The sequence below is a fragment of the Anolis carolinensis genome, chromosome 4 (assembly GCF_035594765.1).
Source record: "Anolis carolinensis isolate JA03-04 chromosome 4, rAnoCar3.1.pri, whole genome shotgun sequence".
NCBI lineage: Eukaryota > Metazoa > Chordata > Lepidosauria > Squamata > Dactyloidae > Anolis > Anolis carolinensis.
This window is the reverse complement of record NC_085844.1, coordinates 11172581-11244669: the sequence shown is the minus strand read 5'-3', so window position 1 is coordinate 11244669 and position 72089 is coordinate 11172581. Positions and strand designations below refer to the sequence as shown.

The window sequence follows — 72089 nt, the reverse complement described above, 5'->3', positions numbered from 1 at the left end:
TCCTACTTGATAGATGCAACTATCTTTTGGGTTGCTAGGTCAGCAACGAGCAGGGGCTATTTTTTATTTTTTAATTGGGTGGGTGCTCACCCCGCCATGGGCTGGCCTCAAACTCAGAATGATTTATTGCAGCAAGCTGCTCACCAGCCTGCACCACAGCCCGGCCCCTGGTCTTTTATGAGGATGAGACTGTATGAGGAGAAGGGCAGTATAAATTTTCTGCAGAGTTCACAAGAAAGGGCTATATACACAGGCAGAAAGGGGGATATTGAGTGACTTAAGGCAACCCAGTAGGAGCACATTTAAAATGTTTATATCAGAATGTGTTAAATATAAGGGAAAATAATTGCATATCATCTTGAGTCAAAATTTAATGTCCAAAAATGTGATCTTTTAATCATTTACCCAGGGTTTCTTAATATATCTGTAGATTAACTGCAGGGGGTGGGGTGAGCGGATAATGACTGCATTAATTGCTATTAACATTAAAGAGACCTAGAGTTTCTTTGACAGCAGTTTCAGAAAACCTCTGAAGTTACATAGTCAACAACTTTTATGGGCCATGTTTACTGAGAATAGCATATGTAGTTGGATGTGGCAAGCAAGGCTGAACAGGAAACTCAAAGTAGAGTTTCTCACAGACAAACCACAAGGGTAAAAAAGCAATGTTCACTTACATTATCTGATGAATGAAAGATGCTTAAAAATGTCCAAATGAGAAAGGTGTTTAAAATGTGAAGGTATATTTTCATTAATCCCTATTGATTAATTAACAGCAAACAATCTGACATATCAAACAACAGCACAAAAATAGGAAAAGATGTATATTAACAAGAGAATACTGTTGGCATTATTCACCACCAAGTAAACTTTTCCTGAGGGCAACCCAATTCAGGAAAACCTTTAGAGTTTTTGCCAATAACAGCACCCCTCAAATTTTGCAAATTCAGACCTATTTGCTTCCTAGGTGTAAAAATATTTGTAATGTGCTCTTCCTCCTTTCCTATTGCCCTCAACTTTATGGAGCATTCTAGTCTTTTCCAATGAGTCATATACTCTCTTAGAATGTTTGAAAAAAGATAGCCTCAGCATAATCATTTTAATTGCTAGGAATAGGAGAAGTACAGGTTAAATGTGCTGTCGGGCCCATAATATCAACTTACATGAAATCCCAGAAATATAGAAATATATCCCAGCCTTCTTTAATACATTGAAAATTTTCACAAAACTAAAATGATATGGGAAATATTTTTTTAAAATTATTATGACAGCAGAAGTCTTCAAAACTCTCTGGATGTACTGCAAGTAAATATAAAATTATAGAACTTCTGGTTTTTAAATCAACAAATTAACATATTTATGTCCGTATTGACTGGCCTTTCGACTAATGAATGCTTTGCAAGTTAAAGAGAACATAGCTCTTCAAATAACCATTGATCAGGTACAAGAATATAAGCAAATGAAAAAGCTATATGATATCAAGCTGAAGGAGAGCTTACTCAAGTTGAGAGAAATCTACATATAAATGACTTGCTTGCTTTCAGAGCAATAGATAAGGGTTTGTCATCTCAAAGCTGAAGGTTTTTTTAAGACAGTATAGGAAGGCAACCTTAAAAAGCCAGACTTCAGCTCCAAAGTTGGATCAAATAAAAAAACTTGATTAATGAAAAACTATTCCAGATAGCTGAGAATCACATGCCTAATAAAATTGATTGAAAGCGGAGTGTCAGAACCTTAGTTAAACCAGAAGAAAATTTTCAGAGGATTTGACACAAATGGAAGAATTCATATTTACATTGCAAAGGCCAAAAGTTTATACAGCAGGAAAAGAAACATTATTTTGAAATAAGACAAGCTAGGTTCCAAGAAAATAATTCACACATTTCTGATGACTTTTTGTGTGTGTGCATGACTGACAATTTGCCTTTTCATGTGGACTCAATGACAGCTCAAGTTAATTGGGTTCTGTTCAAGAAGACAATTTTTGCATTCTGTTTAAATATTTCATACTTAAGGGAGTTTTGAGATATGGTTCTTCTGAAATGCAGTTGACTTCAGACTGTATTCCATGGATCTGTGATTCTTCTACAGTTGTCACCAATAACAGATGTCAATATTACATCTCTCTCCATTGGTACCATCGTGTCACTTCATGGTCCTTTGATCAATGGACACCTTCCTAGCCATACCATCCCACAGTCTTGTTATTCCATAATTTTTATTTTAATGAAATTGTGTACTCCCAGCATTTGCCACCCAACCCCTGAAATAAAGAGACAACACCACAATTATGGGTTGAACTATGGGCAGCTTTTATTAAATGTTGCCTAATTAAACTTTGTAACTGTAGGTAAAGGTAAAGGTTTCCCCTGACGTTAAGTCCAGTCATGTCTGACTCTGGGGGTTGGTGTTCATCTCCATTTCTAAGCCGAAGAGCCGGTGTTGTCCGTAGACACCTCCAAGGTCATGTGGCCGGCATGACTGCATGGAGCGCCGTTACCTTCCTGCCGGAGTGGTACCTATTGATCTACTCACATTGGCATGTTTTCAAACTGCTAGGTTGGCAGAAGCTGGAGCAACACTCCGCTCCCAGGATTTGAACCTGGGACCTTTTGGTCTGCAGCTCAGTGCTTTAACACACTTTGCTACCGAAGTTCTAAAAGGTGGCATGAACTTGGTGTGGATAAAGCCAAGGTAGTGTCCCTCCCCAGCCTACTCCTTGGCTAATTTGGGTGAAACACCTGAGTCCCCTGCTGAACTAACCTGGGTTACCTCTAAAGAAAACATGACGGGGAATTCTTCTCCAAGGATTTATTGAGGCCAGACTCTTCCTGTTCCTAGGCCATTTCCATTTGCCCTTAACTCGGTTATTTGAACCACAGATGAGGGTTTCCATTCCTGGCTTACACCCAAAGGAAGTGCCTTGGGTGGACACGAAAAAGGAAAACCCTTTCTGTTTTCCGTTAGATCCTATTTAAAACCACACTGTCCTAATTTGCCCTCTACAAACAGTATCGGGTAGGTGAAAAAACCCCTAGAACATGGGGGGAGGGGGGAAATATTCCTACCCAAACCTTAAAGGTGACTAATTAATTATACTGTTAAATCAGCCTGAGGATCAGGAATGAGCTTGAGGGAGCAGACTGCTACATATGTAGCTCTGCCCCTGAAAGTAGTTCCATTCAGAACTACTTTCTTTGGTCTCCTCTTCAGTGGAGGGAAGTCCACTGAGCAGGGGAAGTCAATTAGTAAAAAAAAATAAAGGGGGGGGGGGAATGTGCAATAAAAGGAAAACTACCATTCTGGGAATAGTGATGAGGCTGGGCTGTCGCACAGGCTGGTTAGCAGCCAGCTGCAAAAAATCACTCTGACCAAGAGGGTATGAGTTCGAGGCCAGCCCGTGTCGGAGTGAGCACCCGACAATTAAAATAAAATATAGCCCCTGCTTGTTGTTGACCTAAACAACCCGAAAGATAGTTGCATCTATCAAGTAGGAAATTTAGGTACCACTTATATGTGGGGAGGCTAATTTACGACACCATAAAAATCATCCAGCCACTGTTGGAATGAGGAAGCTGCTCCCCCTGTGGCCGGAATCAAGCATACCCTCAGGAAGCTGGAAGCTGGAGAAGGTTTAAATTGCCTCTGCATCTGTCTCTGTCTCTGTTCTATGTTATATGGCATTGAATGTTTGCCTTATATGTGTCAATGTGATCCGCCCTGAGTCCCCTTTGGGGTGAGAAGGGCGGAATGTAAACACTGTAAATAAATAAATAAATATAGGAGATAACTGATATCTTGACATCACTTTACTACCAGTATGCCAGCACAGAAGTCAAAGGGGCCTATTGCACCAAGGTAGATGACAGGAATGTTGGGGAGTTATGAATTATTGGTGGATTTTATTTGTTACTTTGCCAAGGGTAGAAGAATCATGGGGTGGGAGTCAGAATAGTAGTGGGATGCACATATATTGTGGGATAGGGGGACCTGCCTATCTCATGCAATAAAGCCCTCAGTGCAGTCATAAGTACTGTTTAAATTTGTGATATAGTCCTGCTGGCACAGTGTGTTAAAGCACTGAACTGCTGAACTTGTGGATCAAAAGATCCCAGGTTCAAATCCTGGGAGCGGAATGAGTGCCCGCTGTTAGCTCCAGCTCCTGCCAACATAGCAGTTCGAAAACATGCAAATGTGAGTAGATCAATAGGTACCACTCCGGCGGGAAGGTAACGGCGCTCCAAGCAGTCATGCCAGCCACATGACCTTGGAGGTGTCTATGGACAACACCGGCTCTTCAGCTTAGAAATGGAAATGAGCACCAACCCCCAGAGTCGGTCACGACTGGACTTAAATTCAGGGGAAACCTTTACCTATAGTAAGCCATTACAATATATTGGTCAATGAAAAACCTTTAACATCCTGTAGTCATTTTGAAGGAGAGGGTGGTATAAACAGCAGTTTGAGAAGAGGTGTGGGTTATGGGGGGGGGGGTGGTGTGTTAAAAGAAAGATGTGCATGTTTACACACACTTGAGAAAGAACGAGTATCTTAGCATAGAAAGTTAAATCCCATCTGAATCTAAGATTCTCCAGGAAGAAGTTTCTATCTTATCATCCTTTTAGGCATGTTTGGTGAGGAAAATGGCAAAGAGCCTTCTCAATGACTGTTCCTCAGCTATGGAACTCCCTCCTGTTAGAGATGAGCTTGGTCCTTACTTTGTTTTCTGTTCACTTCACACAAAGACAAAAAGGGACTACCATTTTTTTCAGCTACCAGCAAGCACATGTGGATAAAATAATTTAAAACACATGTATGAATACAACACATTCCATCCAAGGGTTCTTCTGCCACGCTCAATTAAAGACTAAATGACTCTTGAAATAAGTTTTAATTGGGTGTGGCAGAGGAACCCTTGGATGGAATGTGTTGTACTCATACTTAAAGTGACATGCATTTTAAATTGTTTTATCCACATGTGCTTTCAGGTAACTCAAAAAAAAAAAAGGTAGTCCATCACAACTGCATCCTTTCAACTCCAAATCAAATTGGAGATTCTTCTTTCCTAATCTACATGGATGCCTACTATCTAGAATTAAAATGTGGTGGTTGTGTGCTTTTAAGTCATTTGCAACTTACAGTGACCCTAAGGTGAACCTATCTCAGGATTTTCTGGGCAAAGAATGTGTAACTTGTCAAAACTCACCTAATGGATTTTTGTGGTTGAGCAGGGAATTAAACCTTGTTCTCCAGCACTCAAATCACTGCACCATGCAATCACACTTTTTAAAAACTCCCAAAAGTATATTCCAGAGTTCCTGCTGGGATCATCTAGATAAGGCAGACCAGTAGAATAGTAGAAAGGTCTGCCAACAGACTTTAGCATCTCACTAGGAGGCAATTACCCAGCCAGGTTTTGAAGCCAGCGACCTTTGCTTTTGGCAAGACTTTTTGATTCCAAGTGAAAGGCTTTCCTTTAACTGTGAGTGCGTGCCCTGTGACCAAGAGAGTCCTGATCATCACCGCCTCTCACACACTGTGATATCCCGATCTTGCCAAGGACCTGAAAACAGGATCCAAATATGGACAGAGAGAATGAGAGTTGGAAGGAGAAGAGAGACATTTTTTGTCAGTTCTAATTAGGATCAACACTTTTTGCTGTCTTAATCAAACACGGTTTGCACCACTGTTTGGGGCCGGAAAATTCATTAAAGTGTCTTCATTATTCCACACCTTCTGTCTTGTGTGCAGCACCTGGAAAATGAAAGAAAATATATACCCTTTCAAAGTTCATGTGAGCACAGCTTGATCAAGTGAGAGAATGTTTTCCACTCAGAAGGATGGACCAGTTTTCCAAATGGGGAGAGAAGGAATGTATTTCATTGGCCTCTTGTTTTCAGCATTACCTCCCAATTTTCTCTCTGTTTTCTTCTTCTTTACCTCATTCCTTCTTGATCAAGGGAAGACTGTGTTATAGGGCAATTAACTAATGACCTTATCACATGAGCCAGGCAAAGCATCCCACTTTGTTGAAGAAACAGAGTCGAGTGAATCTGGTGTCCCGCACTCCGCTATCTGGGAATGTTGCGTGAGTGGAGAGTGGAGTGGTGAGTGGAGAGAAGGGTTGTACAATGCTTCTACTACAATTGTGGGTGGGGCCTCTGACAGAAGTGACAACATAGAATGGGCAGCATGTCCATCTGTTGCTGAACTGACAAGGAAGTTTCCTAGGATGCTTCCCAAGCCTCGTCTGATGAAGTTGCTTGTTACTCTCCCATTTAAAAAAAATGTTGTTTTTCCCCCAAAAGTCTATATGTTTTCCATGAATTTTGACTTCTGCCAGAGGAGTTCACTGCATCCCTAATTTACTACAAAATTTTGTTTTTGCAGGTACAGTAGAGTCTCACTTATCCAAGTCTCGCTTATCCAAGGTTCTGGATTATCCAAGGCATTTTTGTCAATGTTTTCAATATACAGTAGAGTCTCACTTATCCAAGTCTCGCTTATCCAAGGTTCTGGATTATCCAAGGCATTTTTGTCAATGTTTTCAATATACAGTAGAGTCTCACTTATCCAACATAAACGGGCCGGCAGAACATTGGATAAGTGAATATGTTGGATAATAAGGAGGGATTAAGGAAAAGCCTATTAAACATCAAATTAGGTTATGATTTTACAAATTAAGCACACAAAACATCATGTTATACAACAAACTTGACCGAAAAAGTAGTTCAATACAAAATAATGTTATGTAGTAATTACTGTATTTACGAATTTAGCACCAAAATATCACGATTTATTGAAAACATCGACTACAAAAATGCGTTGGATAATCCAGAACATTGGATAAGCGAGTGTTGGATAAGTGAGACTCTACTGTATTGTGATATTTTGGTGCTAAATTCGTAAATACAGTACAGTAGAGTCTCACTAATCCAAGCCTCGCTTATCCAAGCCTCTGGATAATCCAAGCCATTTTTGTAGTCAATGTTTCCAAAATATCGTGATATTTTGGTGCTAAATTCGTAAACACAGTAATTACAACATAACATTACTGCGTATTGAACTACTTTTTCTGTCAAATTTGTTGTATAACATGAAGTTTTGGTGCTTAATTTGTAAAATCATAACCTAATTTGATGTTTAATAGGCTTTTCCTTGATCAGTCCTTATAATCCAAGCTATTCGCTTATCCAAGCTTCTGCCGGCCCGTTTAGCTTGGATAAGTGAGACTCTACTGTAATTACAACATAACATTACTGTGCATTGAACTACTTTTTCTGTCAAATTTGTTGTATAACATGATGTTTTGGTGCTTAATTTGTAAAATCATAACCTAATTTGATGTTTAATAGGCTTTTCCTTAACCCCTCCTTATTATCCAAGGTATTTGCTTATCCAAGGTTCTGCCGGCCCGTTTAGCTTGGATAAGTGGGATTCTACTGTATATCATTCACAGGCAGGAGCTAAGATCCTATACTGTGCTTACATAGTATAAACCTGCACTCACATCATTATGCTGTGATTGCTCCATTCTAGACCATCATGCTACTGAAAACTGACACTGCATAATTGATAGTATATCTGGTAATGTCTCTGTTTATTAGCCCATGATCCATCAAAAAATACACAATAACTGTTTCTGAAATCTCAGTGAATAAAGTAAATCCAACTCCTGTATCCCTTTACTCACAAGTAAGGAAATATGTCATCTATAGTCATTTCATAGGTCTCTCAGGGCAACTCTGTGGTATGCTTCTGCTGAAAGTCATATCTTCAACAGGACTTTCTATTGTCCATGATTTTTGCTAGCCATGGTGAATTAGGGATGTTTCTGTTGTGCATAGCCCTATCTTGTACACCAGAGATACTGACACTGGCCTCCAACAGACAAGAGTTCTTTCTCCCACCCTCGGCCTTCCGCAGATATATAAAGCTTCCTTGCTTAGTTTTTCCAATATACCTCACAACCTCTGTGGATGCCTGCCATAGATGTGGGTGAAACGTCAGGAGAGAATGCTTCTGGAACATGGCCTACAGCCCGGAAAACACACAACAACACTGTGATTCTGGCCATGAATGCCTTCGACAACATACTGACATAGAGTTACTCAGCAATCTAAGAATGTGGAACCCTATTGGCTATTTCCAGTAGATTCATTTGGGATCCTAGTTGGGACCCATGAAAATGATTGCACTTCTGGAACTCCTCTTATGTAGTCAAACATCTAATACATTCACTAAACAATAAACAAAAAAGTCAACCACACATACTCATTTGTTTGACCAACCATTCAGTGGAGAGATCCTACAATTTCATTTTTCAAGAACGGGTACTCACTTATTTTCTGTACAATATAATATTTAATCAATGCTACTAGAAAGTATCATTTAGAAAGATCACTGGATGGGGTTATGGACCATTTTTGTATTTTTAAAGTGCTTTTCTCCAAATAAAGTAATGAAGAAGCAAGTAACGTGAAGCAATTTCTCATTGACAAATAGCAACCTATTCTCTTTTTCTGTTAATGGGCAACAAGTAATGAGAAACCATTTAAAGGGTAACTTTCCAAGCTCTACACTCGTATATACATTTCTACACTTCTTTTATCTCACAATACATGTTGTAAGTCAGGTCAGGGTTTTTATTTATGTTGTTGTTGTTTGAAAGGTAGCATTTCACTAAAAACTGCATTGGAACGTTCCAGAAATGTGAAAGTCATATTTGTCTGCAGCCTTTTGTTTTACTTTTCCAGATGTGAGTCAACTTGAGTATGCTAGGGAAAAATATTTTCAATGAATAATAATATATACATTGCGTCTGCTGTGACGTGATCACTAGTAAACATTCCTTCAAATCAGACCAAATTGTCAGCCTTGCTCAGTCAAAGATCCAGGGCAATTTGTCCAAAATTGATAAACTGACATGACTTCCTGGCTTGTCTGTTTTGTTGACAAAATACAGTGTCATTTTTGACAGCCATTTTTGATTTAACTGATTAATGGATTGTTTCTGCTAGGCAGATGAAATGACTCTGGGAATTATTCAGACATTTGACAAAGAATGGATCACTCTGAATATGGCCCTTTGGACGGCATAGTCAAGAATTCTAATAAGAGCATTGCTGTTTGTTGTGAACTGTGGTCAAATTGACTATGGCTTATGGCAACCCTATGAATGAGAGACCTCCACATCATCCTATCCTCCACAGCTCTAATCTTGCAAACCCAGGGAAGCCGTGGCTTTCTTATTGAGTCTGTCCAGCTGTATTGAAGGTTTCCTCTTTTTCTACTGCCTTCTATCAAGAATTATTATCTTTTCTCGGAAGTAATTTTTTCTCGTGATGTGGCCAAAGTGAAACAGTTTTGATTTAATCATTTTGGTTTGATTTGCTCTAGAACCCATTTAGTCATCTTTTTTGTAGTCCCTGATATCAGTAGAACTTTTTGCCAGTACCACATTTCAAATGAGTTCATGTTCTTCCTATCGGATTTCCTCACTTTCAGTCTCCACAACCATACATGGAAATTGAAAACTGGATTGCATGAGCCATCTTAACTTTAGTATTCAATGACATATCTTTATACTCAAGAATCTTGTCTAATTCACTCATAGATGCCATTCGAAGTCGTAGTCTTCTTCTGATTTTTTTTGACTGAATATATCAGAACCCTATCAGGTCTAGCATTCTGTTCACACAATGGGCAGCTAGAAACTGCTGGTGAATCTACAGGCAGACAACAAGCACTGAAGAATCCTTTCATATTCCTTAGGACCGACTATTGAAGGGATATTGCCTCTGATAACAGGCAGTAACATGCCACATCATACCTAGTAGCCATCAACACTATGCACAATTAATTACCATTCTAGAATCAATCATAATTATGTTATGTAAAATAAATGGCTGTCAGGCAGCGGGTTGGGCTAGATAGCCCTTGTGGTTTCTTCCAAGTCTAGGGTTCTATGAATATAGACTTAAAATAAATAATAATAACTTTATTTTTATAGAATCATAGAATCCTAGAGTTGGAAGAGACCTCATGGGCCATCCAGTCCAACCCTCTGCCAAGGAGCAGGAAATCACATTCAAAGCACCCCTGACAGATGGCCATCCAGCCTCTGCTTAAAAGCCTCCAAAGAAGGAGCCTCCACCACTTCCATCTCCCCGCAGGGATTTGGGACAGCTAAAATGAGGCCAAGCCCAGTTTCCACAATAAACAAAATAAAATACATTCACAATAAAACAGACATCATTGACATTTAACATTACACATATTAAACCAACATTTTAACAACAATATAATGGTAAGTAAAACCGCCAAATAAGAACAGTACAGCAGGTTAAAAATAAACTAATAAGTTCATCTGTTTATATCAAGTCTCTATCTTTTTCATATATGTTCATTCCTAAAACCTAAATTCAGTAGCCCCATTGAATCAACTACTGAATGGTAAATTCCAGTAATGTAATTCATTTATTTATTTACAATATTTATATCCCACCCTTCTTTCTCACCCCGAAGGGTACTCAGGGCAGATTACAATGAACATATATATGGCAAACATTCAATGCCATCAGACAAACATACAGTATAGACACACACAGAGGCAATTTTAACATTTCCAGCTTCATGAGGGTAGGCTCGATTCCAGCCACAGGGGGAGCTGTTGCTTCATCATCCACGAATGACAGAGTGCTGTACTTCCTCATTCCTTTCCATGTGCTGCTGGCAGTTTTATGGTGTTGTAAATTAGTTAAATTAGCCTCCCACATAAAGCATACCTAAATTTCCTAGTTGACAGATGCAACTGTCTTTCGGGCTGCTTAGGTAAACAGCAAGCTGGGCTATTTAATGGTTGGGGGCTTAACCCGACCCGGGCTTCGAACTCATGACCTCTCGGTCAGTAGTGATTTATTGCATCTCGTTACTAGCCAGCTGCTCCACAGGCCAGTAATGGCTTTATCTTTGTTGGCAGCAAGAACAATTGGATTTAGATGGTTATCTGTTTCATCCAGTTTTCTGTGAACTGAATGAAATATAGGAAAATTCATATTTAGGATGAGCTCCTGTGTCGAGAGGCAGGCTTTGTCTCGTATCTCTGCTTAAAAACCAGCCTTTTCATATTTCCCCTCTCCCTATGAGCAGTGGAGAAGCACATGATTTTTTGCTTATGGCTCAGTACTCAAAGGCATCTTACTCTGGGATGTTTGGGATGGGGTGGGCCATCATGGGACTTCACTAGAACATGGATCTACTTTAAATCTAGTTTCTGCCTCTTGCAGAATTCTGGGACTTGTAGTTTACAGAGGGATCTCACTAAACTACAAACTCCAGAATTTTGCAGGAGGCAGAAACAGGTTTTAAAGTGGATCCATGTTCTAGTGTGATGAAGTCCCATGATTGCCCGCTGTATTCAGAAAGACCATTTGGTCCAATAGTTATAATTTCATGACTTTTCCTGAAAGGTACATAATACAGAAAAACAATTTTAACTTTTTTTACCGAAAGTTTCATCTACTTTAGAAGTTTTATTTGGCCTAGATGGCCTGACTTTTTGAAAAACAAAATGACAAAAAAAATCCATCTTTCTTTTATTTTCATCTTTATTTTAACTTCCTTATCTGACTTTCTTTTTGCCAACTCTGTTAATGTCAACCTACAGGTTTCTTTATTCCACACAGTGTTTCACCTGTGCTTTTTCTTATCTCTCATTCATTTGCCGCACTTCCTTGTTCTTCCACATTGACATTTCCTAGATTCTGCCACTCAAATCTCCAGGTGGACAAATAATTTTGGAGCAGGAAGTAATTTCTTTCCCCAGTGAAGTGTATTAACTTTTGGCTTGCTTCTGTCCATTATTTTGACATGTTTTCTTGCATTTCCTTCAATGATTACTTTGTTCACATGTGTTTTACTGATCTTCAAAAATGCCCATCACTGTGTAGACATTTGAATCAGATACAAAATTAATACTTTTCAAAAGTGTGAGATTAAAACCAAGAATCAGAAGAATGATGGAGTAAGTAAGTTGGCACAATGGAAAGGAGAGGAAAACTCAGAGAAGGCCCCGTGGAAGCTAGCTGCTTACATCTGTGCCTCTAAAGCAATAAAAATAAAGGAATACTTAAGCTGTATCTATTAGATTCTCTAAGCTATTCATGGAGCCCCCAATGGCGCAGCGGATTAAACTGCTGAGTTGCTAAACTTTTTGAACCCAGGGAGCAGGATGAGCTCTCACTGTTAGCCCCAGCTTCTGCAAAGCTGGGGCTAACAAAAAGATGCAAATGTGAGTAGATCAATAGGTATTGCTCCGGTGGGAAGGTAACGATGCTCAATGAAGTCATGCCACCACATGACCTTGAAGGTGTCTACGGACAACGCTGGCTCTTGGGCTTGAAAATGGAGATGAACACCAACCCCCAGAGTCAGACATGGCTAGAATTAATGTCAGGGGAAAACCTTTACTTAAGCTACACTAGTCATATCTGTGTATATTTTGCGAACAAAACTAAAAAAATCCTATTGGTTATTCCCTGCTTGATTAGTGCTATTGAATTAACTGTCCAATGATAAATCAACACATGCATATAGCCTATACTAGTGAGATTAACCAACAGTAAAGTCCACAATTCTATGATAATATCTCAACCAAACTTCTGCCTCCAGGGCTGTGTTTCTAAGTGCTTCCAGTCTGTGTTTCCCTCCATATTCTGCACCTGGCCATGTGAATGAGAGATATTTGATGCCCTGTGTAATTCTATTAGTTGCTGTTTCCTATTTTCTTTGTAGTTCACTGTTATCATCATAATCTGGCTTGCATCTCACATTGTGCAGGTTCACAATATCAGAAAAACTGTATTGGAAAAGATGCCAGTATGATGCATGTCTTGATATTGTGTACTGTGATAGACAGCATAGGTAAAGGTAAAGGTTTCCCCTGACATTAAGTCCAGTCATGTCTGACTCTGAGGGTTGGTGCTCATCTCCATTTCTAAGGCATAGAGCCGGTGTTGTCCATAGACACCTCCAAGGTGATGTGGCTGGCATGACTGCATGGAGCGCTGTTACCTTCCTGCCGGAGCAGTACCTATTGATCTACTCACATTGGCATGTTTTCAAACTGCTAGGTTGGCAGAAGCTGGGGCTAACAGCAGGCGCTCACTCTGCGCCCGGGATTTGAACCTGGGACCTTTTGGTCTGCAAGTTCAGCAGCTAAGTGCTTTAACACACTTCACCACTGGGGCTCCTTCTGATAGAGAGCATACAGGGCAGAAATATATATGATGTTTAAGCTTGTTCCACCCCTCCCTTTCCCTCTTTTGATGGGTTTCATTAACTATCCTCCTGTCTCTGATGCAAGTGATGCTTCAAGGGTAGCTAGCTAGAAAGGTTTCCCATTTTCTATTCTTTGACTATTTAACATTATTGAATGGGGACTATTATATTTGGCTCATGGTGAGTTGTAGATAAGTAGTCACTTGACAAGTAGGGAAGGAAGAGAAGTAACATTTTGGTGATCACCCATGACAGCCTTTTGGGGAGGTGGCGGGATTTGGAGCTGCCTCTTATGGTCATGGGATTCATGAGTTCACCATGGGGACTTTCCTTGGAGATGGATTGGGGTGCTGAAATCTCTCTTTAAGCTATGTGACCTGGGAAGCGGCTTCTCACATTGGCCTTCTAGGAGCAGGCCATCTAAAGAGAAAACCAGCTTTTGGGTTCTTCTTGAGTCTCAGATATTTTATTCAGCAAAATCTGTGGAAGAATCTGAGAAAGACAATTTCTCCCAGTGACTCCATGCATTTCTCAGAACTTAAATAGGCAATAGCATAGGGGCCTCTGGTGGTACAGTGTGTTAAAGTGCTGAGCTGCTGAACTTGCGGACCAAAAGGTTGCAGGTTCGAATCTGGGGAGCGGAATGAGCACTCGCTGTTAGTCCCAGCTTCTGGCAACCTAGCAGTTCGAAAACATGCAAATGTGAGTAGATCAATAGGTACCGCTCCAGCAAGAAGGTAAGGGCACTCCATACGGTCATGCCAGCCACATAACCGTGGAGGTGTCTATGGATAATGCCGGCTCTTCGGCTTAGAAATGGAGATGAGCACCAACCCCCAGAGTCGGACACAACTGGATTTAACGTCAGGGGAAACCTTTACCTTTACTTAGGCAATAACATAAAGTGGTCCTTATTTAATCCTGTCTTGTCTTGTCTGGACTCTTTATTTTCATCGTTGGTCAGGAATTCTTGTGTTATACTTAGCAAAGCTCTTTGGGTAAAAGATGTCTACTTCTGATTTCATTACACACTCAGGGAACAATAATGAACAAATATTTTCAACAAATCAATATTCCTGAATAAGTTAAATACTCATCCCATGTTGTTCCATCCCTCTTTACAAAACAGTTTAACAGTTCAATAGTTCAGACAATCTTTTCCTCCCTGAACAGTCCTAATGAATCATATCTGCATTGGTTTCTCAACCTCTCATTTTGTTCAAGACTTCTTCTGTAGCTGCTTTCAGAGGGGCAGGTAAAATCGTCAAGACTTCAGCAGGCAGGAAGGTTTTGTCTATTGCATGCAGTCTCCTATCTAATTAAAGTTTAATCATGACAGACATGATCTTTTGGAAGCAAACACCCAAAGTCTTTTGGTAAGCATTTCAACACATCTGTAAGCCAGACTCAGAACAAGATATTAAAGATTTCAGGCCTTTATTATCCATTGAATAGAGAAATCTAGATCAACAGACATTTTTAAGAAAAGTCACACCCACTGATGTTGTTCTCTAGAACTACAATACGTGATTTCCTAACTTCTGTCAGAGAGGAAGCCCTAGATTGAACCAACGTCTATAAAAATAAGGAGTGGGCAAGGAGGGCAATTGAAAGGCAATATGGTGTAGTGATCTGAGCTTTGAATTACTAATCTGGAGACCATGCTTAATTCCCCACAGTCATAGAAACCCACTGGGGCATGTTCCACACAGGAGAAAAGTCCGGTCTGATCTGGTTTTAAAAAACCTGGATCAGGCCGGACTTCTGTCTCCACATGGTGGAAAACATGTGCTTTCTTGGGGGAGGGTGTCCAGGTGCTCTGCCGACATCCCGGCAGGACACCAAGATATCAAGAAATTAGTTATGTTAATTTTAGCCCATCTTTCTAGTTTCTCTATATTCTTTTGCCTTCTTTTCATGCCTGTCAATGTTAGCCAGCCCTCCTAGATTTGTATCGTGTGAAAATTTGATAAGGATGCTCTCCAACCCATCATCTAAAGCATTATAAAAATATTGAAGCATGCTGGCTCCAGGACAGAACCCTGCAGCACTCCACTTGAAGCTTCCTTTCAGTTTGAAACACAACTGCTCTTTGAGCATGGTTTTCCAACTCATTATGGATAAAACTGGTAGCATTTCCATCTAGTCCATATTTAGTCTGTTTGCTAAGCAAAATACATGAGACAGAGTCAAATGCTTTCCTGAAATCCAAATCAATCACATCCATATTATTATCATCATCAACTAAACCAGAGATTGGCTTAAAATAACAGAGAAGTTTGGTTTGGCAGGATTTATTCTTGTCAAACCCATGTTGGCTTTTCCTAATTTTACTGCATTGTCATCAAGATACTTGCAGACAGACTCCTATATAATCTGTGCTAATAGCTTTCCTAATGTTGATGTCAGACTGCTTTATAGTTTTCTGTATTTTATTTTTTTGAAGACATATTGAAAGCTGCTGAGAGGTCCAGCATACTCCTTCTATCTAGTTCCTGGTATAGGTCTTCACATGAAAGCTTTCTCTCATCTATAACTAGATCTGAAACCAGGCTAAAAACAGAACTAAATAATTTCATCCAGAAATACCCGGAGCTGGGAGGCTACCACATGTTCCAGAACCTTGTCTAAAAATTGAGTGTTTGAACTTTAGACTTTCCGAATCCAATCTACTGCTTAGGTAATGTTTTGTTGGGAAAATGGATCTCATACACCATATTAATGTCTCTGCAAACAGCTTTTCTCACACATTAATGATATTTGGATTTAGCAGTGTGCCAAAAAGATGTGCTGCTTCTCTCAATGGTTATTTGTGGATGGAGACTATCTTTACAGCAATATCCCTCCTTCCAAGGCATTTAAACTCTCTTCTGTATTTTGCTAAATAGACACTGAAATGATAGCTCATCCACAGAAAAGTCTCTTAAATTAGAGGGGAAAATCTTGTTCATGCTGGCTTAAGAAAATCTCTCCAGTTTTTTTTTTTTTCTCCCTCTGAAGCTCCATAGGATTTGAGGTATTTATACATTTCAGATGCAGCTAGCTACTGGGCACAAATGAAAATCAAGTGACATCTACTTATTATCATTTTCATCAGCTTACTTTTTTTCTAATGAAATCCTCTGCTGAAGGTCACTTCATATAAATGTACCAGTAGTTTGGGAAGTTTTCAAGGGAAATGTTTCAATTTTTTTCTCAGTGTGGATGGAAGGCCATCAGACATGTTTTTGATTGACATTTTTAGTATTATCTAGGATGCATAACACAAGAGGAAAGATGCAAAATGGATTTGAGCCTTTTCAGGAAAGATGCAGTGATAGCTGGTAGTTCTTGTGTGAATGAGATGGTGAATTCACTGTGGATTTTAATATGAATTTCTGAATCCGAAGTTCTGAATTTTACCCCTGGAATGTAATCACATGTTGGATGGACCAGCAGCCACAAACATCCCTCAGAAGCTTATTTTTCATTTTATATATTAGAAAGAATTTGATTTGTACCAGCACATGTATGGACTAGGTCTGTGGCAGTTAATCTCTTGCAAAGGAAAAAACTTTTTGAAAAATATATCCTTCTGTACAATGTTGTAAACCGCCTTGAGTTGTTGTAAGCTGCCGAGTCCCCTGAAGGGTGAGAAGGGTAGGGTAGAAATGATGTAATAAATAATAAATAAATGTCTGTCTACAACTTTTGCCTATATTATGTCTTCTACTTCCTATCCTGTCCTTCTATATATGTATATCAAATAAATAATATGATTTCTGCCAAAGACAGCCACGGGGGTCATCAACTCCCTGCTGACCCCATGGAAGAGTTTCCTAGACATTTGGTTTGGTCAAATCCCTTTGTCAGGACCCAGGCTGCAGAGCACCAATAACCTTGCACAGAGGCCAGAATCTATCTAATATCTTTATTAAGGAAATATATAAAATCAATAAAAACAAGTGAAGAATAAAGTTCAGAAGTAGACCTTTAAGATAAGGTCAAATATAGTCCATAAATGTATTGTCCAATATAAGATATTAGAGTTCAAAGTTTTAATCCACTTGACCGAAACACACACTTTGCCAAGCAATAGTGTGGGGAAATAACAGAGTCTTTAAAGTCCAATGAAGCTTGACAACAAGGCTGGAAATAAACTTAATTCTTGACTTGATCCAAGACTTGAAACGTGGCAAACATGAAGCATGAACAAAGTCCGTGGCAAACTGTGAGACAAGGAAGACTTGAAACTTGAGTCCAGATGCATGACTCCTTAGAATTTCCCAAGGGAAGCAGACCTAATCAGCCAGTTGTTTGGCAGCGATTCTCAGGCTTCGGCGATTAGCCTCTCTGACTCCTCTATCTCTAGTATAATTGTCCCTCCGGGAAAACGGGGGGGGGGGGAGTTCTGCCCAAGGCCTGTTTGGCTGAATTCTTGAGGGCAAACATCCTCCAGGTGGAGAGGCCCCGGCTCTGGCTGAACCGGCAAAAATACCATGTTTTCTTCTTCGTCTGCCACAATAGTACTAGGAACAGGACTACAAGGCCCATGAGTCATCACACCCTTGGACAAAGGTGACAATTGAAAAGTGTGTGTGTGTGTGTGCATTATCAGGCGGTTTCTGTTCTTAATTTGATATTGCTGGCTGGATCTAATCTCGCTGATTGTCTTAATTGAGCTGACAGATGACTGGCCATAGAAACGGAAACCCAAAGTAAGTTTACAAATTATTTCCTTTATTTTTCACCCAGGCAAGATTGAAGAAGATGATCATCTTTCATTCTGAAAGCCTTTATCCTTGTTTTTTCCAAGAGATTTCATCCTCACCATAGACTAAGACAATCAAAACTAATCCAAGACCCATTTATATTTCGTGATACCGACAATGAACTTTTTTGGGGCTTACCTGATCACGGGTAAGCCACTCCCCTCCACCAAAAAAAATCCCCTCCTGGAGGTGGCAACCTCACTGCAGCACCAGCTAATCAAAGCTCTGCTTCAGGCTGGCCCTTCTGCTGACCAATGAGGAAAATGAGTGGGTGGGGTGGTAAACTTGAATAGCTGTCAGCTGCATAAATCCTCATGTCTGTGTACTGTATGGTTATGGTTGTACATTTGGCGCTAGCCTTACTTGCATCCTTTCTGGTTAGAATGCTAATAAACCTCTCTGGCTGCTTTCACCTGGTGAGTGTGTTCTTCAGCTGGGAACTTTGGGCTTTAGCATAAACACCTGCCAGGCATGGACCCTCCTTACCAGCAGTCCAAGTTTAAATTCAATCTCAAAATGATTTCACATGAATTCATTATCTGGAATGATGTGGCTAATCACCTACTTAGCGTACATTAACATTGTCGAATTAATACAGTTTGACACCACTTCAACTGCCATGGCTCATTGCTGTGAAATCATGGGAGCTGTAGTTTGACAAGCTCTTTAGTCTTCTGTCAAAAAGTGTGGGTTTCCCACCAGATTACAATTCACAGGATTCCCTAGTATTGAACTATGACAGATAAAAATGGTGTCAAACTGAATCAATACTACAGTATAGATGTGCTTTACTGGGCATCCTGCCTTCCACAGATGCTTCCTGTTTCTTTTTCTAGCCCTCACTTTCCTTCTCTCTTTTAATCCTTTGACATCCCTCCATTTTTTTCATTCTAGCAGGAACTATGGAATTGGAAAGGTTATTGCAACCTTCACTCCATTGGAGGTTATATGCATTCATCATAATCTAGAATCTACAGTTCTCAACCACTTTGAAAAGAATAGCTGTACCTTGCTTTGTTTAATAGATCCTTCTCAGGAAAGCCTGCAGTTCACTGTGTGTGAACAACATTATATGTGAAACCTCATTACACAAATAACATTCATTTTGGTATTTCAAGCTGCCTCTTTTTACCCAGGTACTCATGAATGCTTCCTAAATGAGCCACAGACATTGGTGAGGACCCAGCAGCATTGGACTGTGTGTCGGGCCATTTATTTTCTGACAGAGTTTACCCTCAAAGGAGAATGTGATCAAAAGGGTCAGCTGGGGCCTTGTCTCACCAAGACTTCTCTGCTTGTATCCTAGCCAACAAGAGCATAAATTCAATTGACATCAATGTGCCTTCTCCCAGGCGTATGTCCTTCTTGGGTAAACAAACATTTTTAAGAATTTATCTCTTTCTTCCTGTGGTCAAAGAAAAAAAGGACCCTATGTACGGCAGAACTGGAAAAACACATTCAGTTAACATTAGATTCTTTCTTGCACGGCATCACAATGTGCAGGAATTCCAATATACAATCATGTGAATTTTCTCACTTTTTTTTGTTTTACAAATAATAGAATAATAGAGTTGGAAGAGACTACATGGGGCATCTAGTCCAACCTTCTGCCAGGCAGAAACAGCACAAGGTATTCATCTGTCTTGTACTGGGTTGAAAAAAAATGGGTATGAAATATAATATGAGAACACTAATAATATCAGAATATTGCTAAACTAGAACTTATCCAGAGAAGGGTGACCAAAATGGTCAAAGGTCTAGAAGCCACATCCTATGAAAAGTGGCTTACAGAGCTGGATATATTTATCCTGGAGAAAAGTTAAAAAGTGATATGATAACTTTGTTCAAATAGTTGAAAAGATGTTATAATGAAAATGGAGCAAGTTTGTTTTCTGTTGCTCCAGAGACTAGACACTCATTAAACATCAGACAGTTTAACTACTGTAGTTTTCTCCGTCCTTATCTGCAGACTCAATATTCAAGCTTTCACTGGCCCATGGTTCAAAATGTTCCTCCTTAAATTATCTGTGAACCCCTCTAGGTCCTACAGTGCAATTCAATGGCATTCTTTGAGCCCAAGCATACTACTGAATAGTACTGCAGGACGTAAAAACAACCAGAAGTTGAAATGTTGGTGGGATCTAGGTCCTTCTGTGCTATTCTATGATATGCTTTTGGCCCAAGAATAATCAAAACATAGAGTTTGCTATTTTCCACAGTATCAGCTATCCATGGGAGCCTTGGATAATCATGAACTGCCTCTGAATATAGGAGCTATGCTGTATTCTCCTTATATCCAAACATATAGCTGACTGGTGGGTTGGGTGCAGGAAACAACATCCTGCTTTACTCCAATTCCTAGTAGAACAAATTTACATTTATCAGTGTCACTTTTTGGGGAATCTGGACCATTTCCAATTCTGGAAATGTTGTCACAGTCAGGAAAAATGTAGTGCATGTTTTCTAGACATATCACGACACAATGTGATCCACTGGAAAAGATTATGATGCTTCGTAAAGTGAAAGTCAAAAAGAAAAAAAGAAGATAGATTTCATCAAGGAGGCTCCAGCCATGAGCTTGCAACACCTGAATAGGGGAGCTACTCTTGATGATCTCTCATTCATAGGGTCGCCATATGTGAATGTTTACTGGAAGACAAATAAATGTAAACACTTTTGGATATTTGATTACCAGGATAATGTTTTGAAAAATTCTCATTAGAAAGTTTTCCAAGTGTTGGAAAATCTGTTTTTTTTAAAAAAAAAAAAAAAAAACAAACCCTAGGAGTTAATCATTGCAAATATTAATTTCATTCCTTGGCTAATCCTAGCTGTTGCACTGAGTCAGTGTACTTATCTCCCAAAACTCTGCAGTTCTTGATTTGCACTTCACCAACACCAGCAGCACATGGAACACAAGTAAGAGAGAAGCTCTAAGTCTACCATTTTAAGGCAACAATCTCACACTCTGAAAAGTACTTCAGAACAGATTAGAAAATGCCTTTTACCCCTTGACAATACCAGTAGTGACAGCAAAACTAGACAGCAAAAAAGAAGAGACTGTTGGTGCCATTCACCAAGTTTGGTCCTCACCAGACACCCATCAATGCTTCCCCCTTGACATCAGCTTTAGTGTGATTTGCTATAAATAAAACCTCATTTGCTCCCTAGGTTGTTTACATATTTCAGAATAATTTAAGAATGTGACCTATTCACACACTTTATAGCATTCAAATCAGAAAAGAATAGACTACCAATAATTTTCCACCTTTTGCAAAAATACAGACACCAAATGTTTCCATTTAACCTATTTCCCTCTGTGAACAACAAAGGATATGCATTAACATCACTCAGTGTCCCTTTTAGAGACATTTTGTCTAAATGGTAAAAGCTTTATAAATAAGAGCCAATTCATACAATAATTCTGTGCACAGCTAACCACTCCTCTTAGGGAACAATATGAATGTAGCAAAGGGGTTATCTCAATAGAGAGGCAGGAAATTTGAAGAACCACAAACAAACATACTCTGTAATAATTTTCCCTAGGCTAAATGTAATTAAAATTCACATGTTAAGCATACAGGACTTTATCACACAAGGTAGGCAAGGTGACATTGCAACCGTACTATAATCTTTGGTGACAGTCCCTATTGCATAATGCCACATGTTTCTCATTTCCAGTTTTTAACCACCATTCTTAACTATGAGTCATTTGTAAGTCAGATATTTGTAATTCTGGGACTGCCTGTATATACATTTGACATCCAAATTTCTTAATAATGATGATACATGACAATATAAAATAACTTCTTTAATTACAATTTGTATACTTCTTCAGTGCCATCTTAAGGCATAACACTGATTTGCACTCATTCTTTAAAAAGTATGTCTCAAAAAGCTAATTATTAAAATCTATATTGATTTTAACTTTATTGTACCATAAATATCTATGGCACCCAAACCTCGGGTCATGCCAATCAATTACTCTTGTATTTGTCATCACAATCCATTATTTCATATGAAACATGTAAAAACAAATAGAAATAATCCTGATAATTACTCCAAAACCCAATAGTGATTCCAGATATCTGTTTTCCTATGCATTTCTTTCAAAATTGTGAGAGAAAGTAATGTGATGTCACTTGTCATGGTTTTGAGAGGGACTCAGGGGAAGTGGAAGTACTTGAGCTTGCAGGGAAGAAGGGATGGATTGGGGAGAAACTTGCCCTGTCTCCCATGCCATTCCCCTTCTCACACACTTTTCAATGTTTGACTGCTACCAGGCATGGTCTCTGTGTCAATTTTGCTGAGTTTCTTTAAAATGTCAGCATTCACATCCTACCCTTATTTATTCCTATTTGTTTTCTCACAGAATAAATTACTTCCCAACAGTGGAGAAACCCCTTTGAGTAGAACAGAGGATCAGTGAACACATACTGAGCAAAAACCATGCAGCTACCTCTGTTTGCACAATGACCTTTGTGTGTAAACACATAGCTACATTTCTTCTATCCTTCCAAGAAATCAAGCATTATACAGTATTGCAATTCACCTTTATGTAATAATAAATCAGTTTATGGTTCCATAAATATCTAAAATGATAGCATTACAGCCTATACCTCTAGCTTCACTTACCTGCAATGGTTCCATCAAGAATGGAAAACCATAGAGTGTATTTACACTGCACAGTTAATGCAGTTCAACACCACTTTAATTGCAAAGGTTTAATATTATGGAATGTTAGGATGAATAGATTGCTCACCTGTAACTGCCTTTCTTCGTGTGGTCATCTGTGAAATTCACACATGTGGCATTTTCTGTGCCAAGCAGCTGTTGTGGATACTTCTAATAAACTCTTCAATCAGTGGACTCCAGACCTGCACATCTCCAGTAAGATAAATCAAGGTCTCAGGAGCTGGCACTTTAGTTCCAGAACTGGAATGCAGCAGCTCTGGAGAAGGCATGACAATGTGGGGAGGATGAGTGGGTTATGTGAATTTCACAGACGGCCACTAATAATAATAATAAAAAAGTGGTTACACATAAGCAACCTATCCAGCGTGGTGTTTGTGAAATGCACACCTGTGGTAGACTGGCAAGCTTTCTGAGAGGAGGAGGAAGTCATGCCAATGCAGAAAACAAAACTACTATGTCTCTTTGCAAGGAGATCAAGTTTATAATGCAATATGAACATGAGTGGCATAACTGCTCGAAAAATGTCTTCCAGAGGTACGCCCCTGAGGAAAGCAGTAGAAGCAGCCATTGCTCTGGTGGAATGGGCTGTCACTTGAGATGATAAATCCTGTCCTGCTAACCTGTAAGCTAGCTGAATTGTAGATATGATCCAGGCTGCAAGCCTCTGGCTGGACACCGGAAGGCCTGTCACATCATTGCCATACTTCAGGAATAGTCTGATTGTTTTCCTGAAGAGAGCAGTCAGCTGTACATAAAACACCAAGGCCCTGCATACATCCAACACGTGCAGCGACTGCTCGAGAGGTAAGGATGGATCTCAAAAAAAGCTGGTAACATAATTTCCTGTGACATATGAAAGCGGGTTTCTACCTTAGGGAGAAAGGCAATGTCTGTTCACAGTACAACTTTGTCCCTATGAAACCTAAGATCTGGTTGATGCACCCATATCTTTAAGCTGAGGTGATTACTACAAAGAAGGCAGTCTTCCAAGACAAGTGAGTGATGTCAGCTGTAGCCATAAGTTCAAATAGAGATTTAGTGAGTGTAGAGAGCACTAAGTCCAGTCCCCAGGAGATGACTACTGGCGTCACTTGAAGCCTGAAATTCCTGAACCCCTGAAGGAAAAACTTGACCAGGGGCTCTGAGAATACAGAAGGGAGGCCATCTATAAACTGAGAATAGCTGACAGGCAAAGGAGGTGTGGAACAGACAATGCCTACTAGAAGCAGGGAGGCAAATTCTATTTTGCAGCCATGCTGTACTAAATCCAAGACCCACTTATCACCATGTTGAACTGAACCATCACCCAAAACTTGAGAGGGAGTAGGCGGAGAAGTGCCTTCTGAGGAAGGGCCATAAACAATGCTAAAACAGCCATTTGGGTGGGTTTTGCTACCATGTCCTACCCTGTTAGCGTCTCCACAAAAGGAGCTTGTGCTGATAGGTGTCAGCTGGACAAGCGGCCTAGTTAGACCAAGGTCTATAGGCCGGAGACCATGAAGACCTGCGGTAGGGGTAGATCAACATGCTCTATAGGAGGAAGTAGACCAGGGAGGGAAGCCATTTTTTTGTACTGCCTGCTATAGCTTGAGAGCTCTTGAGGCAGGGATCAGTGTCTGGATGGAGGACACCGGAGGCATCCATAGGCAGATCCTCTGCAGTAGCTTTCCCTTCCTCTGAGAGTGAGGATGAGCGTAACCAGGCATGACTACAGTTGCTGAGAAAACAGTTTGCCTGCAGTGTCAGCTAAATGTTTGACCATATCCTTTTGCATCTGGGCCAGCGTAAGTGCTTTCTGGTGGAAAGCTTCTGCCCGCTGACGATGTTAGTCAGGAATGTAATGCATGAACGATGCCATCTTGATCCACAAAAAAAATTGGTAAGCCGACATATAAGTTTGATAGCGGGCCATACGGGGAACTAGAGCAGCAGACAGGTGAACCTTCCTAGTGAGAATGTTCACTTTCATTCCTTCCTTATCAGAAGGACTAGGCTGAAGTATCTTGGATAAATGTTAAGAGGAAATGTCAGCCACAATGGAGTTTGGTTTTGGTGACTTGGCAAACTATTGCGCTGATGATGTATCAACTCAATAAAGACCATAAAGTTGTTTGGAGATTGCCAGCACTGCTGCTGGTGGAACATCTGGGGATTTAGACAGCTGCAGGAGATATGGCAACCATAGCTCATGCTGGAGACTGCTACTGGTTGGCCAGAAACATAGGGTCTTCCACTGGTTGAGGCACAGCTACATCTGGCAACTTTAGGGCATGTGAGAGGCGAACAATTAATACTGAAAACTTAGTGGAAAAGCCAGGTAAGTCCCCCGAAGGTACTGAAAATGAGCGAGTGTCAAAAAACCCTCTTCATCGGACAGAAAAGATTCAAAATCTTAATCAAAATGAGGAGCATCATAACAAGAGGCCCCTGACTGCGAAGGAGAGTAACCATGCTGTGAGGTAGAGGGTCCCTCTCCTGGAAATAAAGGAGGGGGCAAGTCCTGGCCCTGGAGGGGAGGAGGTCCAAAATAATTCCAGCTTGGAGCTGTCATAGACAAAGAAGACTGAATAACAAGAGGCTGTGTATAAGCATGGTTCTTTGGTGGCTCAAGGCCATAGGGAGAAGCACCAGAAATATATCCCCACTGGGAAGAATGATGTGGTTGCTGCAACCCCACAGACAGTGCCTGTGCAACGAGCCCCAAGGATGGAAGAAATTGCTCACCCGCACAGTGTTGGGCTAAAGACAAGGTTGCCAGCAGAGAAGGAGACGGCCGCGCCACAGCTTCATTCCCTTCCTGAAGAAGCACCAGGTCCTGTTGAAAGGAGGATGGTGGCTGAGGTGGCAACACTGGTGGTGCTGAAGGCAGAGCGCCCGGTGCCGAAAGCAAAGCGCCTGGTGCCTCCAAAGCCGGCAAAGGAACGGGGGTAGAGCTATACCTGGAAGTTGATTCAGAGAGATGTTTTGACTTCCTGCACACCTTCGCTGGAGGCACTACCACCCACTCTTCCAGAGCTGCTTGGTGAGACACCAAATGTTTGCCACCATTGCTGCTCCTGGATTTAGGCATAGTTAAATTAGCCGCTGCAGCAGCTTGAAGCTCTGGTTGCACCAGGAGCAGGAGGGCAACCTCGGGTCTCAGGGCTGAAGGCGGGTCATCCTCCCTTCAAAGAACACAGAGAGACAGTGTTTCCCCAGGAAGCAAGAATGGCACTAGCCTGATAAAAGCTGGAGTCCAAAAACAGTCCAAGGTCAATCAAAGGGGAAATTCTATATGGAGAGTCAACCAATCCAAGGTCAAAATACATTAAAGGCAATAATATCAGAAGAGCAATTGTTCCATGCTACTACTTTCACGTCAATAAAGGAACTAAAGTGCCAGCCCCTGAGGCCTTGATTTATCCTACTGGAGATGGGCGGGGCTGAACCCACTAATTGAAGAGTTTATTAGTATCCGCAACAGCTGCTTGGCACAAGTGTTATTTCACAGAAAACACACTGAAGAATTGTAGATTGTTGAGCCAACAGGTCTTTTTGCTAAAGACTTTGTAAAACTGTCATGTTGAACTATGGTAAGTAAGTGGGGTGAAACTGCATTGATTCCACAGTGCAGATACACCAATAGAATACTAAACCTGAATTCATTTTTAATAGGCACTTGATAGTGGAACATTTCACAGGTTTCAGGTCAAAGCAATTAACTTAATAAATGTGCTATTATGGGGCACAGACTCAACACACACCTTTTGCTGTATGTCATATCTTTGTATCTTTCTCTTCAATGCTTTATTGATTGGCAAAGCCAGGGATCATCATCATCAACAACAACAAAAACTCTCAATCATTTTCACATTCATAGGTTTACAAAGGGAATACAAATGGTTGCATTTATTGTGGCAGTAGTTTCATTGTTATTGCTATTATTTTGACACTATTATTTGACTACATCAGTTATATCAAAATGCATAATTTTGGCCACAAAACCTATCTTCAACTTATACATGCCTATACTCCAGTTCAAGGATTTTAGACATTTCTCCAGTTAAACTTGACCAGTAAGGGAGAATTATAAGGCAGAGGAAACCAGAGAAATGATAAAGGAACAAAAGAAGGGAAGTTCCTTCATTCTGAATTCAAACTGCCTCCTCAGCAAAGTCAGAGGAAGATATCCCTGAAGATAACATATATTTAGAAAATTTGTACTGCCACATTTGGCACAGCTTGACATGAAAGACCACAGTATAACAATCTTTAGCAGGGTGATAATGGCTCCATAAATTTCCTGGCTGATCTATAACTTCTTCAGCTAAGAAAAAAGGAGTGAATTTGTGCAGACAATGTGTGTGTGTGTCTGAGCGAGAGAGAGCGCTAACTCTGAGGTCCTATTGCTATAGAATCAGACAATTACCCAGCCAGTTTGTTGAGCATGACATATTTTACATCTATTTGCTTCATCACTTGAAACATTTTCCAGCATCTTCATAAATCTTTTCTCCGGCACCACAGTGGTCAATAAAACTAAATGTGACCTTGTTTAAAATGTGCAGGATTTTAATTGCAACAGGGTTATATATTAGATTATAACTAAATGTATTATGCTGTCAGCCAGTATGTCAGCTTTGGCAGCACACACAGGCTGGGGTGATGGTTCAGTCTTTGCAATCTGTAGCATTGGCTTCAAGCCTTAGTGCCTAAGCCTTTATTTGTGAGGTATTGGGGGTGTCTTTTTGGACTTCCTTATAACTATATGAAAACAACAACATGCCATTTTCACAATAGGATGAGGTCTCAGTAGAAGAATCAGGAAACGGTGTGGTTGCTGGATGTATCTACAGATTTTTTCCATTAGTCTTCCCACTTCATGTTATACTAATAAAATATATCAGATGTGTGTTAAATTGTTGGGCTGGTTATATATTATCCTCATTGTGTGCTCATCCCAAAGAAAACATATTATTTGATCGTGAAATGGGCCACTTGGTTTCAGTCAATGCCAACCATGGCAACCATGGCTCAAAACCATATCAGTTCTCCTCAACCATCAACTTATATGTGTAACCAGGTGAGATCCAAATGGCTCTGACTTTCAGGTTTCAGCCAGAGAGCCAGGAATGAACAGCTGGAAATATTGTGAGAAGGTCTGAATGTAACACAAGTTTAATCCAGAAGGCCAAGGAATTTGAGCCAAGGAGGAGTACCAGAACCAAAAGCCAAGAATAAAATTAATGGTGGGCTTGTTTTCAGCACAAACAAGAAGTCATATATCATACCCACCTTTGGAAAGACCTAACAAGTATTCTGGATGACATACCTGGCCAATCTAGAAATTGAGAAATGTTTAATGTTCACAAAGATGCTCCAAATTTTAGTTCACATGTGAGGCAGCCTCACCATTACCAAAGCCTCAGTGGCTTTGCACATTACTGTAAGTAAATTAGGGTACAGAAAGGTCAATATATATGTAATAAATACTGAAATTCTTAATATACTTATGGAACACACTGAGTCTCCTTTGGGGAGATAAAGTGGGGTATAAATAAATATAATAAATATAATAATAATAATAATAATAATAATAATAATAACAACAACAACAACAACCCAAAGGAGAAATATTCTTTTCCACAGAATGTAGCATATGCCGTGGAAGCATAACTGTGAACAACCAATTAATATAAGATGACCTGGGGATCTTCTTCCATATCCATATTTAGCTTTTTTCCCCTTCCAATTCATTGAATAAATACAAGATCCAACTTTGAATCAGAAATAAGAATCACACATGTGACTCCTACTGCTTAGGAACCTGGTATGCTGCCTACGTGTATCCCCATGATTACATACCAAAGAAGAAAAGAACATGGTTATCTTTAGTCATGTAAAAATCTATGACTCAATAGACCTGTGGGGGTTATCTTTTTTTGGGGGGGGGGGTTGTGTGTGTCCCATTAACTTTGACCAGGATCCTCTTGGTTTTTTTGGTTTCCTATTCATGAGTACATTTAGCTAATGAAGTGATTGGACATTTTTGTCTGATGCAGAAGGTCCATATATAATTCAAAGTAGTGAAAGGCAAGCTATACATTATGTACCACTAAGCACTGGTGCAACTGTGCATGGTGCATGGATGCATATTGTGAATGGAAATACATTGTCCATTGCACATGTGTTTTTGGTTGTGTGTTTGGTTGTACATTTAGTGTCTTGCTTCAGTTGTGTAACTTTTCCAATTAATACTAGAATTGTGTAACCCAATTCTTGCATATTTCTGCATGCTGAGATTTACATTGCACGACCCCAATTTCAGATCTCTTTTTATATGAAATTGTTTTGCCTATTGTTCATGTGGTCCCCTATTGACTACTGCACAATTGGACATATTTCTTTTCTTTTTAATTTCTAGCAAAAGAAATAATATGATATAGTGATGTAAGTAATAGGAAAGGGAAGAAAATGATAGAAAAATCACAGCTTTCTGCAAGTAAAGTAAACACATCCAGGACGTAACTAGTAATAAGTCTTCACCAAGACCTTTTTCCCAATTGCACATACATTTGTCCCTTTCACATTTGAATCTGAACATGCTGTTTTGTGTGCTTTTTAATTTCTCCAGTTTGCCCCTCACAAATATATTGAGGCATGTTGTGTTTCCTCTGCCTCAAGTGTCAAAAGGTGGCGGGGAAAGGCTAATTTAATCAAGAATGCCCAATCGATTGAAATCCTTCTCCCTCTCCAGTTCTATTGCACAGTATGGAGATCTCTCTATGTGAGAATAAGGGTGATCAGTGATTCTATTCCTGGTCTGTGTCAATTTTATGAGCAGCCATTTGTAAAAACAGGCTACTTCATTACTGAATTAATTTTCATTTTTTAAAAAGTAGAACATTTCCTAATTAAAAAGGTTTGTTTAAAAACACAATAAGCTAAATCCTACTCTTATTTCCAACTACAGTAGACTATTAAGACAACCAGACTGATTCCAGGATGGGGTTCCCATAATATTGATCTTTAACAGATCTTGGAGCAGGATTCAGTATAGAAAGATACAGCAACAAGAAAATCCCTGTGCTTTTTTATCTTTCAAACTCAAATTTCATCTACAACCATTCCCTCTCAGCATCTGGTGAATGCAGGGAGAGGAGGTTCAAAGGAGCCCTCAGCTATGTTCTGGCTACATCTATATTTACCCAAATAATCTGGACTGTTATTCTCTGAAACAGCCCCGATGCATCATGGGAGTGTTTCAGGACCACTTTTATTAGTCAGATGACCGGTCAGGCAAAAATACTTTGGGGATGCCATTGCTGCTGCTAAAATCATAGAATCATAGAATCATAGAATCATAGAATCATAGAATAGTAGAGTTGGAAGAGACCTCATGGGCCATCCAGTCCAACCCACTACCAAGAAGCATCATCCGTACAAAGCCTTGCTGGTGATGTCACTTCTGTTGTGACCTCATCAGAATTGACATCACCAGAAAACATCTGCAAGAGAGAAGCTTTCAGCTGTTGTTGTAGTGGTGAGTTTATTGGATGTATGTATACTGAATCCAGCTGTACGTCATGTAGATTCTGACAGCAGTTGCAAGGTGAGCCTGTTTTATTTGGCCCATGTAGACATGGCCCTTGTCATCATTGTCTCCATAGTTCCTCCTCTCAATCTCCACTGGTGAGGCAATATTTAGGGTGTAGAAGTTGAGGGAGGATAGGCAGGCACCTTCATTCCACCTGTTGGAACCTTATCCTTCTTGAAGGTCTCTTCAGGATTAAACTAGGAAGAGCTTCATCCTGGATCAATGTGGCAACTTTAGAAACAGTTTAATGTATATGTCTTTCTCAATACTGGGTAGTGTAATAGAATGGAGAATTTGAGGTATTTTGTCCTGAGGTGATGAGGGGGGATTCTCTAGTGTAAAGGGTAACAAGTTGTGGGTGTGATTGTCAGACTGAAAACTGGATAAATCTCCTTTACCTTTAATGGTTTTGTGTTGAGAGACAGCATGTTGTAGCCGTTTGCATATTTCAGTATCAGATTACTGCTCTGGCAACCAGGGTTTTAATCCCCACTTGATCATGAAAACCAGTGTGCCAATGCTGTGCAAGTCTCTCAGCCATGGAAAACTCAGTGATAGGTTCACCTTAGGGTCACCATATCATTTCATCAATGTCATGTCATCTTAGATGCTTGTATATGACAACAGACATTTTAAGACTATCCACTGGGCTTTGGTTCACATTATACACAATAGAATCATAAAATTATATAGAATCATAGAATCATAGAGTTGGAAGAGACCACATGGGCCATCTAGTCCAACCCCCTGCTATGAGGGAAAAGCACAATCAAAGTACTCCGACATATAATATGGGGAAACAAAGACTTGTCTTTTGGATTTTTAAAAACAAATATTTTCAAACCATGAATGATTGAATCCTTGAAAACACAAGCCAAGCATTTTTTGCCAATGGTATATGCAAAAAAATGCTCAAATGCCTTTCATTAGGAACAACAGTGATGCTGCTGAATGACAGTAGCAATTGCATTTCCTGAAACGCATGTAAACAGATGGGTTTTCAATGGAAACCCCAAATCAACAGAAATATTTTTAGAAGGTAAATTCCATCCATATGAATCCTATGTCTAGTTTCTGTTAATGATCAATTTGACAAAACATGCACTTTGTATAGTCAATTAGATGCCCCCATAAAAGGAATTGTACATCCAGTCTAATCCAGGTACATGCTAGGGCAGATCTGTTCATTAACTGGTTCACCTCCCCATAAATCCAGCATTCAAAGTCACCTTGCTAAGTTTGACTTGAGAGGACTTGACTACCCAAGGTTGTTCAATGTAAAACAACTTCTGGGCTCCTTAGACTGTGACCTTTTCTAGGAATGTATCCACTTTATTGTAATGGCAAGTGGCACTCAATGTCCCTTGATCTGTCTGAATGGGAACTTCTTTGAAATTTTATGAGCTTATCTCTGAGCCATAAGTGAAAAATACAAAGCGTAACAGCTTGTTACGAGGGAATCCGCTAAAGCATATCTTAAGGAATACTTGATAAAATGTAGCATGGCCATTATTCCTTTCCAAGGCATTAATCTCCGGAGAAAATTTAGGGTGATGTTTATTTTCCCTTCTCATACCAAAAAAAACCCCTATAATAATAAAAATAGCAAGAAACCCAACATTTATATTTTTGTTACCTATTGAGCAATGGGGATAAATGGGGAGCAGTCTTTTTCTGAATGTCAACACAACTTTCTATTGTAATAATTTAGACTGGAGAAAATGAGATCTATTACCAAGCCTTTGAGCAACTGACAAGCCTGAAAGTGAACTGTTTGTCTCTTTTTGGAGTAATCTACAGATGCCAAACCAGTTTCCATATGACAGCAGCCACACACAGAGGCACACATCAAGCCACTGATGCTTCTGAAGTTCTATAAATCTGAGCACAACTCCTTCCTCTACAGAAATATAACTCAATCGATAGCAGTGATTAAATTCCCAGTGGGAGACCAGGGTTGAGGAGCATGAATGAAATAAGGAAGCAGCAAGTAGGTTGACTTGGTATGCTTTTTAATAGGTTATGAACTGTAATTTGTATGAAAGACATTGATACATCTGTAGAAGCAAGCAGACTACTTTTCTCCATCTGTTCATGATCTTTATAAATATGGTGAGTCTGCAGTGCTTCACTTAGAGATTAGATTACAAATAAGGAGACCTGCAAACCGGGGCTGAGATCCTCTATTGAAGTTGAGTAGTATAGAGTTCTACCTGTGGAGTTACACATTGATTGTGCTACCTGAGCCTTGTGTTGAATTACAAAATTGCATAATTAAATAGGTAACAGGCAACTGGATATAGAGTTCCTTCTGCAACCAACCATCTAGAAATTGAAAATATAATGGGACTTGAGCATCCATGGATTGTGCTTTCTACAAAAGGTCCTGGAATATCTCCAGTGGATACCAAGGTCCCACTTACACACCATTTAAACATTTCCTTCATATTTTGGCCCCCATTGGCTCAAAAAGGCAAACAGGGAGAAAAAAGACAGTTACAGCTTTACAACCAGAGCTCCTTTTGGCTGATCATTCTAAGTATAAAGATTAGCACTATGTGAGGAAGTGATGCAGATCAAAGTGATGTCCCCAACATACCCACAATGACACATCACAGTCCCCAGATTCATTGCTTCCATGTTTTTGGATAAGTGTACTGCCTGAAAATACTTCAATTGAAATTCAAAACACTTTTAGCTGCCTAAAAATGGAAATCCCATGTCTGTTTGAAAAGTACTCATTTGACATGAATTGAAGACTGGTCTGAGGAGGGTATAAAATTATGTCCTATCATGGCAAGTATTTCCATTTGTGGATGGAGAGTTCGAAAACCATGCTACCAGCTGTACATGATAATGTCCTCAATGTGTTTTTTTCCCCATTTGGAGAAATTTAGACTGCATTTATCTCTTAAAATTAACATACTACCCGCAAGCATGTGCATGCTACCCCTAACTATAAGTCAGCCCTGTACATTTGTAGGTTTAACTCTTGTGAATTTGATTATTCATTGATTTGATTAATATGAAATCTCTAGTTCTCCAGTACAATTCTATCATCAACATCCAGTGGAAGTAGGCCATAGAGATGAATTAGAGGACCTAGAGATTTATTATTGTTGTTGTTATTGTTGCCATTGTTACTCGTGGTTTTTTTCACATTCCTAGAAATCCTGCCCCTGATCTCAGCAAATGTGGATAGCTGACTGTATAAATACTTGAACTTCTAAGGATATACCATGGTTCTGAGGAAACCACAGAACCTCATACTGGAATAAATATGTTATCTGTTGTTTTGCTGCCACTCACTGAAAGTGAATCTAACATTTCATACTGGTAGTTGTAGAACATTGTTTACACTTTAATTATCATTGGCTTCATCCTATGGGAACCTAGGATTTGCAGTTTGATGATGGACTGCCAAGAGCACAAGTCAATTCTCTTGAACTACAGCACCAAATATCTCTAGAAGTATCTTAACAAATACCAGATTCCTGAATTCAATAGCTCTACAGTGAAAGGTTAAGGCATTTTGACTCCAATTTATCTGCTTTGGCTCCATGCTATAGGATCTTGGAATGTATAATTTAATGGGACACCAGCACTCTTTGGCAGAAAAAAACTGAAGAGTTTGTGAAACCTTAGCTCCCACAATTCCATATCATTGAGTCATGGCAGTTCAAGTGGTGTCAAATTGTATTAATTCTGCAGTATAGATGCACCCCCAAAATATATACAGCTGTCAGTTTAATCCAGCCTTAAAAATGATGTCCATTTTCAGCACTGAGCAAATCAGAAAAGGAAAGAGCCCGTCACTCTTCTTCTTATATATTCACAGAATTCTACTCCATTCGGAAAGAATGCATCAAATTTCACTCTATTCTAAAAGAGCTTTGAATTTCTGTATTTAAGCAATAGCACTGTCATTTCCCAAAATAGCCCTTTCTCCCAGGAGACAGCGATGGCACCTAATCTTACACTGATTTATGAGAGATTTATGCAGAAACATACTTTGGAATACTTCTTGAATAATTCTGTGTACAATTACTAGGCTTCTGGTTTTTACAACCTTTAGCAGAGATTGATTTTTGGTCATTCCCATCTCTCTTGGATTTTAAGGCTGAGCCATGATGTAAACAGACTATGACCTGACTGAATATTTATCTGTATGCCATGCTACATCCTTGGACTGAATAATTCCTAACCACCAAAGAAGCCTCCGGGGTTTTGTTTAGTAAATCACTTAATGGGGAGGTTACAATAAGTGTGTCGGGGTTAAACGACAGTTATTATTGAGTAAATATAGACAATACTTCCTGGAGAAACTTTAATTGGGTATAAGAGAAACATGCTGTCAAGAGGCATTGCATCGGGGATTGGAGGAGGGAAGTGTTTTTCTCTGTTTGTAATGTAAAATTTGTAAAGCATATTAGGAAAAGGCTTTGCTTGGTGTTAACTATTCAGGTGACGTGGTGCTCATGAAAAGTTGGGCCTGAATTCAAACCTATGGGATATTTTGCAGCTCCCAAGGGTGGAGCTGGACTATGGGGTGGAAACAGTGACACTGATGACTTTCATTCCAGTGGGGCAGAGAATCAATTTTAGGTTTGAGATGTTTTAAAGAGCTCCAAGATTCTGATCCTGTTTGGAGGGTAGAATCCAGCATATAGGGATCCATCTAAACGGGCCATATCAATTGATTCCAGGGTGAATTGACTCCTTTGTAACCAAAAACACAAAGGTCCCATTGACTGTAATGCAGAACATGGCTACGTAATGTGTCCCATGTTAAAAGAAGTCACAGGATATTCTGGATGAGTGCAAATAGCTTTTCCACTTCAATCACCCTTCCCTTGTCTCATCCTTTTTTCTTGCTCTGGTTTCCATCAGTCCAGATACCAAAGCGTTAACAGTGCCATTTTTTGCTCAGTGGGCACCACAAAATCAAGAATGACAGGGAAAAGGTAAGGGTTGTGGCCCAGAGGCACCAAACCACTCCCAGTGCCTCTGGGATGTGTGGATGCCATTAAGTCTCAAGGCTATCTTAGGAGTTTGCATTGCAATACAAACACCATCCATCCCTTGAGTCATTTTGATGGCTAGACAAGCAAACCATGTTAGTGCTGATCCAGAGTAACCCACTCCAGATTGGCATCACTGTTTGTGACCCATGTAGGTGGGCCCTTGGATAGCTCCTCTGAGGCTAAACTAATATAAGAGTGGGTTCACTACTCTACTGATACAGGAGGCATGCTTAAATGGAATGTGACAACCATAGGAGATCCCTATAATGTGTAAAAATGTTAATAACATACACACATCTCAAAAATTTGGGTTGGGATCATGTTTTTGAAACCACTCATGCCACCCCAATATTAAAATAATTCTGTTGGTTGCCCCTTAGTTTCCATATAATGTCCAACATATTAGATGTTATTTTTTAAATCGTACATAGTTTGGGTCCAGGTCACTTATTGGGTCACCTTCACCTGTTTAATCTTCCTCATGTGCTCAAGTCCTCTGAGGAACATTGACTCTAATTAACCAAGCTTAGGGATGTATCTACACTGTAGAATTAATGGAGTTTGACATCACTTTAATTGGCATACTTTTATACTATGGAAACTTGGGAGTTGTTGTCTGGTGAGGCACCAGGACCTTTTGGCAAGGGGACTCAAAACCTCATAAAATGGCAATTCCCAGAATTCTACAGCACTGAGACATGACAGTTAAAGCACTGCCAAAATGCACCAATTTTAGCTGCACCCTTGGTCTACAAAAGTTTATGCCAACTGCTTGTTTCTATCAGTCTCTAAGGTCTTCAACTCCCAGACATCCTAACAGCTGGTAAACTAGCTGGGATTTCTGGGAGTTGCAGGCCAAAAACATCTGGGGACACCAGGTTGAGAACCACTGTCTTGCAAGTTCCCTTTACATACAGATCCATGATGTCACATCTTCTATTTGGACCCTGAATTGCAGGTTTGGTCAGATCACAAGGCTGTTACTTAATAGTATTTATATACATACTAATACTTGGAGGCACATCTGGTTTTGCATTCATAATTATAATTCTGATTGTGGTCTACTTGTAGGCTCTTGGCTGACCAAGAAAACAAAAGTCTGCACAAGACATTGCATTAGACAGGTGCAAAAAAGGTTTTTCCTTTGTTCTTATGTATCAACAAATCCAGTGTTAATTGATTCAGATATTCAGCCAATTTCACAGACTTGTTTTGAATAAGAATGTCAGCAGAGCTGATCAGATGGTAAAAAAAATTACTAGTAATGAAAATCATGGCTAATCTTCTTTGGTGGCAGTAAATCTATGCCCAGAACTATATCCCTTACTAAGGAAATAAACCGTATTGAAGAAAATATGAGTAAAGTCGGGGTAGATTTCCACCATAACATTTTTATGTCTCCCTGTGTGTTAAATTCCCTCATAAACTTGTTATGCTGAACAGCAGAGTGCAGTAGATTAGAAGTGTGCTGACCACACTTAATAGATGAATTGACTATACAGTATTAGTTACATGCTTTCTAGGAGTTACATGCTTTCTAGAAGTAGCCAAACTGCAGTAAGTTTCCAACTCTAAGGAACTCTATCTATATTTGTCATTTAAGATCTTTCTACAGAATTCCTTTAATCAAAAAAGCATATCTTCTATGAAGTCTCTTTAATTGCAAGAAGTACAAGGATAAGTTGTCTTAACAGTGTCAAATATTACAACAACTTACTACAAAATGGAAGATCAAGAGCAAATTTAGGAATGCAGACCTTTTCTTTAAAAAATCACCATACCTCACCTCCAATTAAATTTACTTTGATTGACCATTTGTAATAAATGACATATGTAAGGCTACTGTCAATAATCTTATGTATGTGGTGGTGCCTTATTTGTATATGTAAGTCATTGATAGTTATTTCATTTTCAGTAAATGTTAAACACAACTGTGTAGATGTGGTCCATATGGCAACTGTTGGTTACATGAACAGATTGTATGAAAATTAATTGGCTTTCAAGTGAGATGAGTCAGGTAAATATGGAAGAAGCCATTCACATCTGCTGTTTATAACATGTGTCCTTTCAATTTTAGTGAGCCATAGAGTAAGCTAGTCTATTGACCATCAGTTATAGTCTCCATAAATGAGATAGAATCTTTGCATCCACAAATACCCAATATTCATTCCAATATAAAATCAATACATTGTAATGTGTCTGACAAAAAAAAGAGGATAACCTTTGTTACCTGAATGTGATCACATAACCTGAATGGGTATATATTCGTACCATAAACCTTGTGAATACTAGTCCATGACTAATATCTACAAACGTTTCTGCTAGAATTTTTATCTAGGTCAAAATAATGGTTGCTGCTATGAGTTCAGTTCAGTTGCTGCTATGAGTCCATGTGATTCTCAGCATACCTGCTGCATCCAGCTGTTACTCCAGCAAACACAGTATTTATCCTGAAGCTTCCTGAAAGCTCCAGAGTGATCCCACTATTTTGAAGAGATGGACAATTGATCCATAGCTGGAATTGTGGAGAATTTTGGAGATGGAGACAGCTGGAACTAGCCCAATCCACTGTCCACACCATCAATAGACCCACTGCTTAATCACTACCATAAAGTAGCTCTCTATCACAGGTTTGCTGGTGATGTGATGCTGAATTTCTGTCAGGCACTGAGACACATTACGAGAAATATGACATCATCAGCAATCCCCTGGAAGAGATCTATTTCCAGATTGTGATCCAACAGTAGTGGCCCTGATGCAGCTGGCTATGGTTGCTCATGGAGATATGTCGGAGCAGCCAAAAACTCTTTAAATTGGGGTTTTCCATTAAGTGTAGACATAGCCTTGGTCTTAAAGGTGTTACAGAATTATTTTATACTTTTTAAATATGAAAATATACCAACATACTTACGCCTCTAACTATTCCTGGGTATTAGGCTTGATCGATCCACGAAAAATTTGATTCTAAACTCGTTTCAAAACTAGAGGGGGGCAGCTTTTCGTTTCTGATGGTATTTCCGAATTTGGCCCCCCCAAAAATTCGAAATTAACGAAAATTCGTTATTTTCTAAATTAATTCGTTAATGGCGGACGCGCATGCGCAATTCCCAAAAACAGCACAGAGGGAGAGGACTTTACAGGACTCTCCCACCCTCATTTTTTGAGTGATCTTCTTCCAACTTGGTACAGTGGTAGAACACATTTAACACTGATAGCTCACCAAAATTTGGAACGTTTCCCTTATCCTCTGATTTTTGGCGAATTTTTATAGCTTTTATAATAAACCATTTTTTAATAATTGCAGAAATCTGTTCCTGGTTTGAAAGTCTTATTTCCTGTTAAATTGGGTTGTCTTTACTGTGAAAGTCATTGTTCTACTTCAGAAACTTTGTTTTTGTGGCTGAAACTTTGTTAAATTGGTGTGTGTGTGATATATACTGTGTATATAGTCCCTGCATAATGTGTGTGTGTGTGTGTGTGTGTATAGGTAAAGGTAAAGGTATCCCTTGACGTTAAGTTCAGTCATGTCTGACTCTGGGGGTTGGTGCTCATCTCCATTTCTAAGCCCAAGAGCCAGTGTTGTCCATAGACACCTCCAAGGTCATGTGGCCGGCATGACTACAGGGAGTGCCATTACCTTCCCGCCAGAGCGGTACCTATTGATCTACTCACATTGGCATGTTTTCAAACTGCTAGGTTGGCAGAAGCTGGAGCTAACAGCGGGCACTCACTCTGCTCCCGGGATTTGAACCTGGGACCTTTCGGTCTGCAAGTTCAGCAGCTCAGTGCTTTAACACACTTCGCCATCGGGGCTCATGTATATATAATATACATACACATACACACAATGTGGAGAATATGTGGAAAGGTATATAGATAAGTTGGGAGCCACAGCGAAGGCATCTTCCTGGGAGCAAGGTCTAATAATAATAATAATAATAATAATAATAATAATAATAATAATAATAATAATAATAAATCCCTTACAATATCCAAGATGGCTCACTGCTACAGAATCTTGGGAGGTTTAGTTTGATATGGTACCATTATTGGCAGAGAAAGCCAAGCTGTAGGAGTTGAAATCCAATCATTTATCCTCCCTATAGAATCAATTTTATATGCATTTTTAGCTACAGAAAAGCTAAAATCAGGACAGTAAAAGAACAACACCCAGAAAATGGGAATTCCAGACAGGAAACAATCAGGGCCAGCTAATACCTCCCAACAAAGGATTCCCCCAGGTAGGAAGCAGCCAGGCTTTGAAGCTGCAAGGCTATTCAATGCTAATCAAGGTGACCAATTGCAACATTCACACTTGCCTCCCACAGACAAGAGTTCTTTCTCCCACCCTGGACCTTCCACAGATATATAAACCCCACTTGCCTAGCTTCGCACAGACGTCAAAACCTCTGAGTATCAGGCCTGAGCTGAGGCGAGGCGGCGGCGGCCATTTCCCCCCTCCGTCTTCCTCCTCCTCCTCGGCCTCCTTCCCCCTCGCCCCCTCCCATTGGCTGAGCCCGTGACGCCCCTTTTGCTGAGGGGCAAAAGGAAAGGGCCTGAATGGTGGGAGTTTGGGTGATTTGCAAAAGCTTTTTTTCCTAACGAAAAAAACGACGACATAACGAAAAATGGCCTCTCGCGATTCGAAACCGCGATATCCAGACGTGTGGACAACCAATGCTTCAAAATTGCTTCAAAACAAACAAAAATAACGAATTAATAACGGTTAACGGGGAAAACGAATTATTTGAGCAAGCCTACTGGGTATACACCTGTGTGGGCAAGTGTCCACTTAAGTAAGCTCAATGGAACCTTTGATGCTAATGAAAGGAAGGAACTTGGTTTTGAAATATATATTTTTTGCTGCCAATAAACAAAAAGAAAGACGAAATGATCTATTCAGCAACTAGACCTTTATCTCTGAAATTAAAGTTGATTTTTGAGTCACTGAAAGTGACAGGTCAAAGATCAACAGGCCTTAAGTGCTATATAGATGAAAGAATTATATGAGGCTATCTATTGTGTCTTTCTTACAACAGTAATAGCTGCCATATCTTTCCACCTGACGGCTAGACTCTCAATGCATTTCTGAGTTGACAGCGAACAAGTGAGAGGTCAAATTGAAGTGGAACAGGTATATATCCGGTGCCTCATGATTTATCAGGCCCTTGCAAAGATGTAATTGTTTTTCCCATCTTGTAATAACAGTAATTTGATCACACAGTCAGCCTAGTGCCGTTGGTTGGGAATCAGCCAGCGCAGGGTCGCACACAGGCAACTTATGCAATTTCATTAACCTCAGGTCACTCACTTCTTCAATTGTAGTTACTTGCAAACCTATTCAAAATGAAGATGACAAGCCTAAGATCATGCCAAAACCAAGTGGACAAGACCTCACTGGCAAGGTACCATTTGCTTGCTGAGGATAAAACTAGAGCCAATTCGGGTCTCTAGGTTTGGCTTGTCAAAACTAGTGTGTGTTTCTTGTCATTTGAATTAACAGTAGAAGTTGCTACAATTATAGTTTTTTGTTCTTTGTACATTGATCTATTATTTATGCTCAAAGATATGTGATATATCTTATGCATAACAATTTTTCACATTGTGCTTCCACTGACTATGATAAAAAAAAAGCAGGGGTGGCTGTGTTGGCTGTAAGAATAAATTCCAAATACAGTTGGTCCTCTCCCCTTGCCAGTTTAACTTTTGCAGATTTGATTAATATCTTCCCTCTAGGAATCTCTACATCCTCCAGCACAATTCTATGGTCAATCAAATAATATTTAATCATGGCATGTGTTACTGTTATCAGATATGGAGGAATTATCAAGATTGTTAATAAGTTGTCTGCAATAGATTTCTTTAACTATTGTGAAATTTAGATAATGCTGAGGATTATACTGACATTTCACCCTCCACGGAGGAGCCTTTGCAGCTGCAGGTGCCCGAAGATATTGGCTCTGGAGACTTGCTAATTGGTGAAGATTCTTCTATCCTCCCTTGCAGATAGAGCCAGATGTTGCAGGGATGCCTGGGAACGAGGTTTTTAATCGTAGAGTATTTGTAACCAGGGAGAGAAGTGCAAAACAAGAGGTCCGTCAGAGCCAGAGACTGGCAAACAGATGGGATAATGGTTAGTGTTCCCATGGGAAAATTTTGGGAGTTTGTACTCCCTAAATTGTGAACAGTTTGGAATCTGTTAAAAGTGTTTCGCTGAGTAGATTTTCTTGTGGTGTCAACGTAGCTTTTCCTTGAGAGAGGTTCTCAATCTCCAGCTCTTGTTTGTTTCCAAGCCAAGTTATCCAGTTTCAGTTGGGCCATGCCATGCAGCGACTCTCGAGTAGACCTAGACTTTACTCCAGTTGTTTCCTTGTTCCTGATCCAAGTTTGCCTCAGCTTTGACAACCTTGCTGCCTTGATTGCTATGAAGTATTCCCAGTGGATTGAACTCTGTTTCTGCCAGTCTTGTTTCTCTGTTTCAACTCATGGACACTTTGGTTTCTTTGGAGAGCTATCGAGTTCTCATTGTGGATTATAATATTGGACCTTTTCCTTTACCCATTTGGAACTACCATTGACCTTCTAAAAAGAACTATTCCTTACTAAGACTTGGTTATTGGTTTTTGAGTGCTCATGCTGCCTTGGGGTGCAACAGCAAACCTCTCTCTCAAAAGCTTGCTGGTAATGTCATATTTCTTGTGAGGTCATGTAAAGTGTCAAGTCACAAAAACAGAAACAAGCCTTTAAGAGAGAGCAGACCCAATAAGCTCTCGATATGGTCAGCAGTGTGAAGGGTCAAAGGGCTCCTGGGGATGCATTGGAGTAGCTCCAATAAATGTAGGTATAGTCCTTATGTCTGCTCTTGTGTGTGTTGAAAAAGAGTTTTCTTCTGTAGCTATAGGGTCTTCCTTGTCTGCATCTAATTCTTTTAATTCCATATGATTTTATGGCACCATGATAGCTCTCCTAGTTGATTCATTATTCCCACAAGAACAAATCCACAGGTCACCCCCCACATTGATTATAATATTATATATAAGAGAACATAGTGACCACTCATAGTACAGTATCTGTCACGACCCAGGCTACAGAGCACCAATAACCATACGCAGAGGCCAAATTCTATCTAATATCTTTATTAAGGAAATATATAAAGTTAATAAAAGCAAATGTAAAAGTTAGTCCAGAAGCAGACCTTTCAGGAAAGGTCAAAATTAGTCCAAAGAAACAATGTCCAATATGAAATATTAAGGTCCAAAGTTGTAATCCAATAACCGAAACACTCACTTTGCCAGGCAAAGTGAGGGGAGATGACAAGGTCCTTTAGTCCATGAACTTGAGCAAGGCTAGAAAATAACTTGATACTTGAAACAAGGCTTGAATCGTGGAACAAGGTAACGAGGAACAAGAACAAGGTCCGTGGAATAACTTGGTAAAATCCGTGAAACAAGGCAAGGTTTAGTCCTGGGAAACAAGGCAAGGTCCGTAGGTAAACAAAGGCTGGGAAACAGGAGCGAAGGCTGGAAACAAGGACAAGGCTTGAGCAGGAACGAGGCTTGAAGCGGAGCGCGCTGTTCAGACACAACTCGCTCCGGAGGCTGACGAATTGACTCCGCAAAGTTACTCCGCGGGTAAAACACCTATATAGAGTCTAACTTTCCCGCCGAGAGCAGTTCTCTGGGAACCAGAAACGAAAGCTAATCTCTGAGGCCAGATGTTTGACTCCTTAAAGATTCTCATGGAAAGCAGGCTTAATTGGCTGAATTCTTAGCAATTATTCTAGCACTCCTGCGCGAGGCCGCTTCCAAACCTCTCTGTTGTTTACAAAACTCATGGCGAGAAAACACAGGAGAAGTAGCCTCAGTGTTTGTTTGACATACTTCTGGAACATAACCCTCTTGCAGGTGCAAGGTTCCCAGATCTGGCTGGGAAGAATCTGTCTGGGAAGAATCCAGTTCTGACTGGGAAGGTAAAAAACCCAAGTTTTCTTCTTCATCAGGCATCACAATGTCATGAGCAGGACTACAAGGCCCATGGGTCATCATACTATCCCCCTCCTCAAGCCCCCTCCCAAACTGGGACTCTCTCCCCGAGGCGCGAGGTCGTGGCTTGGCGGGATAGGTCTGATGAAAGCGACGGGTTAGATCAGGAGCATGGACTGTGGAGGCGTCTTCCCAAGAGCGTTCCTCAGGGCCAAAACCCACCCAGTCAATGAGATATTGCAGGCGGCGGCGGTGAAAGCGAGAATCCAAAATGTCCTGAACCTCGAACTCGTCCTCCCCATCCACCAAAATAGGGACGGGGGCCGGCCGGTCTACATCTGGCCGCACACCATCCGCCGGAAGGAGCAGGGAGCGGTGAAACACTGGGTGAATGCGCATTGAACGCGGAAGTTGGAGTTTGAAAGTCACGGGGTTTAATTGCGCCACCACTGGATAGGGACCAATGAAACGGGCATCTAACTTCCGGCAAGGGCGATGGGAGGGCAAAAAGCGAGTGGACAGAAAAACCCGATCTCCTACCTTGATTTCGGGGCCCGGCTGGCGATGTTTGTCCGCGTGACGTTTATAGTCCTCCTTGGCTTGGTCCAGTTGCTGGAGCAAAAGTTGTTGCACCGCTGTGAGTTCCTGCAGCCAATCTTCTGCTGCGGGAACTTCTGAAGTTTCAATGACAGGGGGAAAGAAACGTGGATGGAAGCCGTAGTTTGCAAAGAACGGCGTTTCTTTTGTAGAAGCCTGGACTCCATTGTTGTAGGCAAACTCCGACAGTGGTAGCAGAGAAGCCCAATTGTCCTGTTGGTAGTTTACATAACAGCGAAGGTACTGCTCCAAAGTGGCATTGGTGCGCTCCGTTTGCCCATCCGTTTGGGGATGATGAGCTGAAGATAAACGAGAGTCTATGCCCAATAGTTTTTGTAGTGCCTTCCAGAAACGAGAGGTGAATTGGGATCCACGGTCTGTGACCAAACTCTTGGGCAATCCATGTAGTCTGAAAACATGTTGGAGGAATAAATCTGCAGTCTCTTGGGCCGTGGGAAGGCCTTCACAGGGAATGAAATGGGCTAACTTGGTGAAAAGGTCCACCACCACTAGGATCGTGGTGAATCCACAGGAAGGTGGTAAGTCAGTGATAAAATCCGCAGAAATTATTTCCCATGGGCGAGATGGGGTAGGAAGGGGGTGTAGAAGCCCTGAGGGCTTCTCCCTTCTTATCTTGGAGCGCTGGCATACTGGGCAGGTGTTGACATATTTTTCCACATCTTTGCGGATCTTGGGCCACCAGAAATCTCTTAGGATCAAATGCATGGTTTTAAATAGTCCGAAATGCCCTGCTGGTTTGCAGTCATGACACAGATGAAGTGCTTTTTCCCTGCCCGGTCCGGGTGGGATATAAACATGATTTCTATAGCAAAGCAGTCCATCTTTAAGCGAAAAGGGAAAATGCAGACCTTGACGAAGTTGGTCCTGCGCCCAGGCATCTGCTTGCTGACTAGCCCTGATTTCTTGAGCACAGATGGGTCCTGGAGTAGAGGGAGTTGAATCAATGGGAGTGGATTTGGTGTTCCCCACTGTGAGCGTGGCAAAGTTCTCGGGTTGTAGTAGTTGGGATTCAAAGGTCTCCTTGCGTCCTGCAGCGTATTCCGGTTTACGTGACAGGGCGTCTGCTTGCTTGGTTTGGGCTGGGGTCACATAATGAATCTGGAAGTTGAAACGTTCAAAGAATAAAGCCCAACGTTGCTGCCTCTGATTTAGCTTGCGGGCAGTTCTTAGATGTTCTAGATTCCGATGATCAGTGTGGACTTCAATGGGAAATTTGGCCCCTTCTAGCCAATGTCTCCAAGTTTCAAAAGCTGCCTTTATGGCTAATAGTTCTTTTTCCCAAATGGTGTAGTTCCTCTCTGGTGCGGTAAGTTGACGAGAATAATAGGCACAAGGATGAAAGTGATCTCCCACCGGTTGTAGGAGCACAGCCCCAATTGCCACATCAGAGGCGTCCGCTTGCACCACAAAAAGGGTTTCAGGATCTGGATGCTGAAGGATTGGCTGGGATGTGAATAATTTCTTTAGTTGCTGGAACCCTTTCTCTGCTTGATCAGTCCAGCGGAAGGGCTGTTTCCCACGGATGCAGCTGGTGATTGGGTCAGACCAGCGGGCAAAATCTGGAATGAACTTGCGGTAATAGTTCGCGAACCCCAAGAATCGCTGCACCTCTTTCTTGTTGGTTGGCGCCCGCCATTCCAATACTGCTGAAACTTTTGCCGGGTCCATGGAGAGCCCTAGAGGCGAGATGCGGTACCCCAGGAAATCTACCTCTTGTAGATCAAAAGCGCATTTTTCCAGCTTGGCATAAAGTCCATGATCCCGCAATCGTTGTAACACCATTTTAACGTGGTTCTCATGTTCTGATTGTGATCTAGAAAACACCAAAAAATCGTCCAGGTAGATGATCAAGAACCGATCTAGATAGTCCTGAAAAATGTCATTGACAAAATGCTGGAACGTTGCGGGAGCTCCGCATAATCCATAATTCATAACTCGGGACTCGAATAATCCGAATTTAGTCTGGAAGGCGGTCTTCCACTCGTCCCCTTCTCTGATGCGAACTAGATTATAAGCCCCCCGTAGGTCCAGCTTGGTGTAGACCTTGGCTCCTCGAAGTCGGTCTAGTAGATCCGAGATTAAGGGCAGGGGATAGCTGTTCCGCTTAGTGATATTGTTTAATGCTCTGTAGTCCACCACCAAGCGTAATTCCCCTGACTTCTTTTTCACAAACATCACTGGGGAGGCGGCTGGGGATTGAGAGGGTCTGATGAATCCCTTGCGAAGGTTTGTCTCTATGAATTCCCTGAGAGCTTCTTGCTCTGGTTCAGTCAGGGAGTAGAGATGCCCTCGCGGGATCGGGGCCCCCTCCACCAAGTCAATGGCACAGTCATAAGGCCTATGTGGGGGTAATTTTTCGGCTTCTTTTTCATTGAATACATCCCAATACTCGGAGTACTTCTTTGGCAAGGTGATAATGGGCTCGGTGTCTGTGGCATGGCAGACCTTGGCTACGAGGCAATGGTTTTGGCAGTACTTTGAAGCAAACTGCAGTTCTCTGTTGGACCAGGAGATGCTTGGGTCGTGAAGTGTCAGCCATGGAATCCCCAAAATCACAGGGAAATGGGGAACCTCAGTAACAAAGAAGGAAATCTCTTCCATATGTTCCCTTATCCACATCCTGGTGGGTTCCGACCACTGGCTTACGGGGCCCGTCTTGAGAGGACGGCCATCGATGGCTTGCACCACACGGGCATTCTTGAAGTCATGATATTGTAATCCCAGAGAGTCGGCATACTCTCTATCAATGAAATTGTTGGTAGCTCCTGAGTCTATCATGGCGTGGATCATGACGGGTCCCTTTTTTGCTGACCATAAGGTGACCACTAGAAGGAACAGGACCCCGGTTGGCGGCTCTTGAATGGGTTTCTTGACCGGGTTGGCGAGCCTCTCTACGCCCGGTCGTTGGCTTCCCCCGCCGGCTGTGTGCCAGCCGCCTCAGACGCCTTCGTCTCCGTGGAGGACGCCGCCGCAAGACGGGCGGCGGGCTTCCCTTTCATAGAATCATAGAATCATAGAATAGTAGAGTTGGAAGAGACCTCAAGGGCCATCCAGTCCAACCCCCCGCTAAGAAGCAGGAAATCGCATTCAAAGCACCCCCGACAGATGGCCATCCAGCCTTTGCTTAAAAGCCTCCAAAGAAGGAGCCTCCACCACAGTCCGGGGGAGAGAGTTCCACTGCTGAACAGCCCTCACAGTGAGGAAGTTCTTCCTGATGTTCAGGTGGAATCTCCTTTCCTGTAGTTTGAAGCCATTGTTCCGTGTCCTAGTCTGCAGGGCAGCAGAAAATAAGCTTGCTCCCTCCTCCCTATGACTTCCCCTCACATATTTGTACATGGCTATCATGTCTCCTCTCAGCCTTCTCTTCTGCAGGCTAAACATGCCCAGCTCTTTAAGCCTCTCCTCATAGGGCTTGTTCTCCAGACCCTTAATCATTTTAGTTGCCCTCCTTCGGCTGGGCACTCTCTGGCGAAGTGGCCCCCATTTCCGCAATACCAACAGAGATTTAGGCGTTGGCGGCGGGCCTTCTCGGTGGCATCTAGTCTGGGACGCACATTGCCCAACTGCATCGGCACCTCCTCGCTCCCTCTGGGGTATGGGAATGGTGGTGGGGGTCTCCACACTGGACGCGGCTGAACGCTGGCGGGAGCGGGGGGTTTTGCCCCAGCTCTACCGCTCTGGCCTCGTACCCACTGTTTCCTGTTGGCAATCATGACTTCAGCCCGTAAACATTGATCGATGAGTGCTTCAAGCGTTTGGGGAGGATCCACCTTGGAGATTTCCTCCAGCATTTCAATGTTGAGACCCTCCCGAAATTGTCCTCTGAGGGCAACATCGTTCCAGCCGGTGTTGTGGGCCAGCACTCGGAACTCGGCTATGTACTGAGACATGGGTCTGTCTCCTTGGAAGAGGCGGCGGAGTTTGTGACCGGCTGCCTCCAAATTGTCCTCGATTCCCCAAGTCTCCTTAAGGTGGTCCAAGAAGCGTTGCGCTGATCTTAGGTGTGGAGAGGCTTGGTCGAACAGTGCCGTCGCCCAGTTGGCCGCTGGCCCGTCTAGGAGACTGTAAACCCACGCCACCTTGATGTCTTCTTGGGGAAACTCGGCAGCACGGGCCTCTAGATAAGCTTGGCATTGGCGACGGAAAACATGAACCTTAGAAGCTTCTCCAGTAAACTTGGTTGGCAACGCCATGGCCGGAAGACGGATTCCGCGTTCCTTCAAACCCTTTATTTCCCCATCCTGTGCATTGAGCTTATCACGGATTCGATCCACCTCATCCTTGTCGATGGTGTAGGTAAGCGGCTGCCCACCCGGCACGGTTCCGGTAGACATTCTGGCCTTGGTTAATTGGTGCTTATGGGTGGCGGAGTCAAACTGTCACGACCCAGGCTACAGAGCACCAATAACCATACGCAGAGGCCAAATTCTATCTAATATCTTTATTAAGGAAATATATAAAGTTAATAAAAGCAAATGTAAAAGTTAGTCCAGAAGCAGACCTTTCAGGAAAGGTCAAAATTAGTCCAAAGAAACAATGTCCAATATGAAATATTAAGGTCCAAAGTTGTAATCCAATAACCGAAACACTCACTTTGCCAGGCAAAGTGAGGGGAGATGACAAGGTCCTTTAGTCCATGAACTTGAGCAAGGCTAGAAAATAACTTGATACTTGAAACAAGGCTTGAATCGTGGAACAAGGTAACGAGGAACAAGAACAAAGTCCGTGGAATAACTTGGTAAAATCCGTGAAACAAGGCAAGGTTTAGTCCTGGGAAACAAGGCAAGGTCCGTAGGTAAACAAAGGCTGGGAAACAGGAGCGAAGGCTGGAAACAAGGACAAGGCTTGAGCAGGAACGAGGCTTGAAGCGGAGCGCGCTGTTCAGACACAACTCGCTCCGGAGGCTGACGAATTGACTCCGCAAAGTTACTCCGCGGGTAAAACACCTATATAGAGTCTAACTTTCCCGCCGAGAGCAGTTCTCTGGGAACCAGAAACGAAAGCTAATCTCTGAGGCCAGATGTTTGACTCCTTAAAGATTCTCATGGAAAGCAGGCTTAATTGGCTGAATTCTTAGCAATTATTCTAGCACTCCTGCGCGAGGCCGCTTCCAAACCTCTCTGTTGTTTACAAAACTCATGGCGAGAAAACACAGGAGAAGTAGCCTCAGTGTTTGTTTGACATACTTCTGGAACATAACCCTCTTGCAGGTGCAAGGTTCCCAGATCTGGCTGGGAAGAATCTGTCTGGGAAGAATCCAGTTCTGACTGGGAAGGTAAAAAACCCAAGTTTTCTTCTTCATCAGGCATCACAATGTCATGAGCAGGACTACAAGGCCCATGGGTCATCACAGTATCTGTCTAGGATAGAGGTTCCCAACTTTTGGTCCTCAGGTGTTTTGGACTATAGCTCCCACAATTCCTAACAGCTGATAAGATGGCTGGAATTTCTGGGAGTTGAAGTCCAAAACAACCGAAGAACCCAAGATTGGGAACAATTGGTCTAGAAGGGTAAAGTGCAATATATCCCTTTATCTGAAGGAAGTGGATCTTCAGCAATATCCAAGCAAGAAGTTGGGATTAGTGGGGAAACCAGAAATTTATTATAAATCAGAATGTTCAGTATGGATAAAATGAGGGCAATCTAGGTAGGAAACGTTTGTTGAAATAGTAGTTCCAAACAGTAATTTTTTACATTATAGGTTACACAAGCCTGGCATTAAACTCAGCAACTGCTAAGGAGTTACTGAATTCCTACAAGGCCGACAAGAGGACTAGATGGAGCTCTGGATTTCTTTGTATTTTAAGATTCAGATCTTTTGATCTGACTTTTCCTTCATTTCTGCACACCAGGCAGATTCTAAGCAGCAATGTTTCCAAATAAAAAGCTGGCACACTTCTGCAAGTCAATGGAAAATGTTATCTTTGCCCTTTTTAAAAAACAGTGAGTAGATTTGGTAGCCATAACTGCAGATTTTAATTAAAGTTAGAGCTGCTTATGTTGAAAAAATGAAACGTTCATGCTCCATTCAAAAAGGGGGGAAACAAAGTCAGTAGTAATTATGGCAAGATAAGACTAAAAAATGGTTCTGTTGGATGTGGGCAAATATAACAGCAAGCATTCCTAGTTGTAACAGGTATAAAGAGGCAGGAGCAGTGAAGTAAAGAGATTAGTGAAAGTGAAGACAACAGAGCCATATTAGAGACTGATTAGAATATGTTAGAAGCTGGGATAGTAAATTATGCATATGAGAAGATGCAGTTATACACATACTATGAGTTTATCTGCACTATATGGTTATTGCAGTATGAATTAGACATGTGAGCTGATTTTGTTTCTCCCATTTCCTCCATGTCCTTCAGTACCTTGGGAGCCTGTAATGGTAAGGGCCCTACCAGTACGACAACCCACCCGACACAAAAGCAAGCAGGAGCTGATCTCAGTTCCTTCTCGCCTATTTGACATCAGTTGCATTTTTTTATTTTCCTTGATTTTCCAGATTATTTTTATTTAGTGGGACTTACAGGGAGTTGGAGACTTGAGGGAGGTGTGTGGGGGGTGTATGAACGTTTGGGGGCTTTCACCCTTTTAGCTTCTTTTTCTCCTTCCCTTCCTCTCCTTCAGGAAATACTTCTAAAAGATTACTATTAGTAATAGTAATCTCAGCAAACAAAAAGAAAAGCCTACCTCTCCTCTAGAGTAGAAAGTAGAAACAACTTTAAGGAAGCAAACCCCCAAGCAGAAAGGAGATTGCAGCCTTGCAGGCAAGAGAGGGGATTTTTAAGGTAGTCCAGGGAGGATAGTTCAACTGAGCCCCAGGTCATCATCACTCTTCCTTCCCTGGGCCTCCTTAAAATGCCTTGGAAAGCTGCTGGTACTGGGAGAAAAGAAAGTGTGCGTGCCTGCATCTCCTCTAGAGTAGAACAGCTTTATAAAGCAGTAAATCCAGTCTTCTCATCTACAAACAGAAGGGAAAGGATCCCAATACTTAAGAGTGGTAAGTCTAATGCTTTTTAAAATCCCAGTCCTAATGAACGATATGGAAGGGGAGCCTGTGAGAAGTCCCGCCAAAATGAGCTGGATAGGGTGCTTTCTAAACCCCATTGCTGATACCCAGGCTCCCTTGAAATGACGAAAATGGGGGGGAAGGTGAGCCTTGTAAGTTCCTCATTGCCGCCAATGGGCTGAAAAGAACTATTTTTTTCGGATGTTGAACAAATGCACAAGTAATGCACAAGTCTAGTATGAATCCATTTTTTATTATCTCTCTGTTTTATATATGGAGCTATAAGCTTTGTTTTCTTGGCAAGATATATTCAGAATGAGCTCACCATTACCATCCACTGAGGATAAAAAGAGTGATTTGCTCAGGCTCACCCAGTCAGTTTCCACAGTCTAGTGGGGAATTAAAGCCAGGTTATCCAGATTCCTAATCCAGCATTCAGACAACTATCCCACATATGCTCCCTTGATAAATTCCTTCTTGGTTTTAGTCTTTCAAGGTACATGACCAAAGTACTTTACTTTAAAATAGGTTTGGGTCCCTTTAAGGTTTAGACTAAAATCCAGAGTGGATTAGCTGTTTCATGGAACTGGGAAGCACTGTGAAGATATTATAGAATAATATACTTATGATATACCCCATTAGAGCAATGCACTTCCAGGTTCATTTCTCATTAGAAGAGTTGTGCCACAGTCAAGTGAAGATTCAAATTCTGGTCATCCAGATTGCTAGTTCGGTGTTTACCTGTCACAAACACAATGGAATCATTTTTACACAATGAAGCATCTTTGGCTAATGTGCTTGTAGCAGTAACTAGAAAATGATAATATTTCTATCTTTCTAAATACTTTTTTGTACTCAGCTGTCCCTAAAAATATATCTATATTGCATGCAGCATTCATGACTTTATGTTTTGTACTCAGCTTTTGAACTACACAATAATATTTGAAGAAACAGGGATCACAATAAATACCAAATTCAGAATAAAAAAAGATAAAACAAAGAAACTTAATGAATTAAAACTGGAAATTGAAAGAAAGGAAATTATATTGAAGAAATCACCAAATAATAGTGATGTAACAAAAGAATTAAAAATCTTGAAAAGAGAAAAATACCTATTGGAATTGGAACAGATAGCTAAACAACTAAGATTTATTAAACAATTTAATTTTGAGAACGCTAATAAACCAGGAGCGTGGCTGGTGAGGAAAATATGAAAGAAAAGTCAAAATCAACAAATAACACAAATCAAGAAAGACAATAAAATTATTACAAAGGATGATGAAATTTTGCAAGAATTTAATAGATTCTATTCACAATTATATAAAGAAGATCCCAATGACTTGACGAAAACAATGCAATATCTTGGAAATCAAAAATTAGAGAAAATTACAGATGATCAGAGAGAAATCTTAAATAAAGAGATTTCAGCAAAGGAAATAAAGAATGCAATTAAATCGCTTAAATTAAACAAGGCTCCAGGCCCTGATGGATTCTCAGTAGGCTTTTACAAAACAATGCAAGAGGTAATAGTGGGTTATTTGAAACAAGTAATGAACAAAGTCCTGCAGAATAAAGAAATTCCAGACACATGGAGGGATGCGGAAATAATTGCTATCCCTAAGGAGGACCAAGATACCACGAATGTGAGGAATTACCGGCCTATTTCCCTGTTAAATTTAGACTATAAAATATTTACATGCATATTGGCCAACAGGTTTAAAGAACTCTTACTAAACTGGGTGGGTCCAGAGCAAACAGGATTTTTACCAGGAAGGAAAATGAGTGAAAACGTTAGATGCATTCTGGACATAACAGAATATTACAAATGGAATCATCAAAAAGAACTAGCGCTTCTCTCCATTGACGCTGAGAAAGCCTTTGATAACTTAAATTGGTCTTTTTTCAAATTGTTATTTAAGGAGATAGATATTGGCTTTAAATCCTACAATGTGGTAGATACTATATATGATAATCAAAGAGCTAAAATTATGATTAATGGCCAATACTCACAAAATATTAAGATTGGAAAGGGTATGAGACAGGGGTGTCCCTTATCACCCCTAATCTTTATTTTTGCCCTAGAAATTTTATTAAAAAACTTAAAACAGGACCAACGATTGAAAGGCACAAAAATAGGGACAAATGAATTTAAATTTAGGACTTTCGCAGATGATATTATATGTATCATCGAAGAACCAAGATCAAAACTACCTATTTGGACATCTAAAATTGAGGAGTTTTGGGAAGTTGCAGGATTCCACATAAATAAGAAGAAATCTAAGATCTTAACAAAAAAAATATCCAAGACAAATCAAGAAACTATATAAAATATGACAGGAATCTCAGTCACAGAGAAAATCAAATATTTGGGAATATGGTTGACGGCCAAAAATGCGCAGTTATTGGAAAACAACTATGAATCAAAATGGAAAGAAATTAAAAATGACTTACAAAAATGGCAACATCTAAATAATAATAATAATAATAATAATAATAATAATAATAATAATAATAACTTTATTTTTATACCCCGCCCCATCTCCCCGAAGGGACTCGGGGCGGCTTACATGGGGCCTGGCCCGATAAAACAAACAAATAATAGTATCAAAGCAATAAAACAATTATCTCACTACTGGGAAAAATTGCAACGATTAAAATGAACATTCTACCGAAAATGTTGTATTTGTTTCAAAACCTACTTATAATCAGAACAACCAAAACATTTGTGGAATGGAATAAAGATCTTTCGAAATTTATATGGAATGGCAAGAAACCCAGAATTAAATATGCAACAATGACAGACAAAAAAGACAGAGGAGGCTTCAGCCTCCCAAATCTCAAACTTTATTTTGAAGCCTGCGCACTGTCTTGGATAAAGGACTGGTGTAATCTAAAACGAGAACCCATTTTGAACTTAGAAAGTTTTGATCTGAGGCGGGGATGGCATGCGTACATATGGTACGATAAGAAACAAATAGAAAAAAAAATTGGAAATCATTTTATTTGATCCTCCCTAATAAAAATCTGGGAAAAATATAAAAGATTTATGTACGATAAGACTCCGCTATGGATTTCACCGCTAGAAGAAAATAACAGGAAACTCTTAGGCTGGTCTGAATGGCCAACTTACAAATAAATTTTATATAAGGAAAATGGCAGCTTTCAGATAAAGTCTTTGGAAGAAATCAAAAGAAAATATAGAAACTTAACTTGGCTACAATATGGCCAAATAAAACAAAAAAATTTGATGGATAACAAAAATGGCTTCACCACATCTGGAAACTTCTGGGACAAGATTCTCCAAAACGACAAGAAAGAAATAACTAAAATATATGATAGATTACTAGGCTGGATGAATGCAACAGAAGAAGTCAAAAAATGCATGGTAAAATGGGCCAAAAATATTGGCAGATCAATAAGATTTGAGGAGTGGGAAGTGTTATGGAAAAAGAAATTAAAGTATACCTACGCATGGGACTTAAAGGAGAATTGGTTAAAATCATTCCACAGGTGGTACATTACACCGAAAAAATTAGGGGAAATGTACAAAGGAACTCAAAACTCCTGCTGGAAATGTCAGACCCACATTGGATCATATTTCCACACCTGGTGGTCATGCTCTGAAACAAGGAAATTTTGGAAGATGATACATGCAAAATCCCAAAAAATATATAAAAAAACTTTTTGATGAAACCAGAATACTACCTATTAGGATTGACAGATTCGGAAGCAAATTTTGACTTAAATGAAGATAAACTTTTTATATATATCAGTACGGCAGCAAGGATTACTTACGCGAAGCATTGGAAATTACAAGATGTTCCAACTAAGGAAGAATGGCTAGGAAAAATTGAAGATATTAGAGACATGGACAAATTAACATTTTTTTAAAAAGCTTATAGAGAACACTCAATAAATAAGACTGACTGGAATTTATTTAGAGAGTATATGGCAATTAACATTACCTAATCTTTGTAAATGGTTAAAACAATTATAAGATACCAGTTCAACCAGGACAGTATAATCTAATTAGGCCCCCATAAGGGACGAATGGAAGTACAAATTATGTTATATGTTTTTAAGATGTTTGTTGATAGTTTGTTGTTTGTTTTGTTTTTTTTTGGGGGGGGGGTTGTGTGTAAAAATATATATAGGTTTTTGTTGTAATGTGATGTTGGAAAATTAATAAAAATTATTTGAAAAAAATAAATAAATACCAAATTCAGATCTGTAGATGTCTAGCTATTTATGAAAAATCCAGAAAGTGTGAATCAGACCAGTTCATTTAAAAATCTAAAACAAATGTCATTCTCCACTACCTTTCAAGTAAAATTATTCAACTAGCAGACCTAAAGCTCTTTGAAATGTTATGTGTGCACTATTCATGTCCTGAGAATGTCTTCATTTCTGCTGCAAATAGAGCAGAACTTGCTAAGGCAGCAATGCTAGTTTGAGTAATCCTGAAAGTTGTGATTCCCAAAGCCTCTCAAAGTTTTCAAACTCTGGAGTAGGGAAGCTGAGAAATTTCCACCATATCAAGGTGAATCAAATCTTTGGCCCATAAGGGTTAACACTGTCTTCTAAAATGTCAGATTTTACTCTTTTTTAATTTTCAGTTTTCATATTTATAAAAAACAAACAGATCTATATGCATGTAAATATACATGACCCAATATAATACTATCTAACATCTATACAATATTCATATTTAGTTATACCCTCCCCTGCTCCCATCCCTCCATTCCATGGGTTGTATGGAGGCATTCATATATATATATCCATCATTCCTCCCTATTACATTGTTTTTCTATTCTTCCTTCTGGTCTGATAGTTATTTATAAATTCTCTACACAGATTCTAGAAAATTAAATTATGAATCCTTTTATAAACATTTTCCCCTCCTTTTTTTTACATAGTTTAGAAAAGCCTTGCAGTCCTAGTTAATTTTTTTTAAAAAAATTATTTGTTCATCATTGCTAATTTGTCCATTTCTGTTATTTTAAAAACTTTAACTATCCTTTCTTCTATTGCTGGGGTGTTCACCTTCTTCCAAAACTGTGCATGTAATATCCTTGCTGCTATTGTCATGTAATTATATTTTAATTATTTTGTTTCTGGTGCTTCGCCAAAGCCTTTAAATCTGGCTTTGATTTCAGTGATAGGTCACTAGGTAGTGTTTGTGCTTTACTTCTGGAAAGAGGCATCTATACTCTTTTTCTTTTCTTTTTACTTAAAAATACATAATTTAGAACCACAGGTCTCCTTCAGTCTACCTCCATCAATCTTTAGAAAATTAAATCAATATGTTGCACTACCTCTTTCTCTCTCTTTAAAAGCACGATAATGTACCCGTTGTTCTTCTAACAATTTTGACCAATTGCATTAACATTTTGCTATTGGCAATGACTAAGTCATATATATATAATATATGCTTTTTTTTTTCATTTGTCCTCGTAAGTCGTATCAACTTTTTTTACATTCATGCTTACGAATTGATATTTGAGACATGGGCATGGCCTGCACCAAAAATTTAATAATTGAAATTTATCCCATAAGTTTTCATTTTAGTTTTGTAAATCTTAGAAGGCTTCCAATGTTTCATATTCAATGTAAGGAAACAAAACTGAAAGCAAAGTCAAAAAGGCTGTCTTAGTGCCTTGCCTTTCCTCTGTAAATTAATGGCCTTTTGCCATTAGAAGAGACCAGAAAAGGAGGGAGAAAGCAGAATTTCTTGGGAAAAGTATAGAACTCTAGGAAATGAAATTTGGGAAGGCAAGGAGCCCGATGCCAGGGGATTCAAAAGGCCCTGCCCTAAACTACATTTCCCAGAATCCAGCATCAGAGAGATTTGCCCTTCCATAGCCAGCCAGAGTTCTAATAAATTAAATACACAATGATTTTTGTTCATGGGTTATAAATATCATTTCCTAATTGGTTCTATCATAAAAACATGACAAAGGTTTAGAAAACTGCAAAAGCTTTGTCTTTGTACGAGTATCCAGTCCACCAATTTAACATCGTCATCCATCCATTTAACAAAGTTTTTGGCACAAAACAAAGTACTTGGAGTAGAACTACTACTTTCAAAGTAAGAACTACACAGTTAAACGGGAAATAAAACTTTCAAACTAGGAACATGTTTTCTTTATATTATTATTGACGCAGTAACACAGTATGATACAGCTAACAAGATGTATATTCTGGATTTTGTATCACAAAATCACAAGTCGAACACTCCCCAAGCATTTAGGACTGTGTCATGTATTTTCGAATGATACGCACAGATCCAAGTAAGGTGGCCTTTTGCAGTTGACTGATCATGATTTTGTCAATGTTTATTGTTTTCAAATGCCAGCTGAGATCTTTTGGAATTGTGCCAATTACCACTGGGACCACTCTGATTGGTGCCACCTTTTCATCGTGTGGGGCTTAAAAGCTCCAAGGATGCTGAGAGCTATGCTGGTAGTAGTGTAACTACCAGCAGGTCCAACCAAGTCAAAGAGGTCTCAGCTGAAGTGTAGAACAAAGAGCACCTAACCCATTTACACTATGAAGAAACAAACCAAAACAAAGTCTATACTGCTCGGTCGTTGCCCAGGATAAAAGGTACCTTAGTGAATACGGCTGATTCTGGACATCCATCGACAAGTGGGCTATATAATCAAAATACAAATGAACAATCACAAAAGCAGCCCAAATACACAATGCCAGAAATCTGCACAATAATAATAATAATAATAATAATAATAATAATAATAATAATAATAATTATTATTATTATTATTATTATTATTATTATTATTATTATTATTATTATTCAGAAGCTGGATGGCTATCTGTTGGGGGGTGCTTTGGTTTTTGTTATAAATGTCATTTCCTAATTGGTACTGTCATTAAAATATGGCAAAAGTTTATTAAATTGAAGAAACTTTGTCTTTGCATGAGAAACATTGTGTTATCACACATTTTGCTGTAGTATCTTGTAAACAAAGTTCCCAGAGTAGAACCACTATTTTCAATGTAAGGACTATACAATTAAACAGAAAATAACGCTTTCAAACTGGAAACATATTGTCTTTATTAGAAAAAATGTTGTTTATAAAAACTTTGAAATTTCCCCAAAACTCCATGGATAAGTGAAATGTTTTGAAATTTGGTGGGCTAAGAGTAGTAATTTGTTCTACCATTGTAGTGAGTTTCACCCCAATAGCTGTAAAAATGAGGGAGAGAAGAACCCCTGAAGTTTCCCCAATTATAGGAAATATGCACAATTACTATAAAGGAATAGTAACAAAATTTAGTTACTGTCATTATAGTAATGAATTTTTACTAATAAACTTTACAAATGTTTTAGAAACACTTTAGAAAGGAAACACCAGCATCACCCAGTTTTTAATGGATTACACATGCCTTACACACACCAAAAAAAAACACAACAACATATGCACTCAGCTAAGTTAAACTTTGCATTTGACTGTTTTAAATTGTTTCTATAGTACTCCTATTAAGAGATGGCAACAGCCTACATGAGTTCTAAAGTAAAATAATAAAAATTGGGGATCCAAATTACACGTTGATTGGCATAAAAAGGCAAGTGAAAATTAAATTGGCTTCAGCAATTGGAAGGGGATTAATGAGGAAACGTACTGTATTATTGAAACTATTTGGCTATGGATTTAGAATTTCTAGAATCTTATTTTATTAGCATTATGTTTACGCTTGCTTGGAATGCCACAACTCGTTGGCTTCTAAGCATTAGAGATTAGCCGTGTTCAAACGGGATTAGAACTGGTAGTGAGATTTCATGTGCAGGCATCAGCTCCTGTCTGACAGAGTGTGATTTCAGAGGCCTGATCTGCAACAAAACTGTACAATAGTGCACTTCATTTATTCCTACACAGAAACCTAGCTCCATTTCAGCCCCATGCTTGCATGGTACCCAGATACTTGCAGGAATAAGGTATTTTGCTGGTGTGCGTCAGGGAACCTCTCCGCCTTGACAGATGCAAAGAAGATACATAAGATCTGAACACTTCATCCTCTTCTTTTTAGCCAATGCATAGCCTACCCATTCACTTGCAAGGGAGGTTAAATTTGAGCTCATTATTTTGGGGATTGATAGATTTTTTCCCTTTCCAGGTGGTTTTTCACCTTCTTTATGCGTTCACAAGAACTGGAGAATTAGCTTCAGATGGTGTCATCAAATCAGTAGTCATTTGGCAGGTTGTAGTTTGCCAGACTCTTAACACTGTGTAGAGTACTAGAATCAACTCTATTCTGACTTTAGCCCAACTATAGGCACTCTTGGTGTGAGGGATACCTCCAGGAACAGTACACAGCCAACACAGAAGTCCGTTCCAACAGTTGCAGCCGTGCAGATATTTACAGTTATACACAGATGTAAACAAACATGTTCTCTTTCCAGTGATCCTCCAACTCTCCAACAGCAATCATCCATCAATCAGTACATATTGACTCACTGCTTATATACCCTCTCACGATGCAATCCTGCATTCATGGTTACATAAGACGCTTGTCTAATCCCTGTAATTCAGCACTTTACCACATGAACATGTCTATGTGATTCAGTGTTTTACCATCTGAAAATGCCAATATATTACAAAACTAACATAGTGGTATGGGAAAGGCAGAATTTCTAGATAATATGGTTGATGCCCATTCGGTGAATGTGTTCTCCCTGGAACTGCCTATTTAGGTCACATAATGTGGAGATAGGAGGAGACGACTACCCATAGAACTGACTTGGGGGTCAATCATACTATACATCTTAGGACTTGGTGGGGATCCTCAGGTTTGTCTTCTAATGATGGATTGTTTGGGAAGCAAATCAGAGAAACTGGGCTCAGATGTTTTGTTCAAGGGAAGTTGAGAAAGATGTCAAAAGTTGACCACACATATTATTACATGACCCACATATATTATTACATTTTTAGAAACTACATAAAATACATTTAATCTGGTACCTTGTTATTTAAAAATACTTGATAGTTTAGTAGAAATAAACTTTTAAAGCAAACACAAATTATCATAATTGTTATAGACCTGGAAACATTGTAAATTGTATCTAAAGTTGAATTTTTCTCTTAGAGTTTAACCTGGAAAGTCTGATTCTGATATCAATTTCATTAGATTAATTCACCTTCAAATCGAAAATGTTGATTAAACATCTGTGACATCAAAACTTGTTTGCTTCCACTATGTCGGTTATTGCTGCTATTGCAATGTAAATTGGCAGAAGGGTAGGTATCAATCATAATGTGAAGACATTATCAAAATTTGGTTGAGATAGTCTTTGCAGTCCTGGAAGAACTCTAATATTTTGCTTCTCACAGACTTAGTATGGGATTTGGTTAACAATTTAAAATTCATGAGTAAATCAGATTTTTTTTAACATGAAAAATATTGGCCAGAGGGGGAAGGGTTGAACTTGTAAATCACCCCCCTGGCTATGGGCCTGACCACAATAGCAAATGTGGCATGCAGCCTTCACTAAATGGGTAACTAATTGTTCATTTATTTAGAATTAAATGTAGTTCTGCAATGAGTTGGTAGGTGGGGAGTAAAAGGGCTTCCAAAGAACCTGGCCATGTTTTTTGTAGGCATGAGTAAACACGAATAACTGGCAGAGAGCATGGAACTTTGGTTAATTTATTAATAGCCCAGCTTGTTAGCTCTCCATCTGAAGACTTAAAGTTTTTTTAAAGAAGCTCATTCAAAAGTAAAGCCTCTTTTGCTCAATTTCATCCAGTAAATCCAAAATTGGGTTGTGACCAGTCATGTATTTATTTATTTATTTATTTATTTACATCATTTTTACCCCGCCCTTCTCACCCTGAGGGACTCAGGGCGGCTTACAACAGTTGGCAAATTACATTGCCCAAAATACATTCAATAAAACAACAACATATTAATAAACAATAAAACAGTACTACATCAATTAAAACTTTAATTAGACTCTATTAAACCATGAATTATAAAATTTAAAATGCATGTATAGTTAAATTCGTCCACTAACACCTTCGTGTACACCTTGATTCACGTCATATCGACCTCAGATGTTACAGATCTTCGTACTCCCACTCCAACTCATCTCCCTTTACAATTCAACAGTCAACTCAAATTCCATTCATTCCTCATTGGCTTCCATGATCAAAGGTGATCTACATTTTCTCAGCCTGTCAACAATGCTAAAATTGACAGCCACAAATGCTTCCTAGATAGACCCCAGAGGTAAGTTTGAAGGAAGGTAGGGAAAGTCTGACAGCCTGAATGTTTATTGTTGTTTGTTCAGGAAATGCAAGTGCTGGCATTGTGGGGGACAATGTGATAAAGAGATAAACTGATTACCCATCTCAGCAGTGAGTACACAGCACTCCGCTCATTTCTCATGCCAAGGACCAGGTGGTGCCTCCTACATGCTGGATGACAGGAACCTGTACACCTCCAAGTGTGCAGTGGGAGGTAAGAACTTCCATTCTACAAGAAGCATGCTGTCTCCACTTTTAATTTCTCTAGGCATTTAAAGTGTCAAGCATTGCTAAAGCCTGTCATCAAATCCCCTTGGTTCTGTCAGGCAAAGATGCACAGTGCAGTCAAGAAACATCGCGAATTGTTGGTCCCAAAGACTCAGGACTAATCTACATGCTTACTGCAGTCATGCAGTACAATTGTAATTCCTCTGTCATTTTGTTCAGGAAGACTTCAGTTCCAGAATTTAACTACATAATTGAGCATGTGCATCATTCACGGTGCTCTGCATCGTGAGTTTTGTAGTCTTGAGGATGAAACATTTGCTGCTCCTATGCATCATCTGCTGCTCTCATACATTAACATGTAAGAATAAAAGGGCACAAGACAGAAGAAAACAATGTGATAGCAAGCAGATTTGTTGGAAAGAGATGAAAATACAGTAGAGTCTCACTTATGCAAGGCTCGCTTATCCAAGGTTCTGAATTATCCAATGCATTTTTTGTAGTCAATGTTTTCAATATATCATGATATTTTGGTGCTAGTTTCGTAAATACAGTAATTGCAACATAACATTATTGAGTATTGAATTACTGCGTATTGAACTACTTTTTCTGTCAAATTTGTTGTATAACATGATGTTTTGGTGCTTAATTTGTAAAAATATAACCTAATTTGATGTTCAATAGGCTTTTCCTTAATCTCTCCTTATTATCCAAGATATTTGCTTATCCAAGGTTCTGCCAGCCCGTTTAGCTTGGATAAGTGAGACTCTACTGTATAACCAATCTAAGAAATAAGCTAGTGTTATTGTTAATGTAAGCCTTTGAGTAGGATTGGGTAGGAACTTTTAAAAAATTCTTCCTATTTCAATCTCTGGAGTTTAAAATTTGGCATCACCTGGAGCAACAGTGATATCTTAAATGTCTGTTATTATTTTGCATCCTCTCCCATCATTTGCATGCTATGGACAAGCCAGAAGAAACAGGGTACTATGGTGTCACTCAGATGTCAATTTCTGATTCACTGACTCCATCCAAGTCCCATGACTTTGGAAGTGAGTTCTATGGTCAAGACTCAAAGTCATATTTTATTTGTCCATTGGCAAATTATGCATGTGTCAGTTCCTCTCCAGATGTGGTTGGACGTTTCTATCTAATGTAAAGTGACTTTATTCAGTTAAAGATTGCTGAAGTGGAGTTCTATCTGCAGTGCCATTGTACATGGAAGAAAATTCTGCATGCACATCTGTGCACATTGAGCATGGATGCATGTACACATTTGTGCATTTTGTGCATTGGTGCACATTGCTCATGTAAATTTGGTTGATCATTCGAATTTGTAGATATGCAGTTTGCAAAAGACCATTAATAAGTACATAGGGGATTTATGCTACATAACTCCAATGGAGGGCCTCATTTATGCTATGGAACTCCAGTGTAAAGCCACATCCCAAAATATTTTTCTCTCCCTTCCACTTAGAGAAAAGTTTCAAAAACCTATTTCTATGGTGCAGGGGCTGCCAAGGTTTTTACCACCATAAATATGCCAGTTAGTTCTACTGACTTGATTTTCCCACATGGCTCTACCATTGTGACAACAACTGTGGTAGCCACCTAGCTTGACCCATCTGCATCAGTGTAGAGAGAGGGTATGCAAATGTCATCCCAACACCCCCCCCCCCAAAAAAAGAGGTTGCAGATAAGCAAATACATCCCTTCCCAACCACCAAAACTTCTTGCAACAATTGATCATCTCCCTAATAGTGTGGGATACTTATGATATTTACTTCACTTTAATGAAAAGTTATAGGTAAGTGTTTTGTTTCTAAATGTTTTGCAAGAGCATCCCTCACGTTTCTTATTAAATATATCCAATATACAAGGCACAAATGTGCAGCCTAGTATTTAATACCTCCTTGTAAAATAGTTTTTCCTTGGCTTTGCAGTGACATCCTGATGGCTCTTGGGGAAACTCTGCACCTCCCTCAACTGAAATGATCTTGTGAATTTGTATTAATTGTGGACCAATGAGGAAGCCACATCTTAGAGCTCTCCCCTCCTGAATCCAGACCTCTGCATAAATAAATACATAAATAGTGGGACTATATGCTTCACTGGCATTCAATAGGAGCTTGAGCTTTAGTTGGATGAGTCAATGCAGGATGTGGGTCCCTGAAGGATGAAAATTTGTATAGTTCTAGGAGATGCCTTTTGACATCAGGAATTTGGGTATCTGCAGCAGATAAACAGATTCATCTGGATGTTAATGAACATTGACTTTCTACATAAAAGTTCAATGCTGAACGCTACCTGGCCTAAATGTGGGGGAGATGTGTAGAGAACAGATAGTTTCTCCTGATTTACTTCCTTGTTGATAAATCAGGGCCAGGATACTTTGCAAAGTGACATATTAATCACCATGTAGGTTACCATTGGTTTTGAAGATAACTTGTACTGCTGTCACCAAAGAGCAGCTCTTTTGAAAATTTAAACCTTTCCTCTGGATATTTGGTACAGAGGGGATGAAGAATATTGAAGGGCCAACATTTTAAAAATCCTCTCCTTTGCGCTTAATGATGCCCAACACAGCTTTGAGGCAAGCTTTGCAGACACTGTTTCCATTTAATTAGATAAATTGATTTATCTAATGTTTAGCCTTGCTATTCCTGGGGTGGTGTTGGGATGGGTAAAGCAGTCCATGTGGAACTATTTGAAAAGATGTGAAAGTGTGAAATAAATAGAAGGGATCAACACTATGAAATATGAATGCCTCCTCCAGTAATCCCTGACAACCACGAGCTCCCTTAAGAAATTCTTGGAGGCATTCCAACATCACTCAGAATTGTTTCGCACATATATAGCCATCCTGTAGACTGGTGCAGTGAATAGTCATAAAATATGCAAACAGACTTCTGGAATGTGATACCTTGGAGGTGCTACTCCTAAGTGTAAGGCATCATTTTTTTATGTTGTGTTCATAAAGTCATTGGCAGGCAGGTGTGAAATATTTTGGAAGTTTTCATTAAATTGCTTTCCATGGTATTTATGCATAAATAATTAACTCTATGTAGAATTCCACCTGGATTATTCTTGTAAGAAATGCCCACCTTTAATGCAGTGGTTCTCAACCTGTGGGTCCCAGATGTTTTGGCCTACAACTCCCAGAAATCCCAGCCAGTTTACCAGCTGTTAGGATTTCTGGGAGTTGAAGGCCAAAACATCTGGGGACCCACAGGTTGAGAATCACTGCTTTAATGCATGTCCAGTTAGAATAGGAATTCAATGTGCTCTATGGTAACAAAACATTAATTCTATATTGTGGTAACCCATAGCCTCCATGCCAAATTAATTATGCAAATATTCTAACTGAATATGATTTATTTGTATATTCCATGTTGGTCTTGTAGAAGCCCAGTTTAGGTCTTCTTTAACTTCAGTGATCTCATTTGGCATCATGTGCACTTTTTCCTCTGTAAAGGTTTCAGCCATAAGGTTAGAAACCTGTCTTTTACAAAAGGAAAAAGAAACCCAAAAAGAGAAGGAAGGCTTACTTCTTTTTTGAATATATTATTTTGTTACTTGTCCACTCTAGTTATGGGTGCATACAATATACAATACTTTATGGTATCATATTAGCAGTGGGAGATAAGTGTACTTTATAGGGCTACCAAAACTTGAATAAAACTTCAATTTGATTTATTTAAATAAACTTCACTACATACAGAGTTCTATAATACTGCATAAGTACACCATATAGATTTTTCCTTCCATAGTTTCACAGTCTTAAAATAATGAAAAAACACAGATAAAAATTGAAGGTGTGGGAGAAGCAATGATAGGAAAGTTTCAATGGGAGAAAATGAAGTCACTAATTATTGACTGAAGAAATAAAATGCTTGGCTAGAGTTGAGGATAAGACAACAAAATGTGGTTACAAAGTGTTGTCAAAGGCTTTCATGGACGGGATCAAAAGGTTGTTGTATGTTTTCCGGGCTGTATGACCATGTTCCAGAAGTATTCTCTCCTGATGTTTCACCCACATCTATGGCAGGCATCTCATAGGTTGCGAGGTTACCATACAGCTCAGAAAACATACAACAACCCTGTGGTTACAATGCCTACACAGAGATATAAGCTAAAATTTGACTTTTCTACACAAACCAGAAACCCAGGACATACTGTGAATGAAAGCCTGGCTAACTTCATGACACACTGCTATTTCTGGTATGTATCCTGGTTTTGTTTAAAGCTTTAAATCAACTTTGCCCTGCTTTGTGGAATGTCAGGGAATGCTGTTGAATTTGCTGGAAACTACACAGTATCTAATGGCTTTTCAGATGTCTGGAGAGATGGATTGGCTCTGATTCAACCCAATATTTTGACCAGATGGTGCTAGGTATTTTCCTCAGTAGAGTCCCCAAGCCATGAACCAGCTAGGCCCCAGATTCCCCTGAGTGAGGCAGGAACTTCACTGTGTAATAAAGAAGTTGTGATGGTAATGACACAAGATGGCAAAAGTACATGTTGCCCCAGAGGTCCAGTTTCACTCCCTATCTATGTAAACAATGGCCTTGGAGACACCTTGTAAGCAATAACCTATGAATATACCAAATGGACAACCAACCCAATGTTCTTGGTCAAGTAGATGCACATGCCTTGTTGTTGCCCATTCAGCTCTGCATACATGGCTAGATGGATGCTTTTCTGCTGTCATCCTAACTTTCCAGTATCACACCAACATTTGTATAGAAGAGGTTGTAGTAGTTAAAGGTGAGTTTGGGAGGTGGGCTATTTAATGGGACAATGCACTGACTCTTCTTAATCCAGAACATTGTCTATTGATTTCATCTGTCTATCTGTGATTTGCCCATTAATTTATTCATCTGGCTTTAACACATTTAAATCCAAATTTTCAATGCAAAATGTTCTTAGCAACACAGGTTATAGTAGTAATAAAAAAAAACAACAGTGTGACAACAGCAGTACATTGCCCTGCAACTGAACATGAAAACAGCAAAGAGAAATAGAGAGAAAAACAGACAACCATTGATGTCAGAGATATTGAAAATTAACAATGTATTATAATTACAAAAATTTGAAAGAGTTAAAATGGTTCAATGACTCAGCAAAACCAGCAGGTTGTTATAGGTAGGTGTGCCTGTGGGGTTGTTAGTCCCTGTGTGAGAAGAGCCAAGCCTGCTAGTTGAGAGAAGCCGAGGCCTGTGTGTGTAAAAAGCCCAACTTGTAAGCAGAAAAGCTGAGATCCAAGAGCAAAGAACGAACGAGTTGCTGTGGTTGGTGTAAGCTGGTGACGTATGGATTGTTTGTAGTTGGAATCATCAACGAAAGAAGATAGAAGAAAGAAGATAAAGCCTTTAATTAATTAGGAGAAGATAAAGCATTGTATTTATGCCTAGCTAAGTTTGATGAACTTTTTTGTGTTAGAAGATTGATTGATTGATTGATTGATTGATTGATTGATTTATTTATAGTATTTATATTCTGCCCTTCTCACCCCGAAGAGGACTCAGGGTGGATCACAATGTACACATACAAGGCAAACATTCAATGCATATGAACACAGAGACAATTCAACCTTCTCCAGCTTCCAGCTTCCTGAGGGGATGCTCGATTCCGGCCACAGGGGGAGCAGCTGCTTCATCATCCACTGTGATGCTGACTTCCTCATTCCAAACACTGCTGGATGATTTTTATGGTGTTGTAAATTAGTTCAATTAGCCTCCCCACATAAGTGGTGCCTACATTTCCTACTTGATAGATGCAACTATCTTTCGGGTTGCTTAGGTCAACAACGAGCAGGACTAGAATCATAGAATCATAGAATCATAGAATAGTAGAGTTGGAAGAGACCACATGGGCCATCTAGTCCAACCCCCTGCTAAGAAGCAGGAAATCGCATTCAAAGCACCCCCGACAGATGGCCATCCAGCCTCTGCTTAAAAGCCTCCAAGGAAGGAGCCTCCACCACGGCCTCGGGGAGAGAGTTCCACTGTCGAACAGCTCTCACAGTGAGGAAGTTCTTCCTGATGTTCAGGTGGAATCTCCTTTCCTGTAGTTTGAAGCCATTGTTCCGTGTCCTAGTCTGCAGGGCAGCAGAAAACAAGCTTGCTCCCTCCTCCCTATGACTTCCCCTCACGTATTTGTACATGGCTATCATGTCTCCTCTCAGCCTTCTCTTCTGCAGGCTAAACATGCCCAGCTCTTTATTTTTTTTAATGGTCGGGTGCTCACTCCGACATGAGCTGGCCTCGAACTCATGACCTCTTGGTCATAGTGATTTATTGTAGCTGGCTACTAACCAGCCTGTGCCACATCCTGGCCCTTGTTTTGCAAATACTGTAAATACCTTGTTTTGTAAATACTGTTATTTTTGTTACAAGAAAAGAGCCTCCCGATGAAGTGAAAGACTAGTCTTTGTGTTTTTGTTCTTTTGGTCACTTTCTGGTTGCTGCTGCTAGCTTATGCTGCTGCAGGTAGATAATACTACAATTCTTTGACGGGGAGGGTCTTTTTTTGTTTGTAAGCCCTCTTGTCCAGCATCCCTTTTCAAAAAAAAGGGGGTGGAACATGATATGATTGTGGTCCTCTAATCTTGTATTTATCCAGTCACCCTTCTCTGGATGGCAACCATTTTTCTAAATTCCTTATGACGCTATCAAATTTTATTTCTCCTGAGGGAAAAGAGAGTGTATAAAACTTCTCTGAGCCATGTTTCAAATTTTAATGTCTATTTGGGGTATCCCTTGACATTCTTTGAAAGTCGTATGAGAAAAACATTCAAATGAGCTCCAAATTTTATTTAAGGAACTAATAGGACCCATGAAGGTATATTGTGGTGATTAAAAAACAAAATGGAACAATGAGGCTCTCATCTATGCTAACAAAAAATGTAGTATCAAGACAAAAGGAAAAATGTTTTGGTTAGATATCACCTGCAGTTCCCTGTCCGCAGGAGAAGGTGGTGAAAAGTTGTCTGTTCCTGCAAACATGTGCTCTCCCTAATTGAGGCTCATTATTTCAGGCACCAAAACAAAAAGAGACTTCTTTTGGAAAATGAACACAACTCAGTTGGAACCCTGCCTTTACAAAGGATGGCTAATATAGTGTAAAATAATAGTGTTTATGTAAAACTCAACAGACATTTCATTTCACCCATTCCATTCCATTCCAAGATTAGTCTGGAAAGCTCCCTACAGCATTGTCTGACTTGCAAAATGTTATTTCAATTAGTTGAATATAATTCTTTACAGGATTCAGGTCAAACAAGGGGCAATGCTCCTTCCAAACCAAACAATGTATTCCTGCAATAAATATCTGTTCCTGAATTATTCATACATAACAGCATAGGTGACTCCTCAAGCATTCTGAATTAACTAGAATTGATTTCTCACTTTTTTATGCCTAGTCGTACAAGCTTTTTTGTACTTTTACTTCTCCTTAACAAATAAAGTATTGATTTAACTCCATGGAACATGTTTTATTTAAACTTTGGCCTTTGTCAGCAACTTGCTCTGCTACCCAGAATCCTGTGCTCCGACTTTCCATTGTCTCTTGTTCCTGAAGGTGAAAACCACTGGAAAGACTTTTCTTTCCTTCATCGAAGCTATAGAAATATTTCTAGAATTGCTAAGAGCAGTAACCATAAAAAGCACACAGCATGTTCATAAAAGCCTTTTTTAGAAGGAAAGAGAGGAGGGAGGGGAGAGACATTTGACTTTCCGTGACATGGACATTCACTTTCCTCTTTTGGAAAAAAAAAAGAGGAGAAAACATTATCAAAGTCAAAGGAATTTCCTGAAAATGGGAGCCATATCAGGAAAACTTTCTGCCCTGTTTTCCCTTCACTAATTTATATGCAGTGCATACGGAAATGCTGAAAATGTAACATCTTGGGAACAAAGAAAAGTAGGAATATAACAAAAAATGGTACTAACTGGAGATTTTATTTCCAACAGTAGCCAACAATGAAATTCCCAGAAACATAAAATATGTCTGGAAGGTGCATGGTTTGTGTACGCAGCATTAAGAACATCGAGGTACATTGTCTTTGAACCAAGTAGTTTCATCCACCAAGGCTTAGAAAATGTTACTTTTTGGACCATGACTCCCACAATCCCCCAGCCAGAATGGAATATGGAACCTATTGTCCCAATCAAACCCACATTCAATTGCTATCGAAGACCACTCTTCTTCTACAACATGTATCTATTTTTATCCAAAGACATAAAAATTGTTGCATCATGTGGCAGAAAATTCTACAGCATTGCCAGGAGGTAGAGTTTGCTTCATCTGTTTTGACTCTATGGCTAATCAATTTGAAGTTCTTTGACTAACTCCCATTTCTTTTGGTAAAAAAAAGTGTTGTCAGTCACTGAAACACCCTCCCAAAAAGTTTACATAGCTATAAGCAAGCTATATGATTTTTTTAAAATTTTAACATTTTCCACAGCTCTAACATTGCATAATGTCAAAGCTTCTAGAGGCTTCAGGATGGACCTAGCAGCAGCTGTACCCTAAAAACTCTATCAAATCTAACCCTTTAATAAATATTTCATCTTGATATTTTGTGTATAACTTCTGTCAGTTGTATACTTGGCCATTTATTAAATGTATCAAAATGTATCTTGAAGGCAGCTACCTTCCTGTGCCTTCAGTTTTCATAATCCCTTGAGAACAGAGACCATGGCCAGGGTACCTCCAGGTATTTCCCAAGTCAAAAAAGTATCAGGACCTTTGTGTCTATGTAAGTCACCAAGATGAACTCAAGATGTTTATCCATTCACTTGAGACTGAGAGCATTTTTCTCCTGTGGAAGAGGAGGCTCAGCAAAAATTAGATTTCTGAATGGACAACTAAGCCCTTAATTATCCAGAATTACCACCTTTGTTTTTTGAGTCTTGCTCTCTTTGTCTCACATGGAACTGGACACTTGAGTTAATCAAATATTTATCTGCACACCCATGTCACCACTTCATCCAGTGTCATGGCCTCTTGGGCACTAGATCTTCGAACTGTCCAACCACCAGCTGTTCTCCTTTCCACCATAGGATTCATCGCCTTCAGGCTGTGACATGAAGGAAACCTCCAGACAAACTCTACATGAATCCAAAACGTCCTTGCTTTTCAAGCAATCGAGGGAGGGGGGATAGGAAAGTCTGAATGGCTTCCAGAATTGCATAAAATATCATGCATTTTTCTGTGAATTTGTGCTTGTACCTTTTGAAGTGTATTGCTTGTACAGTAGAGTCTCACTTATCCAAGCTAAATGGGCCAACAGAACCTTGGATAAGTGAATATCTTGGATAATAAAAAGGGATTAAGGAAAAGCCTATTAAACATCAAATTAGGTTATGATTTTACAAATTAAGGACCAAAACATCATGTTATACAACAAATTTGACAGAAAAAGTAGTTCAATACGCAGTAATGTTATGTTGTAATTACTGTATTTAAGAATTTAGCACCAAAATATCATGATATATTGAAAACATTGACTACAACAATGCCTTGGATAATACAGAAACTTGGATAAGCGAGTCTTGGATAAGTGAGACTCTACTATACTTGCATCCTATTTGCCCAAATCATAATAAACCTTTGTAGCTTTGCCATTAACTTCGGAGCGCTTGTTCTCTACCCTGGCTGATTTGGTTAGAGGAAGCTAAATCACCTTGGGAAGATAGGATGGCCTATAAATAAAGTTATTATTATTATTATTATTATTATTATTATTATTATTATTATTATTATTATTATTATAAAGGTAGGGAAAATCCAAAACAAAATAAATAGGTCCTCTCCCCTATTTTGAAAATAATAATAATAATAATAATAATAATGTAGGTAAAGGTTTCCCTGATGTTGAGTCCAGTCGTGTCTGACTGGGGGTTGGTGCTCATCTCCATTTCTAAGCCAAAGAGCCAGTGTCGTCTGAAGACACCTCCAAGGTCATGTGGCTGGCATGACTGCATGGAGTGCCATTACCTTCCCGCTAGAGCTGTATCTGTTGATCTACTCACATTTGAATGTTTTATAACAACTAGTTTGGCAGAAGCTGGGGCTAACAGTGGATGCTCATTCCGCTCCCCGGATTCTAACCTGCGACCTTTTGGTCCACAAGTTCAGCAGCTCAGCGCTTTAACACACTGCGCCACTGGAGGCCCCTAATAATAATAATACTGTATTTATATCCTGCTTTTCTCCCTGAATGGGACCCAAAGCAGCTCACAACATTTTAAAAACAGAACAGACAACAAACACATATAAGAATAAAACCATCTATATGAATTACATAAACAAACATTATAAAATGGTTTAACAATTACTATTATTGCAGGGACTTGTCAATAGTTTTATAGTTTTATAAGCCTCAGTCATGCCTCTTGTTGATCACACATTTTTATTTACTTCACCTGTTTATTAAACATCTGCATACCTCCTCTTCAGATTCCTTCAAAGCACCAACTATAAAACCAACCATGTTGGAATCCTCAACCTTTGAATGTGTTAGAGCTAGTTCAAAATTCTCAGAATACATTCGTCTCAGTCCAATCTCAGCTAGAGAAGTTCTATGAATTAATCCCTTATTGATTCAATGCATCTCTGAGCCATTATTGAGGGAGAAATTCTGATACATCTATTTTCT

At 39.8% G+C, this 72089-nt stretch overlaps 1 long non-coding RNA gene across 1 annotated transcript; it reads left to right on the top strand.

Annotated features, from left to right (window-relative positions):
* Positions 1-30210: 30210 nt before the first annotated feature.
* On the top strand, positions 30211-63525 carry LOC134298777 (uncharacterized). Its single transcript, XR_010005858.1, has 3 exons — positions 30211-30318; positions 61246-61415; positions 63370-63525. It is a non-coding gene; the product is annotated as an uncharacterized LOC134298777 (long non-coding RNA).
* Positions 63526-72089: the final 8564 nt, after the last annotated feature.